Below are 72089 nucleotides of genomic sequence, written 5' to 3' on the forward strand. Positions count from 1 at the left end.
AGTTAATAAGTACCCATATGTTCAGCTTTGACATCATTCCCATTTTCTTCAAATGTACACATGATTTTGACATGCTTAGCATTTGCGACATTCCTCGTACTGACAAATTCAATTCACCAGATTACAAATTTTTTCGTACGTCTCGATTGGACGTCGACTTGTGGTACATCTTCTAGATTAAAATTTCCGTTTCGAAATCGATAAAATTGCTTTATACACGTACCAGCGGATGAAATACCTTCCCCATAAACGACACAAATGTTATTTGCTGCACTTGTTGCCGTATTCCCTTTTCGGTACTCATACAACACAAGAAGACTAAAACGGACATACATTTCACTCAGTATTTTACCAAGCATTCGATATACAATTCTTATAACTTTACGATCTGTGGCTTTCAAATGCCTTCTACAGATTAAACTGAAGCATAAAAGTTTAGTCACCCGAGTTCTTCTATCACTGTGCGTTTATAAAACGTAATGCAAGAAGTATGAACACAACACGGCATAAACTTATGAAACGAACTAATACTTGAATCAGTAATTTCGGCATTTGTTTACTAAGTTTCATACGAGAAAAAGTCTGGTTTAATAAAGTTATAATAGAATTCAAGTATATAAAGTATATAAAGTAATACTAGAATATATTTCTGGCATATAAAGTAATACTAGAATATATTTCTAGCATATAAAGTAATACTAGAATATATTCCTAGCATATAAAGTAATACTAGAATATATTTCTAGCATATAAAGTTATACTGGAATTCGTAATTAGATTTGGATTGCTCTATAACATGGCACGATATTCACCTTCTTGTTCTAAAACAAAAATATCGAAATTACTTTTAATCTCTAGGTAACAAGTAACGATTTTTCAAATTTAATCTGATAATTGTAAAAGAATTACAACAGATATTATTATAATCCCGGCTTGAGCTATGAAGGAATTTTTATACAATCTGTACATAAAATTTCAAGTCCAGTGGTCTTTATAAGACATCGCGGAAGTCGTTCTTTGAAACATTGTTTCGAAGAAAAATACGTTTATTATTATTTGCACACTGTCCAAAGTAATAGTTGTAAAATATTGCTGCTTGGATGCAACTAGAAATACCAGGATCATATAAGAATGCTTCCTTTTACTCTAAAAACTCTTCCCGAACAGATTGTTTGTTTTTATGATCACTTTTGGCTCTTTTTGCTGCGTCAGATGTCCGCTTCACGGATCGATTGATTCATTCGTGGTCTATATAGTATTACTTCCATATCCCTAATTCACTGGATTTATCGTTATTCGTATAGCTTTTAAAATTGAATTTGATCCATTAATAAGTAAACAGAATTGCCAGATATGCAGCAATTTCTATGCTTGATTTTCCAAAATAATGACTTTTACAAGTCAACGTCAAATCAAAGAATTTAAACTTTTATTATTATTTTGTGTGGTTTCTTTCAAATCTTTTTCGAAAAAGTTTTCTGACTTTCAATCGTCATAAATTGGTTCAATCGTCGATGAAATATTTTCGGTGACTGTTTATGTTTAAATAATATTCTACGATGTGATATTCTCAGCAACTGTCAGGTCCAGAAGAGCAAAACTGATATGGATTTGCATTTCGATAAATTTTTATGATAATACATTGTTCATATATCATTCATGTTTTGTACAGAGATTGGATTTCTTGCAATAGCCAAAGTCAAAAACATTTAATTCACAACACGACATCTACTACGTACTACTATATTTTAGCAGTTGTAGTTCGCAAACTTACTTTCATTCCGGGACAAAAACGCACAAAGGCACGTATAAAAATATAAGATACTATTAATATATATATATAACTACAATTATTACGAAACGATTAATCTGAAAAATGGCTGGAGCTAATTTTTAAAAGCAGTTAATTTTTATTTTCTATTTTTATTTGAAAAATTACTTCTTACTTTTACATAATGCTTAGTCATTTTTTACTCAGGATTGCATGACTTTACCGTGCGTCTAAATTAAAACCTCGAGACACAACACTCTTCTTTCATCCTATACTCCTGACTTTAGAACTATAGAATTTTGTTTCTGTCTGAAGAAAGACACATTCTGTGGCAGTTGTTAATAGCGAGTTGTAAGATTGTCTGTGATAGATGTTTACATATATGTAAGAAACGACAACGGTATCAAATGTTTGTAAAACATATTCAACAAATTCAGAAAAATTTTATATTTGTGTAATGCACAATGGAATATATATCATCCATTTATATTTTACAAATATATTTTCTTCACCTTCAATCACTACTGCAACTTTTTGAAATACGATTTTTATAAGAAAAATTTTCTTTGGAAAAATAGTTACCTGGCCAATAGTAATTTTTGTGAAAAAAAAAACAATATTTTGAGAGAAGTGAATTAGTTGAAAAAAATAGTTTTTAGAAACGTTATCATACAAATGTAAACACCCGATTTAAAACTTCTTTTCGAAATGTGCCCAAAGTTATTGTAGTATGGATCACTTCTGTGACACACTGGTTAAACTACTGTCAAACATATGTAAATTTGTTCATATTTCAAAGTTCGAAGTTCATTATAATACTTTACACACGTAGTCTAGACATACCTCTAAAAAAAGAAACAAACCGATTTTCTTTTTTCTAAAACAAACACACACATCCCCTTAGGGATCTTTCCCGTTTGCAACCAATCGCGGGAATCGATAGGTCGTTTACACTACATAAACATAAACAGTAGGAGTGAGGGGACGATTTCGCTACTGCGTCGACTAGTTGACGGTGATCGTATCGCCAAACAACCAAAAATCAAACGATCGAACTCGGTGACTTGAAAGTCTTCGGAAGTTAAATCTTAAATCGACATCGTCCTTCGATATTTAATTTTTAAAATAAATTCTTTTGCGTCGAAGTTCTTTCTTACATTTGGTCTACACGAAAGTTGCTCGTTATGTGAACACATGCATTCGTTTCAACGCATTAACGTTCATACATTTTCATGTATTACTTTGTGGTCGCTGGAGAGCTGGTCGCCGGCGATCGGTCGACAATACGTAACAGTTCTATCATGGACCATTCGACTGCATGCTATCCAGAACCAAACGTTTTATGAGTTTGCAACCTGCAAGATCAGTTATTGGAAAATATGGAATATCTACAAGTAACATCCGATGGAACGATCCTACATGTAAAGGTGCTCGTTAATTGAGGGCGGTCGGTTTGCTGAAACTTAGAAAATTCGTCGACCCATTAAATACAGCGAGCGTTTCCAAAATATATTCCAAATTGACAAACTTTTAATATTTCCTAATTCGCATATCTCATTATAGCGTATTTCATCTTTACGAGTCTATATAAAAATTGAAAAGTTAACTCGCGCTAACTCGTCAATAAGATAGTTGATCTTGCGATTTAAATGGACTCAAATTTGTGTAGATTTCGCGAGTACCAGGCTGTTAATACTTAAATTTGTTCGTGCAGTTATAACAACATTTTGAGTAGCTGATCTTTTATGTCTATTTTTTTTAATTATTAGCACGAAATTAGTTTAACATATGGCGGGAAGAAGCATAACCGTCTTTCATTATCCGTTCTTTCTTACAGTCCCGTAAGAACGTATTGGCGATATCTTCGAAACTTAACACCCATTGAAGCGGAGATCGTGATAATCTAAACATATACGGTCCTATCGAATACGCGTTGGCTAACAATAAGTTTCTTTCAGATAAATTTCTATCGTTGTCCAGAACAACGATATGAGTTTTTCTTTCCGATACGAGTCCTGAGTACGCAAAACGGTTTGAGGCGGTTTTCCTGTGATGTCACCTAAAAGGGCTAAAAATGAGTTTGGCAAGTGTTGCAAAATACTTGCACAAGTTACTACAGTTTGTTAAAACGTGGGTAGATAGGTACAAGGAAACGAAAAGCGTCGATGATTTTCCAAATCGTGATTTAAAAACGAATTACTGACACCAGAGAAGATAACGCGATACTCAGACTTTTTCCTAAAAATCAAACAATTTCGTTGCATCTCTTATGCAAATCCAACTGAAAATGTGTGGTCGTTAATAAAGCACAAACTTAGAATGAAACTTTTATTAAAATTCAGAATCCGTGCTACGGAGATGTCAAGCTATTATTGCTAATGGAGGAGATTTAACTCACTATTAAAGTAAGAGCGTATTAGTGCTTTATATGTACACTCGGGTTATATAAAGCTTCTTACGAAAAAAATCATATTTATATTAGTGAGAGATTGTACCTCGTGTTTTCCGTCCGAAGTAAGGGCGTAATTAATACTTTTAAATATGACACTGTAAGGTTAACAATCGATTACCCATCTATTATAAATTTGATTTTATCGTGTATGAGTGGTGTAATGATAGTGATCCGATGGCAAGAAGGGTAGAGCAACGAGAAGCTAGGTTATTACAGAGAAGCAGGGAGCGACCTTATATGTATGATAGGAAAAAAGGCCTGAGTGGCGTAACTTTAAACGAGGGGTAGAAGAACGGAGTGCAAGATGTTCATATGGAGGTAGTACGAGGGGCAGAGATGCAAGGGGAGACAAGCTGACCCGTACAAACCGATAATAGAAAGATATGGACGTCCGGGTAGGTAACAGCGTGTGCGGAAATGCCTTCTATAGTGTTTCCATTGGAGGGTAAACACGCAATTTCTATTAGTGTTTAATAAAAATTTATAAAAAGATGCTCGCTGTTAGATTTGAAACTACCGATAAGATGCTGGAGTTAATTGAACAAGGTAAAAAGAGTACATTTGAGCGGTATATTTGAGCGTAAATTAAATCTAGGTTAGGTCCAGGATCTATCCAGAGATAATGTGACGATGATTTTGTTTATTCTTCGGATGAAATGTACGTGTACCGATTTCAATTGGTCACCAGCTCCAGATTTCGCTCGAGGGGAAGAGTATTCTTTGGATTTGAGTTCCGTAATGTGCACACCAATCCTGAACTATTTGTCATCACAGACATTTGTCAACAGCCTTTAAAACCGAGCACGATAAATTATGATTCACGAGTCAGATCCGATTCGTCGTGTATTTTTATCCGACTCACGAGCTAAGAATGATTTTTAAGAGTCTGAAAATGCTGGTCGGTATCCATAAAGTCTGCAACTACACCGACCACCTGGTTCATATCGGGTGTCCGGCGGTAGATCTGCTGATCTGTTGATCTAAAATCTGCTGATTTTGTATATTAAAATCAGTCGAAAATTAGAAACGAGGCGTTATTAATTGCTAACGATATACTTCGGTTTAGGCGAAAGCCTTGGTACGACACAGCTTGTACAATCGGTGCCCGGGAAGCTGCAAGACAATAAATGCTAACGATATATGTAAAAGGTGTCAGAGGTGAGGCATACTATATTATTACCAGGGCAAGAACATCAACTATTTTACGGTAAAAGTAGTTACTGCTTTAGAAGTAGATACCTACATACATATTTATCTGAAAGTCTACGTAATAATTTACGACATCGTTCGACACTGATATAAAAAGTACCGATATTTGTATCTTGTAAATTTTTTGGGAAGAAATATAGTAGTACCGCCTGATGTCATAGAATATTACGTCGACTACGAGCCAACTGACATCCGCACGCCAGCAGTGGTATAAGGTCCTCACGTTTGACAGCTTTCGTGCGTATTTTCAGCAATCAATAACTCGAAGAGGAAGCTCGAACGCAATTTCATCATTCTTGATTTTTTCCTTATTTTGGTATATAGGATCATGCCTTAATATTTCGGTAATTTCTTGCCAAACACCCTTTATATGTATTTGCGCGACCAACAAAACATTGTTAAATTAGCACTGTGACAACGATGAGAGTTCCATCGAAAAAAAAAAAATAGATACTATATGTCGATATTCTCTTTCCGTCGCTTTCATTCACAGTAAAAATCTGACAATATTTGAATGCCACGTATCTCTTAATTGCATGTATCACTACCTACCTGTGTAAAAGGACATTTTCAAAGAGCAAATAAGTAAAATTACGTTACAGATCAGATTTATCTGATATGTATTTGCAAACCATTTCGATGATGGGAAACACAAACATTGAAATTCGATTAAACGTAACTTTGTCTCATCAGGAATAACACAATTCTTGTCACTATTCTTTTCTCAAAAATTATATTTCTATTAATTGCTAATATAAATTATATTATATTCCGTAAATGATTCATAAGAAAAGAAAACGGTATACGTTTTGTTTCTTGTTTATTGAAGTGCAATTAGACATCGAGTTCGTAAGAGGACACTTTAGTAAATGTCTCCTAACAATTGTTGGCTAAACGCCTGGTCCTTGAAAGCGACATTCGGTGACTTCTAAGAAAATACGAGACAATAGCCTCGATCCAGGTTTCACTTAAGACATTTTCCGGGCCTGAAAGTTAGAAACATTCTACCATATCCACTCGTTTCTACGATCTACAAAATCTAGATCAACAACAACACAGTTTCCTACCGTTCGGTTCTACCGATCACATTTACTGCTTACAACGTCTCCGTTTCAGGAAAGTAGATATCTCTGTAAGAATCAGTTCTCCGCCAAAACACAAACAAAAATTATTTCACAAATCATTGTACCGAAATCAGTAATTAATAACACAGAATCGAATAATTAATTAAACCGATAAGGGTGCGAAACTTTAGGATAATCGAACGCGTTCGATCCAGGAACACGTGGTATTGGCGTGTGGAATCTGGTTAGATCGGATGCAGTCACCGACGTGGAACACGTTGGACTGCATTGATTTTTTCAATACGCTCCACACGCATGATGTCGGGCCGCGTTACGGATGCTATCAATGAATGTGAATATTCCAGTTCGTTCTGACAGATGATGCAAAAGCAGAGAGCTTCGGCACGCACAATCGCGCAACATTTTAACGTCGGATTTGTGCAAATGGTATGCAAAACACGTGCTCCGACATATGTTGGCTGTGATAGAGGTACGTATTTTATTTCAAGAACACGACAGCCGATGATCTTTCGTGAATATCGTATTTTTCCCGTCACGCATCAACTTAATATTGTGCGTCTGATAGCATATTGATACACGCAAGTGCACCGTAGTAATATCCGCAAAAACTAATTCATTAACTTAATAAAAAAAAAAACAATCCACCGGATATGCTTGGATATAGGTAGAAGGTGTTGCGTAGAATTTAAAAGATACGTCTGTACTGTTCTCTTAATTAAAATTTTCCTGATGGGGAAATCAAAGTTAACAAAGATGAATTGGATGTACTTATTCAGTGATTATTTATTCAAAAAGATACGACCGAGCCACGAACCGAAAAGGACATGGAAATGAAAATGCGAGCGAGAAACTATGAAAAGCGATGGCAAGTGTCAGAGGAAAAGTAGGCAAGGTTTTCATGGAGATCGAGCGGCGCCTTCTAATTTATGGCCGTCGTAAACCGTCAACTGGTGTTTGGAATCCGTCGAATTTGAAGTGTCGCTGGTCACGCAATCGTCTTTTACGCTCGGAGAGAATACTTAAGTTCCAATAACTTCGCCTATTCGAATAAATATCCGAGATACAAGAATCGTGCATTTATTAATGGATGCGACGAAATAGGATATTTTTCGTTCCGGGAGAGCGTGAAAACGATGGAAACAGCTGTGATGTAATTAAAGCGTAGAAACGACGCACCCTTTGGGAGGTCATCGCGACTTTTCGCAAACTCAAATAAATTATCGTCGTGTCCGCATTACTCACAGGTATTTCGTACAGATTGCGTGTGGGCTTGGGTGAAAATGGTTCGGATATGAATCTTCGAAATGTACACCAATCCCAGCAGACGTTTACGAATGGCGAGGAACGTGTGTCGGTAGATTTAGCCGAGTTGACACGAGAGAGGTACTCGGAATTGTTATTCGTGCAAGTTAAGCAATATTCGCAGCTGAATCACTTCGACAGCATACGGTGTTTTTTCGAACTTATGTCACGAGGGTTAGACGCATATCGTAATATTCATTTACGATAGATGAGAAATACAAAACTGTTTAATCATTTTTCTGCGAAATGATTAAATTTCATCACCGATTCTTCGAGAACAGACGGTTCCAACTCGATGAGCACTCATTATTGTTTATTGCCACGGAAGTAATTTGTCGATCTTGGTTTCGGCGTTTCGCCGTGATCCACTCGTTCAACATTGTGTTTACTTGAACTGAGATGCATTTATCTACCAAGGGAGTTGTCTGTTACGATCTACTGGTTGGTGGTCGAGAGGATGACTCCTGTCTATGTAGTAACACAGTACATGCTAGAGTTGGGCTTGTCGTTTAGATGATGAGTTTTGGTGAACTTATCCAGCACTGTAACGTCTCGAGGGATGGCGAATATATAATTCAGAATCTTTATTGGAAATTAATGTACTGTCTCTTTTGCAAATTACTATAGTGTAGCCGAGTTGAGACTGAGTTACACATTATTATTGACTGATTAGAAAAAATAGAACTGGACTTGGTTGTATCGGATTATTGAAACTATAATGGAGTAATATAGGCTTGAAACACGATTATAAGAGACGATAATATGAAGGATGTTCGAACATTTGTATTATAGCTGTTTCAACTGCCAATGTTTTTGCATTTTTTATTAACAGTAGATCAATTGAGTATGCTTCTTCATTTGATTAAAACTTGAAGATTATAAGCAATGAATTTCAGGAATCAATTATTAAAGACAGTAACAAAATTTCGTTTCAATTTTTCACAGTTTGGTGGATTGTTTGGGTTACATTTCACTTCGTTGCTCTTTATTCCGGGTATATTAAAAAAATTATTGATAGATTTTGATGACTGTCGAGTATTAGAGTGACTCAAAAAGTGTACAAAAATTTTAGTCACTGTAGTATTTCAGCACTCCATCCATTTTAATTCGCTTTAGTAGAGTCCATTGAGTAGTTTTTATTTGTAAGAAATATCTTAAAAATTTGACAAGGAGGAAAAAATGTAGAAATATAAGACTGTATCGTAGGAACGGTACACGAATGATAAGCAATTGTGTTGTTTTATACAACACGATGTTACATCGCCTGCGGGATAATACTGGTAAACTAAATGTAATTACCTTTCTTATCGGTCTATTCATAGTTCTGTGTTTGGTATATGATCCTTTTCTGTTGTTTAGTTCGTGGACAAAATACCGAGAAATAGAAAAAAATTATTCCTTTATTCATGGGTTCCTAAAGACATTCTTTGTAATTTTGATATAATGAACTGCACCTATAGCGATATGCGGCCTTACGTACAGTGTCAAAAAGTTCGCCGTATCTACTCTAATCCTATACGGGCGGCCATTTCGTGTAAGAACAATGCTGTGCTCGACAAGGGAAAATGACTACAATGGTAATATATTATTGAAGTACATAGCGCGTGAAAATTGGAAATAAAAGGATTTCTCATGCAAGAACCGTTTATCTCTAATTCACTATACGTTACGTCGGCTGTCCGAGAAGTTTGATAACGTTATAACGTTATAACGAGGAGGGATTGTGTTATATCGATAAATTATACGTGTTATTGGATGAAGAAATAAAAATGAAAATATCAGATTAACATAGACAGCTGAAATTGCGCTTAATTAGGGTATTTCCAATATGCTATACATCATTAAAATTCAACGGCAATACAAAAATAAATGAAATAAGAATTGTTTTCAAAATGTAACAATAGTTTATCTTACTCCATATCATTATTTTATTCTAACAAGTGGTGCATAAAACATTCGTTGAGGTGTAATTATAGGAGATACAATTTTGTACGTAATCAATAGCGGATGGCTGCATATCGCACCGGATGCAACGGGTTCCCCGACTGTGCATTCTACGAATTGGTTAACCAGATTCAAATCCATAGGCGAACGTGACAAGATTGTCGACTGTCCTTGATTGTTTGCAAAGCGTCGTGCTAGAGTTTAGTACTTACGTGTTTGCATTCGAAGTTACCATTTAGAATTCACTCTGAGATTGTGTAAATTAAAATTAGCAACGCTAATGTAAGAAATACATTGCATGCTGTTTTACATTCATAAAATTATGAGTTATATTATATTCCTTGTGTTATTTCAAATATATAAAACATCTAACGTTTTATGGCTATAAAATAAGAAACAGATGCTACATGTTCTTCGAAAAATGTTTTATTGAAAAGCTGTAACGAAAGTATGATTCGCAAGGGAAATGTAGGTTGTACCATTTGCATTTCAGAATGACATATGACTACTGTCGATACGTGTCTAACGTCAAGTTAAATTGAGTTTATCATCAAAGAAATTTTAATACTATTTCCTTGAATCTTGGACAATATTTTGAAAACGTAAGTAACAATAAATAAACATCAGTTAATTTTTTTCTGTATTAACTTTGGTTTGAAATTGATCAATGTTGTTCATATTATTTAGTTACTCTTTAATGTGCTTGTACTGATGTGTAATGTGCTGATAAAAAGTTAAAGATACAGAATAAAGAGTTTTGCTATGCGTCTCTTTCATAATTTTTATTTTCTAAAGCAATGATTCTAAATGGCTTGAGAGTGAACCTTCTGGTACAGACACGCTCTTAATTTCATATCAACGCAGAATTTTGTGTCCATCGGAGAGTTGACTTTCAAAATGTCACCCTGAAGAATAAAACTTTTGACGGATACACCCATCCACGAAGTTGTATAAGTACTGCAGAGACCCAGCATTTTTAACTTCACGAGCAACTTAACACATTCAGTACTTTATTCGTACCTTCTAGCTGATATAAATGTAAAAGTGTAAGTTTTACGAGCAAAGCAGAAGTTGTACATCGGTTAAAAATGTAAGCAATGGTTTAAATATACTTTGAACTACTTGTAGTTACGAAAGTAATTGTTGTTAATGTAATTGATACAATTATGAAATATTATTGAAGAGATTAAGATAAAAATGAATATACATGTGAAGTCATTGAACCATAGAAAGATAGTAATAGTTTAACTGCACGAAATACAAAATTTTTATTTATGCACTTTGCATTTTTAATGTACAAAATTTGCAATTGCCATATACTGAGACTATTTGTAACCTTGTATGCCACGTAAAACTGTTTAACGGCATTAAATGACCTTGAACGATCTCGAAGGACTGAAGTGTTCTAGGTTAATAAAATCGTTTTGGAATATACGACACGCTCTCCTAAATAAATACATATAGTTCGATTAAAAAAAATCAAGGTTAGAGAGTGTTTGGGAAAAAATGGACGAGGAAAAGTTTAATGATATTCTATGACGAACATGACAAATTATATTTAAAATATTTGTTAAGAATTGCAGATCTTCAATTTTTCAAATGGAACATGGTCATTCAAGGTCATTCAAGGTCAGAAATGAAGGAGATGTTTTAAATATTTGAATCTGTTATTTATGGAAATAATTAATACTAAACATTATTTGATTTACGAAATATATGAGTCACTTTTTTATACGAAAAATATTCATAAAAGTTAATTATTATTGTTAATATGGTCCCAATAATAACAGGTATTATTTCGATTATTTTTTCTATTATTTCCATTTCCAAATATTTACTTTTTATAAGATTTGATATTACAAGTGTTAAAGTATGAAATTGCCTGTTTCTGACTTTGTTAATAAGTGTCAAGAATATGAAATCTGTATTTAGTTAGTAGTATAATAACTGTACCTCTACGGTGCATTGTATTACAATCGTTGTATACTCCACATAACTTTCGAAGAACAAACAATGCCAAAATTATACGATACTCCAGTACTCTAGAAGAATATACATCTATTTTCCTGCTCCAAAGAATAGGATTGTAATTCTTATATTTTATTGTTACAGGTAAAAATGTTGATCAGTATACATTTTATAAAACCAAAACGCTCTAAATATTTCACTTACGATTTACTATTTAAATTTGCTACAAAGCAATCAACGCAACTAAAAATCAATTCCTTTGAAATGGGTTCCGTTCATCAACGGAATTCAGATTCAAATAAACTGTTGCAAGATCGATAAATCCAGTTGATAAGCATTGAACGTCTTTTTCCCATACGAGCAGAGCAGGCATTGAAATGCGTATAGAGTACGCGAAATCATATGAAGTGTACAGGGTGTTACCGAACGAGTAATACCATTGGGTATGTGGTAATTCTGCGTGCGACATTAAGTCGAAAAAAAGGAATAACATTTTTTTGAAGCTTCGTTTACGAGAAAAGCAAGTTTGACAATTATAGCACAACCATTTTCATTTACACTTTCGTATTCGTTGTCCTCCGTAATATTTACTGTCCGTTTTCGGCCGTACGACTACTCTTATTGTCAATCCGTGTTTGCATCGAATCGTAACAGTGTCTCGCTACAACGATTGCAAATACGTTGACACAGTGAAAGGATTCGGTGCTAGTAACGGGAGTCCGATTGTAGCAGTTAAGTATTACTCGATAATAATAAAAAATGTATTATCTACAAATTTTCAAACTGGGCGGCTACGTAATACCTAATAATAATAAACGTATTATTTACACACTTTCAAATTTCCTTGTAGACGAAGCTTCAACCGGGAAAACTTATTCCTTCTTTTCGACTTATTTTCACACGTAGAATCACCACTTACCCGATGGCACCACTCGTCCGGTAACACCCTGTATAGAGTGAGTTACGAAAGTATGCAAACGCCTTCGAAGCAAATGTTCAATATTTAAACACACGAAATTGCATAACGGTGAAGTTTCCAGAGCTTCGGCTGTATTGTAAAAGATCCATTATTTTCTAATGTGGGCAGCACGATTCAGATCGTTGTTTTGTTGAAAATAAACAATTTCTGTTAAGTATGTCATTTTTTAAGCATACACATTTTACTCAAAATTTTATTGTATCCATCTAATGCAAAGATATCAAATTTAGTTTCATTGGGAAAAATAAAACGTTTATAAAACTCGTTATTTTGATTAACAATATATGATTTGGCAAATTCAATCGTTTACGCTAGTTCACTTTATTGGTGTATTATTTCTTTTCAAGAACTCGACCATGAAAATCATTTTCTTGGAAAATTTTCAGTCATAATTCAGGATAAACTTCTTTCCCGAAACTCCATATGACTATTCCAGCAAGTTACGTAGCCGAAATTTTTGGCTCCTATTTTGCTTCACAGATGACTGTATCCTGTTTTCTTTTCGTTGAGGTTTTCAGCTGGTCAGAATTGGCATCATTGTGAAGAAGTTATTCGAATCTTGATTTTTACAACGATGTAGATAAAGATTTACTTCTTCCTAACAATCATAAGATTTCTCTGTCACATTTACTTCTATTTCCTTTGGATACATTGCTGATAATAGATTTACTTCTCTCAATAAGAATTTCCATTGTCATATTTAGGTCTCTTTTATGTTAAAAAAAAATGTGGTTAATTAGGAGTTTATTTTAATATATGGAGTCTTTAACTGTTTTTATTTTCGTTCGGATGATTGGCTCGAGCTGAAGAAGTTCATAATTATGAACATCAAACAAAGTTTGTCTATGAGAAACATTTACTCTCTATATATACTTTTCTGGCTTTGGCTCTGTATTTTTTACTTTGAACGAAGTTGGCGAAAGTAGGATGTTTTTTATATTATACTTATTATATGCTTTATTTGCCCCTTTGCGAATTTCCTAGCATTGATTGTTCCATAATAGTACATATTCTTCCTACCATTCGCTTGATGTTAATGGATTTGATTATTTAGCTACATTTAACATTAAGTTAATAAAACCGTCAACCGTTGTTTATGGACTGTGAATTGATCGTATTGTTCGTATAATATCCGTAGCTTTTTTAATATGGCTGCAGAACCTTGTATTTCTTTTCTTAATGAAACGTGTTCTATAACGGTTATAATTAGTTTTCAATATGATATCTTACAAGGAACAAAAAATAAGGAACACTTTTTTCATCAGATGAAAAAATTGATGTTTTGGTACTTTTGTAATTCTGTGGAGTTTTTAACGACAGATAACATAGTATTTGTATCAAAAAATTATTTTTAAACCGTGTTGCGCGCGTTGGGTATTTATCCATTCTTTTTCTAAGTAATATATTTAAATCTCTTTTGTAAACAAACGTTGAAAAGCCGAGCAATGAGTGTTTTTTTGATTTTATTATTAATTTTGTTTACTTCTGTGTACACTGCATTCCATCAAGAATTTCCATTTTGAAAACTTTCCTGTATTTCCAATAGTTTTCAAAATAGCAGAAAAGGGATGGAAAGTTGGAAGGTAGTTTCATCTTTTAAATTTAAGTTTTCGCTACTAAAAGAGTACGTGACCCTTATTTTTGGCTACTCGAAAAATCTAAAAAGTTTTACCAAAATTAACATCGGATATATCGCGCATATTCCTTGTTAGTATAAAATTTGCGGATTACGCGTTTGCACATACTAATATCATGAAAGTGGAAATATACAGCGATGCTCGAGGTAATTTTAAATTTGAAGAATGACGAGAGCGCGATAGATATAGCAAAAATATTTAAATACCATTTAAGATCCATTTGTTGGAACTGTTTTTTTTTGGAAAAACGCATCGTGTATGTAGTATCGGAATTTTCTGTTCCAATTCGAGCCTGTTCAGAAAGCAAGCCTAGAACAAAGTGGCACGAGCGACCCCTGACGGCTGATAATGCGTGAGAACGAAAGGAAATACGTGTGATCCGGAGAAAATTAAGAGTGTTTGGAAAAGACGAGCAATTAAGATGGGTGAACGTGACCAGATGCACGGAGTGAGAAAGATTAAGATTATAATGAAAGGGAACGATTGCGTGTAAGAATATAGGGTGCGAAGAAGCGTGTTTGAGGGCAGTAGAGGAGTTGGAGTTGTAAAGACGCGTGCAAAGAAGACGGAGCAGTTGTAAAGAAGAAGCAGTAATTGTAAAAACGCGTGCAAAGACAGTAACGACGCGCATCGAAGGCACTGAAACGATCGATTTAGTTTCGTACGGAAATTCTTCGCCTATATAATTAATCTCCTAATAAATATGTCTATTTTTAATAGATGAAAAGAACCAATTTTAATACCACGTCCTATTGTAACGGAACTATCCCACATGTATTTATACTGTAATGCAATGATTATATTAAAGCTCGAGCCCCAAACCATAGTGCTTTCCTCTTTGCCCCAGACTCTTGAGCTTAAGCGATTGCCAATTAGTCTATGTTTCTGCATTGAAAGACAACATTCTGTTGGCAGTTTCCCATAACAGCAATAAGGATACATGGCTAGTAATTGTACGATTTCTTATTAAACATGTCCATAATTTTAGCGTTACTGAATTTGAAAATCTAAATTTAATGATTTCTACGTATGTTGTAAATGCAATTAAATGTATAGTCATGAAAAAAATAAAAGAAATTTTGAAATATGGAAAACGTTAAAGGTATTACATATACACTGGAAATGGCCAAAAATATAGCACAAAATGTGATTCAATCGTAATGCCTGTACAAAGGTTGTATGCGTGTACATATTACATGCGCGTAGTTTACGACCATAGAATAAATATTATTCTTTGGTACGTTACAAATGCACTTCACTATTACGGTTTTAAACATTTTGAAAAAAATAGAGTAGAAGTGTAATGATGTGAACGTAATGCATAAATTCGACCTTTCATACTGAAATGTCTATAGAAGTAATTTTAGTATGGATCAGATTTGACCTCGCTGTGTATGCGACTGTCGAGTAATTCGTAGTCCAAGGGCTACGAACCTTTGAAACATTCATGGCATTTGAATGGAACAGGGGTTGGGTGGTTTATAGTATCAAAAGAACACAACTTTAAGTAGTCATATATCACAAAATTTACCCCGTTTATTAACCAGGAAAATACGAGAAACATAAAATGTTGAGAATCTCCTTTTTTCAAGAAATTCTTCCATTTTTGTCACTAATATTTATGTTATTTTACTTGAAATACACGAATTATGTTGTGCACATAAAATTGGTATGTATAAAAGTTACACATAAAATGAAATTATTAACCATTCTCAGTTTTGTAAAATCTGTAAATAATCATCGTATGCGTCGTAATAACAATTTTAGAGATTAGTATATTATTTTTTACGGAAAAAACTAATTTAATTTATAATAATATTTACTGTACGAGTATATCTTTTGTATACAGATTAAATACTTTAATATTTCAAAATAATAAAAAATATATTTGATGTATTTTAAAACTTTCTGCGTCCCTAAAGAACTTTATCGCTACTCACAGTCCAAGACTTTGTCTTGAACGCTCGCCTTAAATTTAGCATTAATTAAAACATTAACATATTATTAGATACACTGGTAATTGTATACATTAAGTGTTCTGATTACGAAAACTACCTTTATCGATATAGCCATAATATTTTATCTGAATATTCCTCATACGTTTGAGTCCGGAAAGAAGAGGTTTTCTCTTAATATACATAGTAAATTAATATATTTATGCTCTTCAAATGTTTGACCATTTTATATTTACACCAGCACTTACCGTAATCGTTTCACTTTTGTCCTTATCGATCGATTATACGAAAATTCGTTTATCGGAAATGTTTTATCTCTCCTTTTTCCTACTGCTACTTTCGCTTTAAGTTAAAGTACTTCGATTATCTAGTACAAAGCTTGAACAAATGTATCGGTCGTTAAATTAAGTAGACATACTGATCAGCTGATTATATCGTCATCTTTTATCCTCTCTCTCGATTTCACTGATCGTGTGCAGAAAACCGTAGCCTACTGAGTCCTCTCATGGTGGTGTGACGGGTGCCCGTGGCAACAGGTTGCCTAGCAACAGTAAACCTCTTACATCCCTCGTTGGCCACGGCACAGTTGCTGATGCCACCGTTCCTGCGTTATCATTCTCTCTCTTCTTTCCTTTATATACTGCTCTCTCTCTCTCTCTCTCTCCCTCTCTCTCTCTCTCTCTCTCCCCCTCTCTCTCTCCCCCTCTCTCTCATTGTACCCTTAGAAGGACACGGCTCTTAACTAAAGACAGATGATTTAGGTTCATCCGATGTTTATGGTGGTTCAAGGAAAGCTTCTTTAAAAAAACGGCGTTCCTTTGCTACACCTTCGAATATCCGGACAGTTTAAGTCACGAAATACTTTTATCGATATTGCTCCACCGCGACGTGAAGGCATTACGAAGAGGTAGATAATAAAGGACAGTCTCCTTTTTCTTTCGCGATGTGCCTCTAGAGAGTTTTCTGGAAATCTCCGAGGCCTGATGGATGTTTCCAATCGTTCATCAGTATATCCATACGAAGATAAGAGTAAGATTTCGTTTTACCCTCTCCTTATAGAACTACTAGTACAACTCTATCGCGTACAGTAAAAAAACATATTTTTCAAAGTAAATTTTCGAGGAAATTTAAATCAAATATCGTCATTTTATATGCAGTTTAAAAGGTATTCGGTTGAAAATAAAGGAATCATTTATTTTACTTATTTTGTTCCCGATACTTGTGATTAATATGGATAAATATAAATAACCTGTAATCCATTTTAAAAGAAGGCAATACACATTTGTAATGATAAAATTTTCAATTATCTGAGCTCGAATGACTATATCTATATTTGAATTAAATTTTGTGTATGTGTGCACACACACACACATTGATTTTACAATAAATCGATAATTGAAGCGATCATACAATTTCAATAACTACTATTTCTTTTATAAGTTTTTAGGTCACTTATTAATGTATCAAACCTAGAGAAAGTAGGGGGAGGTTCATGTTGAGCCCACCGGTAGAAAATTCTAAATATGTCATTTTACCCGTGTAAGAAGTATCGAGTTGATATTTCAACCACGATTAATTTTATCGAGTTGAAAAATATACACCTATCGATTATACGCGTAAAAGCTTTAAAGCGGGTTTCTCGTGTAATAGCAGTGTAAACACATGACTTTTATATCATTTTTTTCTAAAAAATTATTAATATTGGCTTAGGCTTGTCACGGTGTAAAAGGATATTCATAAGATACAAAAAAAAATTTTGTTTAAGTTCCTTTTATTGTAGAAGTAACTTAAATGCAATTTTTGTAATTCTTTTAGATGATGTAACCATTGCTGACGTGCCGTGCAATATGTGTAAAAGTGATCAAAAATAAGAATCTAAAAAATGAAACACTTTCTTAAAGTTTACGCTGGGATTATACCTATTTAAAAAAAAAGTATGTAAAATAGGGCAAGTTGTGGGACCTTGAAGAACAAATGAACTTTTATCGACAAATAAATGGAGTTTATATTAATAAAACAGTATTATAAATATAAAGAAAAAACAGGTTTGAAGTATAATCCCTAGAGAAATATGTACTAAATTGAACGAGCTTTGTTCGAAATTGATTGGTCAATTAATTCTTAGGTTATCGTGTACGCCAACTTAAAAAACATTGTTTCAAGAAAAACGCGTCCAAAGGTATTAATGTTGTTTTAAGATACTTACAATTATTGTTAAGTGCTATGAGTAAATAAACGCGGTATGAAAGTTTAGTCTGCTATGCCTGGACCATGCAGTAAACCTTCCTCTTTCTCGAAATAGTCCTGCTGCTCTGTTGTTTCTCCTGTTCGTGCCGTACGAGCATCTTTCGTCCTGTCTAAACTATGCCGTTCTACTTTCTTCAGCCGTATCTCGTTGTAAATATAGGCAAATGTTTTGCAATTTTTCTCAATCACAACGTCTAACGTTTCCATTATTTTAAGAACTGCATAAAATCCTTCATTAAATGTTACAGCAGCCAAATGGGATGCAATTTCAACCGTTTTTGAATCACAGTGGAGATGTTTAGAAGTCAAACGCCAGATAGTTGTATTGAAGCTCTCGTTTAAATTTTATGTAAATCCACCTAAACACCTTCCTAGTAGATCATCCCTAGACAAATCCTTATAAATTGGCAAGAGATGATCTTAAACGTTTTGGAAAGGCATGTTGGTGCTCAAATTCATAAAGTTTTCCTGTCGCTTCTGTAAATCGCCATTTACACCAGCTTCTAGCTCCTGATGGACAATACTGGTGTTGTCGATTTTCATTAGTTGAACACACGTGATAGGAAGTAGCTAACACAGCTCTTTTCATCTCATTCACAGAATCCGGATGTTTTCTAATTGTAAGTCCGTAATACTTCGTCAATGTGTGGATCAGTGTATCTGTCAATTGATCGTGTCCTCCAAGTTTTTCCTTTTTTTTTAATATTTCTAAGTCGTGTACCTACCCCTTTTTGTAGATGAACCATATTTCGTAAACATCGCAGACATGTCTGGGACGTTGTATACCCACTTATCGTCGATCACTTGTTCTTTCAGACTCTCACGCATCTCACTAAATGGGCTATAACTTTGTTACTTTTTCGAATTCGCCTTAAAAATTTTAGAAATACGTTTAGAAATTGTTATACTTTTAATTTATGGAAATAAACAAAAATTGATTTTTTGGACCTGTTCCATGAGAATCCTCTCTTAACTGCTTATATCTAGATCACAATCTTTCAGATAGCGAAGCGACAAAGGACTTCTTGAAAATTTTTCACACAAATAATTTACATGTTTTTGCTCATTTTATTTTCTTGAAACAAACCCTAGATGATTAATATTAATAGTGTAGTGAAACAAAGAGAAGTAAGAATTACGTTTTTTATCAAATTTAAAAGTCTGTTTGAAATATTACTTTAAGTTCGGTATGAACTTGTGGAGTGACCTAATAATTTTTATCGGTTAGATGAAGTGGAATCATCCCCACCACTGTTTATATTTCTTCAGTGCGAGCGACCGACGACTTCTGCGACTGACAGTCCCAGACAAGAGCGATAAGGTATATACGTGAGCTTGAATTTTACCTATTAGTGATAATTAAAATTCGTATATTTGTTATTGCATCTTTGTGATAGTTAAGTTTATAAGCAAATTAATTTGTCAGAATTTCCCAATGAAAATAAGCCCAAATATGACTATCTTCGGATTATTTTAAATTATACGAAATTAAAAGTTTTTCAGAAATAATTAGAATAAAACAATTTTTTGTTTACTTTTAACACTTTGCGAAGTATGAATTTGATTTAATAGGTATTCTACCTATGGTGGAGGATGTTGGGGCAGTAATTCTAACTACATAAAAAAATATTAAAAATTTCTTAAAATTTAGTCATAGTTTCAAATAATTACGTATTACATGTATAATAAAATCCGCGTCACAGAATTAAATATTCCGTATGTTTTCATAATTTTAATGCAATTCATACATAAATATTCATGTATAAAATCTACAAATTCTACAATATTTTACTTTCAAACATCTGCGTAATTATACATTATACTTGACAAAGAAACCAACATAAAATTTCCTGATTCGGACTTCTTAACATATTAGTAATTCATGTTGCCCTTACTTTATTAAATCGATATAATATTCGGTATGTCTGATAATAATTGTCTAAAACTTTAAGCAGTGTTTTTATAAGCTAAAATAAGACAAAAATCAAGAGTGACAAAATTGCGTTTCAGGTTTTCAATTCGAGTTATTAATTACTGAAAATAATCATAAGAAACGTAAAAAATGAAGGATTCATACTATCGATGTATACTATATTTTCAATCAGAGGCCCCCCGCCTCTGTTATTGGACTAATTGACAATACGTGTCCCTAGTATAAACAGCTACTATATATTATTACAACTGTCCGCGTACGCTTCAAAAATTCACGTTCAAAATGTTCAAATATACACAATTTCCATATTGGTCTATAGTTTATATTGATAAATTTATAAAGACGCGAAACAATAAATTGCATAAAAGAAGTATAAAAGGTGAAAGTTTTTTAGCATATTGTTAAAACAAATTGATATTTTGCAAAACTGTTAGGAAGCACAAGTTCATTATTCAAAAGTACGCAATTTTTGTTTCAACAACTTTTTTCTAGGTCTCATCATTTTTGAGATATCAAGGAAAATGTGTTTTTCTCCCCCAACAGTGAGGGCTGATTTCACCCCGTAAATATGGATAATAACAGATAAAAACGATACGTGTCAAATTTTTTTCTAAAATCTATATTATATGTAAGTTTCAGTAAAATTGACGATTTACACTTAAGTGATGTCCCTTGTTAGAACTACTCACGTATCTTATAGTCGGTGTAATAATTTACGATATCGCGCGATAAAAGATGCTGCTTTTTAGCTATTTTATACAATTTTAGGAGGAACTATAGATTACTATCATTTCATAACAATGCGCGTGATATATCGCTCATAGGTTACATATTTTGAGTGTTTTAAGTCGTTTCCAGGCTTTGAACACTCTTGATAAAAAGTAAGCTCACATGTAGTTTCTGTAATCCAGTAAGGAATGATATTGATGTCATCTTTTTTTGCGCTCATCTATTACACTAAGTATAATTCGTCGCGTAGTTGTTTACTAATGGCAGCTACTCACGTCACAACGTTTGCTATAAAAGTTGCTGTTATTTATCTAGATGTTTTATAAAGTTTTGAAAAGTACTATTATAGTAAAAAGTATCGCGTGGTCTGAAATGATGTTTTTACGTCGCCTATGATACAAGTAGATCCTTCTAGATGATCCTTCAGATGTATATATATAATTCATATCTGAGATCTATGATCTTGACAGAAGCACAGATCTTACTGTTTAGAAATTGGACTTCGTAACGCACACAACTAAGCAAAACTTGCAGGGAGCGTCATCTCTTGGCCAGTAATCAATAAATATAAACAGTTGCGCCATTAGCGGTTGGGTCGCTACTAGGATTCATTAAACATTCGCGTAAAAATACGGTAAAATCGAGAAGCATTCCTCTTATATTGTGGTATCCCCTGGGACTATTCTTTTCAGTTCCATACTCCAAGTGCATGCATTCTTGATGAAATTTCAAACTCGTTTTTCTCGAAAAATAAAGCCTTGCCTGTGTTACCTAGGCACTGATACTGAATACCGTTATTTTACTTCTATTGACCCAAATACTTTTATTCACTCGATAATACATGATCCTTGTGAAAATTCTCTAATCGAGTACAATCTTAACTTTCGAGGTTTTATAAACGATTCTGTTCCGTTCGAGCGATGCGAATATGTCTAATGTTTTTGGAATTAATATCACCACGTAGCCGAATCAGTTAGATATGCAAGATCGTGATTCCTCTTGGAAACTTCGAAATGTAAATGAAAATTCTTACATGTATGTCTCCATAATGCGTACACGAGGTAAAATTTCAAAGCAATGGTGCACGTGTATTGGTGAGACGACCATTAATGCAATTTAAGGACTTTCATATGTCTCACTCTATTCAAATACGGCCTAGTTTAGTTTCATTTTTATCGGAAGAATCTTAACAAATGAATTGATAATACTCTCGTGATGATACACAATGAGAAATACAAAAGTTATTAATTTGCACAAGTGTTACATCGATACGTGTGCGGTATCGCTTTGAAACTTGGCAACTGAACACCAGTAATAAGTACTGCGCTCGCTGTTGCATTCACTCTTGATGCATTTCGTATACTCCCCTCATAGGAGGGTTTGCACATGGCTGAGTCTCAGCCCGAGATATGAAAGATCGATTCCAAGAACAAACTCGCTATCGTCCCATTTTAAAAAACTCGACATATGTGTTTCCCTAATATTATCCGGGTTTCAAACATAATAGCCTAGAGATTTGCTTTCCGAGATACCGATATTTTTCGTATTATAATAATTCGGTACAACACTGGGCATACATTGTCCTATATTTTTGTATTTTCACTATTACCAAGGAGTACTATCGAGATATAAATAAAAAATAATTTACATATGTGAAGCAGTATTAAAAGTGCAATGACCATATATTGTACCGTAATGATTATCAAATTATTTGTTATATATCAAATTAGTTTTATTTTACATATGTCGGGACGATATATTTTCGCGAAATAATTTTCAATAATTCTAGTTTCTGTAAATATTTATCAATTATTATTATCCTTAGACTAGTTTAAACTCGATTTCTTCCTTCTTATGTAAATGTACTATAAGTAATCAAACATAGATCGTATTCGTTTAAAGTATATTAGAAAAATATATAATTAGTTTGCCATCTAGTTCCTTATACCTTCCTATCCAGGACAGTAAGATTCACATAAAGGACTCGTTGAGAATGTTTTAGTCTGCGTGTCGGGCAAAGAACGATACTCAGCAATAAATCTTCTTGACAGTCGGAATCTTCGCGAAAAATATCGGGCGTTTTGCTACAAGAATCGTTTATCACTCGTTATACGCAGCGGAAATAAGGTAGCTAACGATAAATTAAGGGCAACGCGTGACTTTTTCGCGATTAAATATTATACTTATTCAAATTATCATATCTTTGTTAATGTTACGCCACAACCTGAATGGATTTGAAGTTATAACGTCCGAAGCAGTTGCATTTGGCGTTTACGTTGCGAGCGGTTACATAACGAAATTTTCAGGTTCAAGATTCTCTTATTGAAATTTATTTAGCGATTCTTTTAATTAGTGCATTTCGATGATTTTCTTGCATATTTAAATATGTATAATGTATTAAAATTGTATAAAAATAGAATTATTCGTGAAGAACTGTTCAAGGAGGTACATTATATGCTTGTTTAATTGTCTACAGTATGAAAAATATTCTGTAAAAATGTTACGAGAAAATTCGGTTAGCAATCGCAAATAAATTAAACCTGCATACTATCTGGTTACCTGGTTACCTATTTTAATGCATGCGTTGACATTTCGTCATTAATCTTGCTACTCTTTATGGTGAAATGTGCATATGATTGTCATAAAAGTATTGTAAGGAGAAAGAAAGATTAATTCAGGATTAAGGGGAATGTAGTATTACCAATAAGGAGAATATAGGCAGTGTCGAGTAATATTTCATTACTCATAAACATTACGAAGGCTGACTAGAATATCTGTCCCGATATAACTCCAAATTCCTTTCGTGAGTGATATTTCTTTCTCCCTAGAATATCAGTTTCGCTCGTCAAAGGAAATATTACAACACAAACTCGTTGTATCTCATAAACAAAGTTAAATAGGACATACGTTTATATTAATTTTGTTTATAATGATATAATATATAATGTAGAATGTACAATGTACAAAATATACTATTTTACGTAGTTATTATTTTTATAAAAATGCGTAACTAGTAATAAGAAATTATAAACAAGTGGCTTCTATATTTTATATCATTTACCTTAATATCTCAAATTATGACTTTTACTATTTAAACTTTCAAGCAATATGTACTTCTATCGCTTTATAATTTTGTCTATTATTATCAAACAGAATTTTACAAGCAGAAGAAGACTCGTCAAGACCCTACGTAACATCGTATAAATTCTAAGTCACTACCAAGGGAGCCGATTAAAGCCCAATACTCAAAGCGTGATTGCAATCCATCTATGCGGATTCAAATCGCTGCTTAGCCCTCTACGTACAGAGTAATTCGAAGCTAAGTACTCTGTGTAACCCGGTTCGCTGCTGCGGTAGCAATCTCCATAGCCGATCTTTTGCGTAGAGCACGAGAAGTAATATCCCGAATAACTGTGTCATATATTTCTACAAATACATTTTAGTATGGTTGCTACGATGACTCTCAGAACATACAGTCAGTCCCATATGTATACGTATATCGAATTTTCAAGTGCAGTATATTCAAATCATACGATATATTTGAAACTTTGCAACAGATATTTTATTACAAGCAGTTGTACGAACGAAGTTTATTTATATGCAATTTTAACAAAATTGATTAATTAGCAATAATATACACTGTGTTTACATTATGCGGTATAAAACAGAATTTACACAAAAATTCTCACTCTTGTATAATTTGTCAATGTTTTAATGGCATTTCTTTAATAACATTGTGGTTGTCCACCCGTATACGTTATTACATTATTATTTTATTTAAATAATTTTGCTTAATACTTAGTTCTTTATCGTTCTAAATTGGTGGCATTGGTTGCCATTTGTGCGCATACGCGGGCTTGTTACCTTGCACATGCCTATCTACTTGTTGCATAGGCATAGATTACATTAATTTTGATAAGTGTTAGTATAATGCGCAAAGTGGACATCGAAATCATACAATGTGTGTTCATAACAATGTACTCTTATTACAACATATAAAGTTAATTACATTGAAAAGATTATACGCACAGAGAAGAGAAAAAAATATTAAAGAACTTGAGAGTAGAAAAGAAGATTAAGTCGAGATCGTTATAGATGCTAATCTTATAAGTTTAAATATAATATTTATCTTTTATTATAAAGTTTATTTTATTACGGTCCATTAACACCAAGTCTTCTCTTAACAAAATAGTAAATAGAAATTTTGACGGTTCTGTCAATATATCCTTTTCTACTGCTGTCATATTTTCGATACGTCGCAATTCTTTAACGAAGATACACACATCTGTATACATATACTGAACGTGAACCGACAGAAAAGGGTTTCATATATGCTGACATGACATACTCGTTCATATCAATTTCATATGGTTCTCTGTTTCCAAACTTATTTCTACGAATAACGTATGAGATCGTTTTCTTGAATGGAATATCATTTATTAATAAACATTTAAAATTTTTTTGTAAGTAGTACATTGTCATGTACACATTCAACATAAGGGCAGACTAAATATTATAATTGCATATTTATATACAGCTTTACAACGTTTTACAATTTAACATTTATATAAAAAAAGAACACCAACGTGCAGTAAGATTATCCTTTGTAACAGAATAAAAAATGGAACAAAAACATAAGTAATACTGTCAGAACTATCATATAAACATCAATATATAATATATCATGATTATATGCATATTTCAAAACTAAATGGTTAAACCCAAATAGATATGCAAAATAAATTCTGTTTCAAAATAAATTATTGTTTTGATATAAAATACAGAATCAAAGAAAAAACACTTACTGCCTAAAATGTTCTTCAACCTTTTAAAAATCGTTAGACTCATACCGGTAAAAGAGTTACTTACAATCAGGTAAAGGAAATACTTAAAATAATAAATCCCAATACCCCACCAAAATCCCCACTTTGGTAATTATTATAAAGAAACATAATTACCTCTCACCAGGATTGAATGTAATTAAACGAGATACTTAGCGATAAAATGCAATTAAACATTTGTACAAAATTCATTGATAAATATCTACTTCATCTTCTTCAGTCAGTGTCAGATTAAGAAATATTACACGAAACACCATCAGTAATATAATATTGTATTACTTTTTTACACCCTTGAAAAAAAGTATGAGAAGTGATCCAGATCAAATTGGCTTGAATAAATTGTGGATGTCAAGTTCAAGGAACGTTACAAAGTTAGTGCAAGATCCTCTATAGTCTCCCGAGTATTTGCAGATTTACGTTATAAATGTCTTTCCTCGTTTTTGTCACAATCACGAAGATTAATATCTCCATTGGCGCTATTAATATTGATAAATCAAGAAGCGACTCGCGAAATGGCTTTAAGTCCATAATTTATCGAGTAATCTTTAACGAGCTCTGTTTCTCCGTCGTTCTTATACTATGCCAAGAATACAAATCTAAGGAGGAAGGAAGTCATTCGAACTTCGAGAGAGTTGTCTGAGTTTTAAACACTTACGAGAGAAAACAGAATAATCGGAAAAAGTCTCTTTTCTCGTAGAAATGTATGCTCAGTGTACAGTGTGAAGGATAAATTCTTCGTCTTAAATACAATAGAACCTCGATTATCAGAATATCGATCATCTGAATAATCGGTCAATGGAAATCAATTATAAGAACAATGTTGTCTAATAAGGATGAAAAATACACAAACTTTCCAATTAGATCGTACTTTTCCTTTCGTCCAATCAACATTTTTGTCACACACGATATCTTAAGATTTTTTAATTTGCTGAATTTATAAGTCCAATTCTGTTGGTAAAGTGTACTGTTTGTTTTATGACATTAATGGAATGAAAAGATGTTGTCTCACTCTTACAACGAAATTATGACTGAATTAGCAATTGAATATGGAATTTCTAACTATCGAATAGAATGTGCATCACAGTTGGACTGTAATTGATTCTTTTATTATTACTTTTGTAGTGAATTATTAGTGTAATCGTGACTTTTACTCAAGTAATCTTCACTGGAAATTACAATTGTAAACTTAATTATTAAGCAATAATTTTCTAAACATTCGATGAGAAATTACTTTATCTTCTACTGGAACTAGTAACGTAGTATAAACTTGTGCACTTTTGAAATAGTGTTTTAAATAACATTTTATTTTATTTCGAAGTTATTTCATTTTTGAAATATAAGGAGTTTTATTTCAAGCAATAGTTTTGAAAATATTAATAGTGCATTCGAAATAATGAAGTGTCAAAATAACAGACGTGTTTTAAAAATATAATATTATACACATTAGCATATTCTATGAATAGGAATAAGACAAAATTACAAAAATTATTAACTTCTTATTTACAAATGCGGATAAAAGTTTATAAGTAAACCTAATAAAGAATTAATTAGGTAATTATAAAAACGATAGATGGACTATTTGTCCAATTGCATTGTGGGTAATCTTCTTGACTATATTTTCTTAATGATGGTGAATATAAAGTGAGGGAGATACTTATTGCAATCCTACCTTGTTTATTAAATATGTACAGTGTGCAAAGTTCTGGCTCTACTTTAATGAAACGCAACTCCAGGTAAACAAATGAATTATTTTGTAGGGATGAAGTTTGTTTACTTTAAAAGGACGCTATTTAAGTAAAGTTAACACTTTGTACGTTTTACATATTTAATAAATAAGGAGGGACCTGAAGATGTATCTCTCTCTCCTTACCTCGATTATCATCAAGTGATTGCGGGTGAAAATACTGCTCGCATTGCCAAACGAAGATGGTTAAATAATCAATTTTGAACGTAATTGTTAGTCATTACAGCAACCAAAATATATTGATGTTCATATAACTCCTTCAAACGAATAAAATAATTATTAATTTTAGATTTTTTTTAGAATACTATACCTTTCTACTTATCCGCGGTTAGGAACTCCTCAGGCGAAAATAATAAAGTATAACATAAAGGTCATTCAATGAGATTTAGTGATAATAAATATACCGTCACTCGACGAGAGTCAGTGATAATAAAATTATTACTGCGCGAAGATATTCAATGTATCAACCATCGGTATTGATACTAATATCGAACAAGAATTGAGGAATATGCTGCAGTAATCCAATGTCGTATTTTATGTACTGTAATTGATGCTTCCTTGTACACAATATTCTCCATAAAAAAGTCCAACGTCGTTAGGTCTGATGAACGAGTTTGCCATAGTACTGGTGCACCACGTTCACTCCAGCGGTTTCCAAATCTGGTAGATATTTCATTTCTAACAGTTAGTGAAAAATGTGTTGGACATCCATTCTACCGGTACCACATTACTTTTCGTACATACAAAGCTACTTCTTCTTGTAAAGAGCACAATGTGTTTCGATCTAATATGGCGTGGATATCCTTCCTGTAATGTTTATCACTCATTATAATACTTATATTCGTATGTAAGGCAATTAAAAGCAAGTAAATATCACTGCGTTTTATAGCACGTATCAACAGCACTGTATTGCTATCAATGGTCGACATTTTCAAATAATATTTTTATCATTGTTTACCTTTGTTGACCTTTGTTGAATATTACACATTATTGCATTCACCTTATACAAGGTGTTAATTTTGATCTGGACACCTTATGTATCTGTTGATAAATGATCGAAGTCATTTAAAAGCAGTGTCTTGGATTCAGTATTTTCTAATTTTTCATGCTGCCAAAACAAGAATACGGTGTTTCATTTAAAAATCACAAAATGACCTTAAAATGACCTAGCAAAATTCAAAAGCGAATTCACCCTTTTGCGTTATTAGATTCTACCAGGAAGATGAAAGAAATTCATCAGGTTTTATTTTTCTCGTATCTTCTATTTCTTAATAATTGTTTCAAATCGCACGTATTTATAGACAGCTGTAAACTGGATACAATTTTTAAATGTTAGTGCTTGTGCAAGCAATAATCAGTTGATTTTCATGTATACTTTTTTAGTTCAATATCGTTCGAAGAGAAATTTTACATCTTTTTAATTCATTCACGTGTCTAATTCCAAGAGATGCGTGGCTTTCAGTTGTACGCAACAAATGATTAATTCTAGAGGTATTATACATTCCAGAACACAGTTGAGAATTCCATTTAGATATGAACGTGGCTTGGAGAAGTTGCATACTTGGTGGTTGACGGGCTAATTTCAATTTCGTTAGCGATATGTCTATGGATGCTTTATATAAATTATTTAATTTGAAGTTTATATGATATTTCAATTTTAACACAAACAGTAAAAATTCCCACATTAAATTGATATACTCATTAACCAAATAATTATTGACATTTCGTTCTTAAGAGATAGTTGAACAAAGATTTGATACGGTGCGTTCGAAGATTTGCAAATGTGCGTATTAGCAACGAAAATGTGCGTATTACCGATGGAGAAAAAATTTCAGATACGTACATATCTTTTTCGACGGTGAACATAATTCCTTATCAAGTAGCGCTTATGTATTGCATACTCATAAATATCAGATGTAACGGTGTTCAATTTATTGTTAGTAATAAGGTAATGAACAATTCATTAGAGAGTGACCTGAAAAGTAAATTATGTCCGAGTTTGATGTACCTATGTATATATTTCTCTTCTTTCTATTATGTGTTTCTAAGATGCGTGTGAATACATTACTGGATATGTATTAGGTCATCCCTTGAGAAATGTCGTTTTTTGACGGCGACTTTCGGTGAAAAAAATTAATACTTACATTTATTTTCGATCGTCGATATATTGACCATCAGTTTCGATTACCTTTTTCCATCTATCGGTCGACTTTCTTATTCCATTTTCGAAAAACTTCTGAGATTTTGAATCAAAATACTCGTTTAGTGCTGATTTTACATCCTCGCTATTGTTGAAATTTTGTCCACTTAAAAAATGTTGCATCGACCGGAATAGATGGTAATCGCTTGGGGCAAGATCCGGAGAGTATGATCGGTGTGGCAGAAGTTTCCAATTGAAATTTTTAATTTTTTCTACCGTTATCCTTGCTGTGTGTGGCCTAGCGTTATCGTGGTGGAATAGAACACCTTTGCGATTCACTAACGATGGTCGTTTTTCCATTAATGCTGCTCGAAGACGTTCAAGTTGTTGGCTGTAAATTTCAGCTGCTACGGTCTGATTTTGCTTTAAAAGCTCAAAATGAATAATTCTTCTAATGTCTTACCACACGTACGACAAAACTTTCCGGGGATGAAGCTCTGGTTTTGGGCACTGTAAAGATGATCGACCAGATGATAGCTATTGACGTTTTCGTTTGGGATTGTAGTATAAGACCGACTTTTCGTCACCAGTAATAATCTGATCGAGAAACGAACGATTATTTTGTCGATCTCGCAGGGAAGTAGAAATGTTCATGGGCTGGATACGGTTAGAAACCGTCAGTTCGTGCGGTAGCAATTTTCCCAGTTTCGATACTTTTCCCAATTGTATTAAATGTTTATGGACAGTACCGCTGCTACTGCCTAATCTCTCAGCAATTTCATCGATAGTTAATTGTGGTTCTAACTCGATCGAAGCTTTTAATGCCTCAGGATTGAACGCTGTTGGTCGACCGGATCTCGGTTCGTCGGAAAGCTCAAAACCACCTTTTCGAAATTTGGAAAACCATCTTTGACACATTTTCAAATTCAAAGCACGTGCACCGTACACTTCGCAAATGTTTTTACCCGTATCTGTAGTTGGACTACCTTTTTTGAATTCATATAGCGTACAATGCCGCAAATGAAGTTCGCACACGCTTATTTAAAAATTTTTTTTCAAGTGAAAAATGTCGATCAAACTGCATCCAACGCAACCGATAGACTGTCGAGAGAGCACTCTTTAAGCCACACAGAAAGAAGTTTCTATAAACACATCGCCGAGATGCGATTCAGGAGTTCTTTTAAAGTACGATAACAGACGACATTACTTATGGGATGACTTAACATACAAAGTGTTAGAAAACAGGTGTTCGTAACTTACAGGAATGATTTATTATGCATGCCAAAATGGGGCGGAAATCAAGAATCTCTTTATGTCCGAGATATTAGTTGCTGAAAATATGCGTAGAAGGTGTTAGAAGGGAAGGATTTGTACTTGTATGACATGCAAATCATCTAAGGCAGCGCTACCCAGTTTAGAGGCCCTTCGTGCGCCTACTTCCCCTTCCAATTGCCCATCCCCTCTCCCGAAACACACCTACTTTGTTAGAAAAACCCCGCAACGCTAAAAAGACACCGTTTTTGTCTAAGCAAACTCACAGACACTACGCATGACGTAGTTACGTATGCAATGTATAGTGTCGCGTTCAAGTGGAACTGGAAGACTTCATAGGTCTCAGGAAACCTCGTTTAAACTGTATCGATGTAGAAAAACCTACTTAACTTGTAGACGACGCTTACGATATCCAGCGATACTGTTCTGGTTCTTTAAAAAATAGTATAAAGTAGCATATGTAGTACCAGCTTTTATAGTCGTATTACGTGATGTCGTAAATTATTAAATTGCGTATGAGGTATGCATGTTCTTCCAGATAGTTATGGCTCTTGCCATAATACAGCTGACGTCTGTGCTCAGGCAGTAATATGAATTTCTCACGTTCAAAACATTTTGCGCGTAGCTTCATCAATTAATCAAATTTATCAAATAGCTCAGGCATAACGATTCAAACGCAATTTCGTTATTCGTGACGTTTGTCGTATTTTATTATTTAATATCACCTTTTACAGTTTCAGGCACATGTTCTCAAACACCACATATATTGACACTAATAAATAACTAAGAAAATATTGTAATTTGGAATGCAATTTGTTCTTGTTTGTTCTTGCATGTGTTTCCATTAGGGGTTGAAAACAGGGGTTTTGATTCTTGAAATAGTTATAAGAACCGAAAAAATGTTAAAACACTTTTGAATATATCGGTTTTATATTGGTTCTGTAACTGTTCTTTTTCGGTTCTATTTCGATTATGGTTCAGTTATGCGTTCTATATAATAGGTATACTGTAATAAAAATTAAGGCCATACTCGAGATAGAATAAAGAATCGCAATTTACACTGTTATTAGTGGCTCTTGTATGCGACATTTTTCCTACTCGTGGGAAAAACGCAACAAAAATTGAATATATTGTATAAAATGAACTGGTGCACTAATATTTATATTAATGTTAATAATAGTGCTTACATTAGTGTTAATAATACTCTAATAATAATTAAGAACTATATTGTTCGAAAATATTTCAAAACACGCGATGATTAGAGTAAATTACAGTGTTTAATGGAAAACTGCACTTCAAACAGCACTAAATCCATTTGTCTTGCTTGGTACATAAATTCTTCGAGAAATGTCGACAGAAGTTAGCAAATTTGATATAAATCGAAAAAGTTATCTAATACCAAAGTACAATTTCGGTAAAAATTGGCCCGAATAATGTACAAGGATTAAAAACAGAACATGAGATAATGTTTGGAGCGCTCTATATTTATAACGTAGAAAGAATACATACTATATCCCGAGTGATATCTTTTATCGCTTGTTTCTTGTCGAAAGCGAGAACGACGCGGAACGAGGGCGAACAAAGCGACTAGAAGCAAACAAGAAATGATACAAGACGCACGAAGCATTGATACTTCGTCTCGTTTCATTTTTTCGGTTCCTGATATTTTGTCCTTTGCCTGCGCGTACGGTACAAGATACGAGACGCTTATCCGAAGAAGGATCTGCACATTTTGATATCCTCTCGGGACTGCGCGCCACAGATCATTCGTGCGGACGAGTCGTATCAAACATCCTAAAAACGAAACTTTACAAAATATCGATACTACGTCTGTTTCATACTACACCTCGCTCGCTTTCAGTCCCTCTGACTCGTTTGCTTTTGTCGTCTCAGAGTGAGAATGAATTAAGAATAGTGGGGAAAGCGCCCAGTTCTCCGCTTCTAGACCAAACCCAGCTTTCAAATAAGAAATACTGTTGCAGTTTAGATGTATGATTGCTGCTAGCGGAGAAATGATCTCTTTCGAAGCGTACGTCGTGCACAACAACTATTGTGTCGTGGATTGCTCGATGCTAGTTGAGAAGGGACTGCTTTCTCACCGACGGTTACCATATGTCTGTAGTAGTACCGGCAGATTTTTTCAATTAGTAGTACGCGGGTGACTTATTTTTCTGGCTCTACATCGATGCAACAATTCGTCACGTCACCTTCTTCAATGAAACTATTTAACGGTACGGGTGCATCAATTATGTTGCGTATGAATCACGTTCTTCAATAAGGATCTGAATTTTCTCTTTATGAAGCAAGATTAAAAAATATTACGAATATGAAATTAAAAGTTATGGAACGACGAGTAAAATCTTACACAAGTGTTACGGATTCTATTTTCTTCTCGTTGTAGTTATTTATAATCATTGAAATCTAGTCGATGCTCTCAATCGATGTGTGGTGATATTATTGTTTCCTTCGCTGTGTGTACGAGATTAACATACCTATCTACCTGATATACAATAGTGCGAAGATAATTTTTAATCGTTTCTGGATCTCACAGATTTAGCTACTTGCAAACAATGCCATTGCCATTCGATAGTTTGCTTCAGAAAATGGCTGCTCGATCGGTTGCTTTGTTGATTTCGTTCATGCGTAACTTGTAGATAATATATCTAACAATTGTTCCGTTGTCTGCTACGTCTTCGAATTGTTATATCACTCGTTTTGATTGCTATTCTACACGAGTGTAAATAATCAAATCAGAAAATCAAATCTATTCACGCGTAATTTTCACAATTCAGTTCCGAAATGTTACTAGTACATCTCGTGCCTATTTGAAATAAACGTTAATTGCGCGTAATAAACAAGATAACTTTATTAGCGTAAATTTGAAGAGGGAGCGAAGATTGTTTAACGTTCTTTGGTATATGCAAAAAATAACGGTTAATCGCAAATCATCTGTAAAGGAATATCAAATGTCATTGAAAGCAGCAATAATTCTCGGTGCATATGTGATCTTCGAAGGAAACGAGGAACTCGGATAACAAGGGCCCCATTATTACGACAAATGATTGTTAAAGGGACGAAGGATTTTGGTACCTGTCCAAAACAGATACCTGACACAGTGGTGTACTAGTTAGCGCGATTCTCTGGCACATTTGTGCCACCCGAAATCTTCATTGACCGAGTCCCGTTTCAAATTTTTCGGGAAACCGATTATAATGTAAAGTTCCAAGACGTTTTGAGAAAATTCTCTTACGTATTTTTATAATGGAACAAACGAATTGGAAAGTTTCGTTTGGAACAGATTCAGATATTGTTCTTCTTCGTTTTCGTTTAAATTTACTTTTATTGTAAGTGTACTATAAGTAAATCTCGTCGCTAATGACCAACCACTCGACGCAATGTAGAACCGAACCATATAAAACGAGCTTCTTACGTTTATTTAAAAAAAACGACAAATTACAGCATACCGGCATTGATTATTAATGTCGTCGTGGCTATTCAATCTAATGTCACATTATTGGTTCTTAGAAGCTCCGCAATTACCGGGAAAACAGTTATTTAATTATACATTACACAATGTGGTACGAAATAGGATCAAATTCAATCTTTGACAAATACTCCGGAATATATGAACTAAAATCCTAAAGAAATTTGCAAGGTAACAACAATGCGGTCCAAAGTGGATACATCGATCATCTCTTCACACGATGCACAATATGTATTGTGAACGTAGGAAAAGTAAAATAACAAATAATTCTAGCAGAGTATTGCAAGGCATAAGAAATTTCCAATAAAGTAAGAGGTGCTACTTATAATAAATTTCAACTAGTATCAATTTCTATGGAGATTTCTATAATTTATGAAGGATTGCAGTTCAACAAATAAATAGAAACGATAGTATTTTGTAACGATATTAAAAATACTTTTACGACGATTTTCTCGAATGAGTTATTTATCTATGCATTGTCATTTCAGTAGTATTTACAAAGTGTTTATTTTAAAAGTGTTACTTATGCGAAACATTCGGTAATTTTTGTTTATTATTAGCACTCGTTGCCAGTATAATTTGTGGCACAGTCGTCGGAATTTGAATTAATTTAATATTTGGCTAATGCGAAAAATGAAATTTTTATAAATTCCCACTGTTGTCAATTTTCATTCACTAGCAAACACAGACAATGTTGCTCTTCGTTATAAAAGGATCGTTCGAAGAGTGTACTAAAAGTGAGAGCGTGAGATCATTGACACACTACAGTCAGACTGAAATCAAGTGGTCGCTTAACACTAGAACTATCGACGGATTTCGTAATATTAAGGTATATCTTATATATATATCTAAACGAGAATCAATCGATGGGGAAAAAGAAGAATTTATAAAATTGATTACATGCGTAAAATAGAAAAATCGTAACGTCTTCAGAAAACGTACTGTGAAATTTAAAGTAAATTTTATTATGAAAGCAGTTGTAACCAGTTATTTCGACTGGTTGGTAAATCTAGTGTTAAGACTATTCTAATGCTTCCCCTACCATACCGTTTAACTGATACGCTTCTCTGTTTGGCTTCTTTGGGTGAACCCGTAGGTATGAGCTCTCTGTTTCTTAAACGCGCAGAAATCAGCATAGCATACGAGGATCACGTGTGACCACGTGATTTACAGTCAAGGAAGTTGTCTTAAAAAACCGTTTGAATTTTGCTCTGACGATAGTTTCTTCCAGTTATAAAACACTTCGAGAATTACATAATATCACCATTTGGATATTCAGATATTCATCACTATTCGTTCCAGTAAAGTTAATTCTTTCTTCACTCTCTTAAGTGATATCCAGTAACGGAATCAAGCGAATGGTAAATAGTATCGAAACATGGCCCACTGAAACGTTATACTTTAAAACTACAATTCTAAACGAATCTATTTAGATACAATCAAACGAAGTGCATCCGATTTTAATTGAACCACAGTTTGTATTAAATACGCGTGTAGTTGAAGTTGTATGTATGCAAGTTCAAACTTAAATTATGTATTATACAATTATATAGAGTCGCTAAGATTTTGTGTATAAAATATTTCTTTATCTATTGATGTGCTAAGAAAACATTTCGTATGAAATACATAACATCTTGCCTTTTTATAGATATCGATCGAAAAGACGAATTCGATGACTAATAATAAGGCGATCTTGAATTGACCTTAAAAATATGCTATGTCATTTAAGAAACTTACCGTCACTTTGATATCTCTGAAAAAATAAGTTACAAAAAATTAAAAAGTATTCGTTCAACGAATCCCGTCGATTACAATGTATTTCGTGTGAAATATTTCTTAATAAAACCAACGAATGAGATATTCCTGATAACAGTTCTCATTGACTCATTGTGTACAATGTTCAAGTGCGAAGGTGAGTAAATTGCTCGGCTGTCAAAGACGTGTAGTATAAAAGTTATTGTTCGAAATTGAATGTGTGTTGAGTCTCGTTTCTAAATTATTTCTGAAGCCTTCGTCTCCTTGACAGGTCGTATTGTACTCCTCAAGAAGCTACAGTTGGTTAGCGATTGAATGATACTCGTTTCCGAGCACAGGGATTAGATACTATGATTGGTTGGTTAAGTATTGAACAAACTTCTTAGTAGAACGCAGAAGTGGAAGACGCTGCGATAACGCATAAAAAAGACTCGAGTTCTTTCATAAATGCAAATTGGATACGCGATACCCTATTATGCAGAGTTGGGTAAATCGTTAGTATTGCTGGGATATTGAATTACAATGGTTCTTAAGATGTAATTTAGTGGAACGGGACTTTCAATTAAATGTTTTTTCGTGGATGTTATCGGAGATAGGTAATCATTTCGCTACGCTGGAAAGGATAATTAGTAGCAGAGCTATGCAAAATGTGGATTATAGTCGAGTGGTGTGCAGAGATGTACGCGACAAGCAGTGTCTAATGGGATAATGCCCTGTTTCTGCAGATGAGTTCGCAGTTCGCAGAACCCCAAGCCTATTACATGCAACTTTATCAGAAGGGGATTGAAAACAATGTTGTATAATCTACTACCGTCTCTCGTTCGTCCTCGACGGAACATATAGTATATGCATATAATACTGTAATATGTGTGATTCTCGATCACCTTTTACGTATGCATTGATTCGTATGTAAATTAATCATTTATCGTACACTTAAGGAATGTTCGATGCGAAACGCGTGATCAATATCGATATCGTTACGTCTTCCAACTATAGTTGGACAAATTATTTTCTATATTGAAATCTGAGACTTCATTATCGAAATATAAGCTTTCGTATTTTTTATTCCTGTGAACGCCATAGACACATGTTTTTCGTAGGTGAGCACACGTAAATACCTATGCGCGCACCCTATAATTAGTCAAATACCATATAAGTAGCCTCTACTGGTAGTTTCAACAATGCATCAAACTTTAATTGCTTGCACTCTAGTAACGAAGCTTCAGATTGTAAAGTAAAGTACGATACTTCAGGGTTCATACTTGAATGTAAAAGTACCTATGTAGTTGCCATCCTAGTACAAAATTTGCTGCAATCTAACAACTTTTATAGCTCTTACGACCAATTGTGTTGTTTACGTCAAATTGAGACAAAACATTCGTTACTGAATTTTGATTAATTAAAGTTTCAGATTTAAAGCGACAGGTACACGTAATACATTCGCATCGACTCGCGATCGAATCAAAATTAACTCATAACGCGCGTTAATCGCTATTCGGTTATAATCCTCGCTGAAACCCAGCAGTATGTTGTATGGTATGCAGAATTGAAATCCAGTATCGCCGCGTTTGTCATGTAATTCGAACCAGAGTTCGACAATGCTTTGTTCTTGCCCGTTAACGAGAAATAGATAAATTTTCAGAGTCATTGTTTCAGAATTTCGACTATGTCAATGTCAACTTCGTTCAATTCGTATTGAATTTCATCAAGCATGACGGTGACACGATTATTTCGAGAATTATAGTTTTGATCTCTTTAATAAGCTCCTACTTTCGTTAAAGTAAGGAATCCGGTATAAATCTTGTTTTATCGGTATCTTTATCTCGTCGTTGTTCTCGAACATGGTATTCGCATACGGATTGTATAATTATAAATATACTTAAATATAAGTTCGTTATATTTCATTATTAAAAAAATTCAAAATGAAAGTAAGGGAATTATTGCAGTTGGAATCGGATGAGGAATATTACGATAGTAAATAGTGTAGTGGGAATCGACTAAGTAGTCCTATAATATAACGTTTGTGTAAGTTCGTTCATCAGCAGTGTTCAAGATGTTAAACGTTTTTCTTATTCGTTACTACCTTTTCTTAATCGTTACTACTGCTTAATGTGATTACTAACGATTAATATGAATTGCTGTAGAAAATGAATGTTTAATAAAATGGGATTCTTCTCTTTACTGTATACAATGAGAGTGCAGTGAGTAACAGTAATTTATCAACATTCGAACGATTAAGATATTTTGTCTTTTCTGCTCAGCATTTATTAAAATGTGTTGTTTTCTTCGGTAGTTTCTGCTCAGCATACTCGCGAATATGTACTGGCGAAAATGTACAATAAAAAATATAGGTAGTCTCGTGCCACCTACTTTAGCTTCGTCGTTAAAAATATTCAAAATGAAAGCAAGGGAATTATTGCAGTTGGAATCGGATGAGGAATATTACGATAGTAAATAGTGTAGTGGGAATCGACTAAGTAATCCTATATCTCGCCGAAAGAGTACTCTGCTTTATCTTACGACATTTGAACTTTGATCGAAAAACTACTTTGGTTTCTTGCAGAAAATTTACGGAGTTCCAAATACAACAAAAATAATTCTTTGTCCGATTTTATAGAAGAAGTGTCTTATCTTGTCGTAAGTACGTCATTTTACCAAAAGATTGTTTCATCTCTTTTGTTTAAAAGAAAAAATGCTTCGGTTCTTATCTAAAGATCTATCTTATCGACGGAATACTACTTACCGACGGACGAAATTCTCTCTCTCCTTAAAACGATCATCCAGCACTGTTATATCTATATTGCAACAATTAAATGGAAAGTATAAATTTGTTTGAAAGAAATGCTTGAAGATAAATAGAAATGTATTGAACTTGATCTTACAAAGATGTCTGTATCTGCAATACGAAAGCATGATAATTTGAAATCAAAATTTGTAAAGAGACTAATTGAGCAAATCTAAAATAGGTGTAAATGATGTTTCTCAAATTGAAATATTTAAAAGTATTTTTTCCAAACAAGTATTTTTTGTATCGTTCCAACCTCTATCTAGTTTCTCTTTAGGATAAACATAATTTTCGAGGATTTCGAATCTTTGCCAATTCGAGGACATATACATTACTTTCGGAAAATGAAATAAAACAGAACATCGATGTTTTCAAGGTTCTAGAATTGAATACCCTCTTAAGCACACAGTTACGTGTGATGTTAGAAAAAGTTCCACTTAATCTCCGCATGTATTTTGTAGCTTCAATTTCCGAACGTAAACTCATTGAATGTTAAATAAACTTCTGATGTCATCTAAAATGCATTGTATACGAAATTCCATTAACAACATTAAAATTCTTTGCCAGAGAATTAAACGAGCTTTCCAGCAAATCCCAGTAACATCTGTATCTTCTAGAAGGATAAGAAGATTAAAAAAAGGACTTCTACATGCTTGCATTTAAATGCAACGTGGTCATATTAATTGCCTCTCGTGAAAGTAAACAGATGTAGGTTGCTATAACAGAAAAGTTAAACCGGGGAACAGAGGCAAACAGAGAATGTTAGTGTGTCGCACGTAGGAAAAATACCACGAGTATTCTATTAATACAAGTTCGTATCGTAACAACACTCTTTTCGCGAGTAGTTCACTTTTGGTATTTCAAAAAAATCCATGTATCATAAGCTATACAGACAAAAATAACTTCGATCAAAATCTGGCTGGTTAGAATGTTCGGTTGTGCGTGTAGAGGATACGAAGGACAGCAATATCTCTTCTATCGGAGAAGTGTGAATGTTCCAGCGAATAGTGCGGTAAACGCCAAAAAAGAGCTAGGACTCGTCACCCCGGAAACCAGCAACGAGCGTCTTACTATATGCATCAAAGGCTTGCGGCCTCCAGTATACTTTACCCAGAGTGTTGTGCAGTCAATGGTACACCAGTTAAGAGATTCACAGCAGACCACGTTGAATCCCCAAAGCACGTTGGTTTGCCAGAAATAGGATGTGTTTTAGCACAGTGTATAATATCTTACAATTAGTAGATTTAGAGGATTCATTTATAATAGATTCATTTGAAATTTACTTTTACATTGAAGAATATTTGTATTTATTGCACGGATAAAAATAATTTGACATTGATATATGCAAAATTTAAAATATGTTTGTAGATCCTGAGGGTATGTAATACTCATTAAATTGAGTAAAGAATGTCAAAATTAGAAGCAATTTTCAGTTTTGGTAACGTCGGCGACTTATTTGATGCTTCGACAGTTAGAATAATATTATAATATTATAATATTATAATCAAATAAATATTCGAGTAACACTTATTTTACTGATAGCAAAATTTCTGTACATATACATACACGTACATATGCATAATTATTCAACAATCTTTTGACCATATTAATTTATGATCCTTTTCAGATTTATAAATATACAAGTCTATGATACAAAATTTTTAATTACAGTAAGAATTTAGACCATAATTCACACGAAAGAAAGGAAGGGGATATTAAGTGAATATAGTAATTTAAGCATTACTAACAAGCAATGAAAGGAAATGAAAAGAAAACTGACACAGTTGAGACTACGAAATAAATAAACGAAGTTCATTTTAAGTAGTAAGACATTTCGGTTTTATGGCTCAAAGTTTTTTTTCCGATGAGACACCTTTCCTTGTATTACTTAATTACTTAATCAATTTGAATGAAACGGAAGATAATTTGCTTCGACTTATAAAATCGCGTGTTTGTCTTCGATGATAATTTCGACCCGCAACAGAGGCTTCAAATTTAATTCCAAGACTCTTGATTGCCGTTCGCACAGTATTCGCCTCGTTTCATTAAAGCTCCGTAACTAGTTAGCTCATCTTCTTGGTATTTCTCAACGTCTTCCTTCCTCAGTAGAAAAGCACGATTCCCTTGTTTCACATTGTATGACCTGAAGGTTAGGAGGATCTAATGAGCAAACCGATCTGCTGGCAAAAGAAAAGGCACCTCGTATATATGGTGTTGCCAAAATGTGATGATAACTTTCAATACTATCGTATTGTTAAATAACAAAAAGCACTACCGATGCTAATAAGGAATATAAACGTTGCGGTAGTTATACGTTATAGATTAGAGAATTTCAAAATATATTCTTTCAAAGTACAAAAAGATATTTGTGAATTATTTACGTGAACAAAAATACAATTGTGATCAATTATATTACAGGAGACTTTAAATTATTTCTGAGTTTCCAATATTTAATTATTTTGATATTATAATGCATACCGTTATTATTTTATTTGTTAACAAAAGCACAAACCAAATATTTAGCACATATTTATTATATATAGTGTTCATTTTGAATATATGTAAATTATTTATTTTAAACAACTAATTAAGGATAATATATTTTCAAATTTTCAATAGGGTGGTACAATTAACAAAGTGATTGTAATTTATCAAGATTTCATATTATACTATTATTATTTTCTTTTACGTAGTTTCGAGGAAAATGTTTCGGTAGTCGGATATCGGCACTTTCTGTTACTAATGAGCCCGTTCAAGTGAATATACAGGGTGAAGCAATAAGTACCAGTATTTTTAATATCTTTGAAAGTATGAAGGAAAAAAAAACTCCGAATAAATAATTGCACATCACGAAATGGGTTATCATATTGTGAGAACGAGTTTTTTATAAGTAAAGTCTCTTATGAGATACGTAGACTGTTTTAAAAATAATGAGACTATACTTACACAAGTTTTTTCGTGTTACACTTTGAAGAATCAAAATGATCACTTTCAAAGTATTTCCCCTGGGAAAGCAATGCTTGATTTATTAATTTTAATTAGATTTAGTATTCCAAAAAATGTTTTCTTTAACAATATCGAGAAGCGATGTCGGTTGGTTCAATCGGTTTTGAGATATGGTGCACGACAGTTTTAAATACATAGAACTAAGAAAAATGAATTGAAGATTTTGTATTGACTTTCTAATAAATAACTCCCATTTAGAACTTGGCCATTCCAAAACCATACAATACGTCCTTTGCTTTCTAGAAAATGTTTTCTTGCACTATCTGCTGTTGTATCCTGGCGATTATACAATAGTTTGTTCTGTCACCTAGAAGATACGTTTCTTTGTAATTCATGAACATCAGTGGTCATTTTTAAAGTAACGGTGCACGTGTCTAATATCTTCTTTATCGGCACTAAATTCCTAAATACGATTATTTTGTAAATGTTAAATTTAGTATCAAACGAATCTCTAAGATAATTCTGATTCAATCTTCACATATAAATTACAACAATCAAAATATAAGTGCTACTGTTTAAAAAAATATTCGAATATTCGAAATATGTGAAACATACAATTCACTGCTGCTAAATGAATGGCAGTTTGAATATTTCTTGAACCATAATACACGTCTTTCGTAGTAAGCATGTTTAAGACGTATTGAGTCTTTCATTGCTATTTTACATGTGTTATTCCAGACATCTCTCGAATAAATCATTCACTGACACATCTTCATATATATACGACAGATTACCCTTACACCTTATCCTTAGGAGGGATACGTGAGAGAACTAACTAAAACTTCATTCACTCAGTGAACGACGCCACTTACACTAGCTATCATTTCTAATAACACAATAGTCGTACTGTAGAATTCCATGAGTGAAGCAACTGAGATATACTTTTAAAAGGATTGTTCAGATTCATATTCTTAAACTTCCTATTTTATTTGTTTTACTTCTTTTATTTCTTTTTAGGTTATTTGTACCATTGAAAACAAGTATGCTAGATCACGTGGCAAAAAGGTTAAGAAAAGCTGTTGTAGAACAATGATTGTCTAATTTTTGGAAGGTAGCACCCTAATACGGGAAAGAATCTCTGTACTGGAGATTTATATATAAAATATTTGTTTGTTTTAATTAATTAAAAATTAGGTTGCTCTTATTGGTTGAATTTTTCACTAATGGCGCATATACTGTTATTTTGAATATTGCAACATAGAAATAACTGCTGAAGATGTAACTGAATATTCATAATTAAATTTCTCAGTGATATAACACGGTGATATTATCACAAGATTAAAAGATGTCATGGATCACTATCAGTTAGAATTTTATTTTACCCTCTGCACTGAAACTCGTCTCTGAAGGGTTTAAAATAATACAAACAATAAACACCAATAATAACTATATTAATAGAAAGAGATGTTTAAGTTATCCACATTTTTCTACATGAAAAAATGTTTTTATACCCCCCTTGAATTGTAAAGCACTCCTTTCCTTTCTAGATATCGGGTCCTCCATTGTGGAAAACACTGTTCTCAAATTGAGAAAACCTCTTAAATGAAATATTATATTTTCCTGGTTTCCAATGGTCACTTTTTATGAGAGACTAAATTTCCAATTTGTCCTAAAATTTGTGTGAAATGTTCGTAGCGAATACTGACAATATTAGTAACATTTTCCAAGATACAAAATCGATTATAGTTGAATTTCATTGATCCTCTCTGTAAATGAGAATAATATCGAATTTCTCTGCAAAAGAATATATCCTAGGCGATGGATTGAATCATCGATGCTAATCATCACAATATCTGTCACAGATGCTAGTAAACTGATTGTGAATTTGCAGTTAGAATATCGTGGTATTCTAGCTCATAATGTATTTGAAAAATTTGATTTCAGTAAGTAAAACATAGTATCACGTTTTCAAAAGAAATGTTACACGGTATCTACAATAGAGATTATCCAATTTGCTATTATCGGCTTTGTCATTGAGTTTATTAATTTTAACGATACGTGAACAATTTAAACTATGATTATTACAAAAATTTGTATAATAACGTTGAACGACACTTACGAATCATTTCGGTCAATTTCAAAAACTTCTATCAACTTTGATAGCTAAAAATATATATTATCTTTCTAGAAAAATTTTTTTTCCCTTTCATCGTTATGTTGGAAAGTTTGACCTTAATTAGGTCCTGAACAATTTTTTTCATACATTTATAAGCAACAAAGATATATAAATGTTTCCATTTATATGGTCTAGTCTGTATGTTTATGCACTTGACAATCTTGCCTTGAACAATATAATTGTACCATCAATTATAGTACACTGTGTGCATACCAAAATCACACATGTGACTTTGTATACGATGAGAAAAAAGAAAGAAAAATTCATTGTGCGTTAATTTATAAAAATTTTTAGCAACAGGCGCAAGTTCTCGTTACCACCGAATCGATAAATAAAATAATAAGAATAATTTATTAAAATGCTCAATGTTAAGACATTTCAAAGGATGAGTTTATTTATGAACATCTGAAACGCGCAATTTTTGAAGAATATCTCTTGTGAATATTCATACACCTGTCGACTTATTATGCGAGGGATTAAGGCCCTAAAGGTTGCACCATTGTCGCAAAGTTTACTCATTACGGCCGACCACGTGCACTTCTAGCGATTTACTACCTTGTCCTCGGTAATGATTGACGTATCATAAACCCATAATCAGACTCTTGCAATCAGTGGTACCACCAAATGTGCAAACTTCCGAACTCAATTTTCCAACACACTTCGTAACGTAATCTTACATTCCACGTTTGACAAGGTGAACGAACGTTACAATTTGATAAAATTGACCCCTGATAGATGTCTTGAATACTGATTTAGATATATGATAATAGTTTACATTATATACTTACATTTACCGAATACGAGTTTATTTAAAAAATATAGAACGTTGAATTTTTTAATTTTTGTCTATTTAAGCGAAAACGGTCGGCACAAACGACACCTCTATTCTTTGTTTTCATCGAAAACGATTAGCCTTATAGAATGAATTTTATTTTAAATTAACAAGTCGTTTTTATAAAGTAAAAATTGTAAACGAATTTTTATAATGAAAATTTTCGGTGTGTACTCTTAATTTAAAAAATCCGGAAAAACGTATTTTGCTATAAAATAATATTATTTTTCGATTAATTCACGTAAGATAGATTTTGCACTGCTGAAAAATAATGATTTAGTATGATTCTCGCTGCATATAATATTATTTATTCACGCGCATATGCATTTGAATTGGGACTTTTTTGAAGGTTTTCTATGACTTTTTTCTAGTAAGAGTAATTTAAATTGACCGTAACGTTAAAATATTATATTAACCGTTACGTTAAACTGCGATGTAGTTACAAACCAAGTTTATTTCTAAATGATCACAAAAATAAATGCATTTTTCTTATGTTCAAAAATTTTGTTCGAATAGTAACACAATCAAATTCAAACTTTCCGTTCCTTTTTTGCGGATTGTAGTTTCATATTTGCTTTCCCGCTGTATCGGTTTCTTCTTAAAGTATTATAAAAAACTGTTTTATTATCTTTCAACTATATACGATAATCCCTCGTCCCTGTAATCCTCCTTCGCTTGGTTTATTAAAAAGGAGTTTCACTTGACCTTATTTATGTGAAGCTTGCCAGAAACTTTTGACCAATTTTGCTGGTAAATGAATCTGTTCCGCTGCAAATTACATTTACTACTATATTAATGTTAGATTACTTTATAAAGACAGAATCTATATGTATACTATATATAATAACTTATATAGAACTTAAGAAGTAATCTTTTTGTACATAGTGTCATGTAACAAAAAAGTATAAATTCTACAGATTATTAATAAAAGCGAAGTATAAATTTCAATCTTTCTTCGATCATGAAACATGATTTATTACGAAATGTAGTGGTATGTTTTAATTAATTTTTAATATTGTAAATATTTATTCTGTATTTTATTAAGATCAATGGAAAGTGGCTGTATTATAAAGTATGATTTTAATATTAAAAATTTTACTTACGTACCATATTTAATCCTGAAAAACAATTTTCTTTGCTAAAGTTTCATATTAAAGTTTGCTTCGAAATTATTATATACTATATTTTCCTTACTCTCAAGATTTATATAAGTATATTATGTAAATGAACATTTTTATCCTTATATAAATACCGGAGTGCTTTATTCGATGTCAATCAAATTGATACAGTCGACTTAATGACATTAATTTGGGGGTACACTGAAGTCGAAAATAAATCATTTTTAATTTTCTACGCAAATTTTTATGAAACGAAGCATTGAACAAATTAAAATCGTTGATAATAATAATAGTAACAGAAGTAAAAGTTGTGCAAAACGTAGAGAAGTTTATACAACAATGTTCTAAAATTTTCTTTATAAGGGTTCTTTTTACAAACTGTGCACCTATATATGGGTGTATATACGCATAAGTTGTATATGGTTTGATTATAAAACTATATTGAGTAATTCCTGTAGCATCAAGAGGAATATCTGCTTTAAGGCAATCTTTTCGCCAAGTTCGTTCTCTAATACGATAGTCTGTCTAAAAACAGCTTTCAGTTGAAATTCTTGCTGTTGGCGCAAAAATTTATGTGCTTTAAATTCAACGATCAAGACCACTTTAAAGGTGCACGTATCTAATATCTTCTTTAATTAAAATGGAAGGAAAATATCGGTACTGATTTCTTAAGTACGAATTTGTTTACAAATATTTAATTTAATATCAGAAAAATATAATCATGGCTTTAATTTAATTCTAGTCGAATCTTAAGGTATAAATTACCACATTCAATATATAGGTGTTGTTGTTCATAAAAAGACTAGAGATATGTGAAATTTACAATTTCGTTTCCCCTTTTTCATAGAAGAATGCTGTTAAAGAAACAAGTACGTATATTAAAGGTGAATTGTAAGAAAAATACTGCATGCTTTTGCATCGATATCATCGCTTTCCGTTTTACCTTTTATATATTGGAAGATTACCTTAGTTGAATAAGAATCACAAAAATGTGGACAAAAGATTACGATAACGAAATTTCGTGAAATTACATTAAACTTCCATTGAATGCGCATTTAATAACTGAATCCTCTTTTGTGGTTGTAATATTGAAAAATACAATTCTTTCAATCCACAGTCGAGTGGTTTACTTTTTTTTTATGAATCACTTGCGCGTAATTGAGAATTCATTTTTAATCGATGTCTTCAGGTAGCAAATTTACGAACGGAAACGATACGTATCATTCGATAAAACGTTCGCTCTGTGTTGTTATACTGTTCATGGAGTGTGTTAATTTACGAAGTTCGTTTCGGGGTAGATGGTTCCGATACGTTTGAAAGCTATAAATTAGTTTGTTTTCTTTCCCTGTAGTTCATTTTACGTTCGACTTGATAAATTACTTCGTTTCGTTTTAAATTGCATCCGCAGTTATCCTTCAAATTTCTTCGTGGAAAATTTTTTCGCAATTTCCCCGTCTGCGACTGCACTTTTCAAGTTATTCAGTAAACTTATTTCCTGCGAGAACTCTTGAATAATAATTAAGTCGGAGTACTCCAATTTCGTTTGAAACACGTGTCACGCACGGTTGCCAAGGAGCTTCAAAAACATTTCTTGGATCAGGGAGTTCTATAACGGAAATTCTCCGTTTCTTGAACCAGATACGATTAAAAGAATCTACCGTTGAAATATCCTATGTGTCTCCTCATGAAAGTTTCATCGGAGCATTTAACTCGTTGTCCAAGAGTATCGAACTTTTCCCCTGTTCAGAAAAATTCTCAGTCCATGCTCTCTCGGGGTATCGAAACTTCCGGCCAGGAAGGAATTCTACGTTTAGCTTTGCCAGAAACATTTTCGTTTTGTAAATTGTGCTTTCAATTCTAGTACAATGGATCTTCTTCGTAGGGCAGTCCTCTTCTTTGTGCACCTGTTGTAGCATTTGGGTGCAATAATTAACTTCTATATGTTTAAATGATAAAGTTGCAGTCCATGTCGCCTTATGAAATTTAATAAACAATTAATGTACAAGTTAACGCCCGGATCGTACAAACTGTATTATTATATGCATATGTATACGAAAGTATTCATTACAGATTTAATTATAAGCTGCTTACTGCACCGACATAATATTGGATCATTTTACGTCGAATTGATCACTTCGTGCACTTTATATGAAGAGTTTTGATAAAATTCAAATAAAAGCTACGATAAAGTCTACTCGAATTTACGGAAAGCTTAAATCAGTAATTTTCTTGTTCCGAATTTGTTTAAAAACATGATTCTCGACATCGAAGTTCGCGAATTTTGTCTCACTTTTTTAAAAAAGCGGACTCTGTATATTCGTCTTCCTTCCGTTTTTATCGAGAATGACCGACATTTGAGAATAAATTTTTCTTCGAGTCAAACGCTTATGCGATATGAAAATTATTTTTCAAATTTTTCATGTAAGGTGCATTTTTCAAAATCGTGGAAATATATGACAGAGCTTTTTGAAACTTTCTCTGCAAGTCAGTGCAACACGGACATTTCAAAATTGACATTAAAATTTTGGTATAACGAGCTGTGGTGTGGTTCGTTTCATGTAACCGACCCACGTGTTCCACTGCTACGGTCAGCTGACCACATCGCTCGTACATTATATTATTTAAATGAAGTCTATGAACGAATTTAGGAAAACCCTGTACGGCAGTGAAACAATAACCAGTCGTCAATGAACGAACCTTTAAAATGTTCTTTCATATGGAGTACAATAGACCTAAAATGTCTTTTATATTTTACCTATACATTTTCTGCTCAGGTAATAAAGACTTTATGTAGAACATATACAATTATATTTTATACAAGGATTTGTAGCGGAACCATTCGTACTTGCCGTTAAAGGACCTGCCAATTGATTCCTCTCCTGCAAGTGTTCGATCTGCGAGCGACTTTTATATAGAGTGTTGTAGAACAAATGATAGAACAGGGCAGGAAGTGATTCTATGTATAAATTTAATTTAAAATGTGGAAGGCAATACACTTTGGTTAACATGTCTGTCCATTAATTACTATTTTTACATATTTTAGTTTTTGTATAGAAGTGGTGCGGTATTATTTGTTTTCACTGGTTTTAATTAGTTAGAAGATAGTAGGATCGAGAAAAAGAGGATGACTCCGTACCGTTAACCAAACCGTGCTCAATCGTATACGTATCCCACGAATTTTCAAAATTCATTCTCTCGAAAATAAAATGTCGCACAAACAAATTTTATTCTACATTTTCAGTTAATTTTCATAATTAGAATTTCTCACCGATTGGTTGCATCGTCCGTCATATCATGTGGTACAATGAACAAAAGTTCGTACAAACGTGTACTCTACTTGACCTTGTTCCTGAGTTGTAACCATTTTTGTAGTTTACTAATGCGCAGCTGCTTACCTTTGTAAAAAGTGTTCGGAATGGTCACTTCTGGTCTGAATTCAAGTCTGTAGTTGGCGTATCGTAGAATTTCTTAATGTTTAAAATATGAGAAGTGTTGCATTGGCAGACTTGTTATATACATTATCGAAGTATTATATTTCAACTCTGGCAATCAGCATTGACTAAACAATATTTTAAGTGGTTTCAAAAATGAATATCCAGTGAATTTATTTCTGGCTCTATATCTATTCATTTGCTAGGAAACCGTTTGTTCAAAATTCGTCTATACAATCACGCTAAACTTTGTACGATGTGTAACATCAAATGGGACTTTTCTCGACAATTTCTGAAATTGATTACTCAAGGTATTAACACAAGATTATCTTGATAACCTCATTAAGAAAATTAATTCTGCAATATTATTTTTGTATTGTTGCTGGTGCTTAGATTAATAAATAGCACATGGATATTTTTCGGCTTAATGATGAGTTAATTATTTTACGTAACCAGTTCAGTTTGTCGTTATGAATTATTAGAATACGAAAATGTATTTAACTTAGAAGCAGGGTCAGACTTAGTACACGTGTTTAGATAAACCTTTTTCAATTTTTTAATTCTTTGCCCAGGGACGAAGTACGTTTTATATGTTGTGAAACACTCTGTGAACTTTCCTCGCTCGACTAAGTTAGAGATTGTTAGGTAGTCGTAACAATGAGACCACTAACAAGTCCAAGACAAAATGTGCTACTACTCTTTCTTTTTCCTTTCCACATCTTTCTTTTACCTTCTCCGTACCATCCATCTAAAATTTATCAGAACACATGAATTTTGTATAAACATTCCTATGCAAAAAGCGTATATACAGCAATATGTATATCCTTTATGATTCCAGGAGAGTACGATACAAAGTAAGTACACAGACATTTCCACTTTTTACATAAAACTTTAATACGTTTACAGGGCATCCCACTACAATGTACTTGAAGAACATTTTTAATCGATTTTTGTTATGGATATTATGGCGTTCCTGCCTGGGATGATATTGCCACAAGGATTTATTAACTTTCAAACATACCTAATTTCCCTTAATTCTTTAAATTTCATTTCAGGATTCTTTGATGGAATTTAGAGTGAAATATTTGATGGTTACTCCTATATCTTGCCGAAACCAAATTCAACTGCATCCCCGGGATAAAGTGCATTCTTTGTGTATAGATGAACGTCTATTGCAAGATATTTATGACCGGACACATTTCACACAATAAATTACATTTTACCGTTTTGCAAGTGCCATTTCCTGCTGTATAGGCATCAATTAGGCCACAAGATAGAGATAAGAATGGCTGGAAAAAGTAGAGCTTCCTTGCTAAAGATAAATACCTGCTTCGTCACTTCTAAGAATAGCAAATCAATGCGTCTAGTCAATCGTCAACCTTTGTCTTTCGCTGTCTTGTTTAGTTGACCCATTCCTGATTATCGGCTTATTACGAAGAGTTTTTTCCACCTTTCTCTAAGTGTGTCTTTCTTCGAACAAAATAATTCAATTCCAAAGAAGTACAATTGAAAATGCATTTAATTCGATAGAGTGATCTACTTCATAAGATAATACTTTAAACTCCCATAAATTTGTCATCCTCTGGAAGTACTGTACAAAAATGAAAAAATACGTAAACAGAAATAAAGCGTAATTTAATAGATCATATTTCCAACGATTATCACGATATTTTGCATACAAAAATTGTACTGGAATTAAAAAAAGTACAGTTTGTTATTAAGTAAAAATTCATAACAATTGCATCTGCTTATAATCCTTTTAATTACACGTTGAAAAGGGTATTTTATTCTATCTTGATCATGAAGAGGTCAAACATTTGCTGATCCTATCATATCAATGTCCTAACAAGGAAAGAGGCCAAACATTTGCTGATTCTATCATATCTTGGATGCAATGCATTTTACTGCAGTGACGATGTCAGGAGAAAAGACTTCACCTCTATTAAAAGTCCAATTAAGAATGTACATTCACAAACGGTTGATTTTAAATAATTCAAGAGACTTCTTAAAGAATAAAGGTCATCAGTAACAGTAACTGTTAACTAAAAATTAAAATTAGTAAATTTATTAAATTTTATTTTGGCGTATGATTGTGTCTTACTAAGAAGCAGTGGTGAAAAAAAATTTGTTTGTTCATGTGGTGCTCATAAAAATATGCAATTAATATTTGTAAAATTACAAAAATTAATTCTTTTATCTTCTTATTTTCCACGTATGAATTTCGTGTCGAATGAATCTTGCTACTTGAATAACTGCAAACATTATCTAGGTCTTTTTTCTCGAAGGAAATTGCAAGGTATATTTGAAAAGCATTCAATCGTATCTATCTCGTGTTGTCAGTGGGCAAATACTGATAGATCTGATTAGGAAACTGTGGAGTACTCAAGAAGAGAATTTCTTGTTGAATTGGATCGAATATTGAAACCGCATTGCCATGATTTCATTAAAAAAAATTAAAACAGTTCTTTCGAATATGTAAAAGAAAGTTTAGAGCCTGATGAATTTATCGGTGTCGAAAATTGTTCACAATATTTTTTATTTGTTATTTAAAAAGAAACTTGAAGCTATAATGAACAGGCTTTAATTCAGATATTTGTTGTTTATCAGTGAACCGATACTTCTGTTAAACGTGAAAATACTGTCGTTAGTTTAGATTGCAATGAATATGCTAGTAATGTTCAGTTTTTGAAATATAGATAGGACACTGACATTAAGAAAATTAAGAGTTTCTTTAATCAACTTTAACACCTTCCGTACATTTTTAAGTATTATTGAGTCTTTTGATAACGCGAACTGAAGATCTGTAGCTTAACATTTTTTTCGCGAAGTGACGAATCCTTTGATAAAATCGGTTATGTATACTGATATAGAGGTAGAGATTACTTTCTTAATTACTTTTTTTAAAAACGAGATTATAAAAAGTACGTTTTGCAAAGGGCTGCCATTAATTTTCGTTTGAGTCCTTGTAGCAATTGCATACTCTGTTTGAGAATAGCAGATGTAACCGTTCGGCCCCTTGTATCGCTTGACCGAGGCGGTGCACTGCGACGCAGCATCAATTACAATTAATTTTTATATGGTTAATTTTAAAGTGCTATCATTTTACAAAGTTGGACACTGCAATGAAGAAAGAGTACTATATTCTCAATTCCATCAGATTTTTAAATTTTCTTCTTTTACTAAAAAATGCTTGAACTGTATAACCGCTTGGCGCCTAGTATATAGGGTAATTTACCTAAAGTAGAACAACTTTCTGAATTTTGAAGATACGAAAACATATCAACAAAATACATTTCGTATATTTGACGGACAAATAACATTAGAAGGAGAATGTCCTTCATTTTTCTGCATATAAAAGATAAAATTGGTATTTATGAAAAAATTCAATATACATGGCTCTACGTACAGCTCAAGATACCTTTACATATATACATCCATTTTAAACAAATTTTAATACAGCAAAGAATGCAAAGAAGTTAATAGATTAAATAATCTGAGAAAATGATCGGTAAATATGAGTTACCTTGGATGCGTTCTTATTGCAGGAAAATGTTATCGATATAATTGATATGTCTGTTCTTTCTCAATGCTAGCTTCTTTCCGATACTACAGTTTCTATATCCGTTTTCCTCTCAAGCGATGCATTATGCCAGAGGTATTCTTATTTCCGTCATGTCTAAAATTCTTTGTGGAAATATTTCGAAAATATCATCAGTAATAGTGTAATAAAAGAAATGTATAAAATGAACGTCTTCTATCACTGTTTTATTAAGTTGATATTATATTCATCACTTTTTGAATGATATTATTTACAAAGAATATTTTCCTACATTGTGATATAACATATAATATAAATCAATACAACGAAGAAAACAGTTGGTGCTTTGCTTATACAAACGCATTAAAGAAAACGAATTACACAAGATACGTATAGTGTCGGTGAAATTCGAAATTATGGATACTTCGTTTGACACTGTAATATGGCCTACGATCTTACCAGTATACTATCTCTAGCACTAATTAATGCGTTACAATTAAATTGAAATGAATAGAACGTGATGAATAAGAGAAAGGAAATTGAACAATTATGCTTATTTATTGAAGATTAATCATAAACAGATGCGAGTAATTGTGCTCGAGAAACTTGCAGTTTATGGTCTAATGTTCCAAAAATTTAGTAATGTACTAAACAGAAGTTTGAACACTAATTTTAAAATATTTACTTCTTCTAAATTGTTAGTTGGATGCATATTAAGTTGCGCAACAAAAATTATTCATAGAAATTGAAATACAATAATTAAATAAGAGATCTTATTTATACAAAGGTTAACTACGAAGGGTAGGGAATGCTTTTATAGACACTCTGTATTTTAAAGAATTTTTAAGAAACGACGAGTAGTGCATATCATTCAAAAGTATAAAAAGTGCCATTGAAACTTAGAACAACCTACGTTAACGTGGTTTCGTTTGGATCTCAATTTTATAGTCGACTCGTTTACAAGATTTGTCTGACAAAGCCCACCTTATAGCGATCACAAAAGATTGATGATTTGTCGTACAATGGAAGGTACAAGAAGTTGCAGTGTTAGTTGTATCGACTTGTACATCCTTCTTTTAATACACGTGACGCCCCATCGAACTATTAATCTTATTAAAAAGCAGTGCAATTAGTCGGAACTATTACAACAGTGCCTCATATAATATTCGAAAATTGGGATTGCCATTTATCAGTATACCAAGCACAAGTAGAGGACTTTTTCTCGTTCTAACTATTGATTTCACAGAAATTATGAACTTTTGTTTATTGATTTATTATAATTTTGTTGTAACTACTTTTATTTATACTTGGCTTCCATGCTTTATGTGTTCATAGACCTAATCCATCGGATCATGATGGGAAACTTATTTGCAAGATTTCTACCGAAAACATTTTTCCACGTAATATTTTTTTCTTTGTCTTATTTTTCTTTGATTACAAATGAAAATTTGTTACTTTATTGTAATTTACTCGCCTCTTAATTTCCTATTACCTTTAAGTATGTATAATAATATTTTATGCTTCTAAAATATGAATGATTTTGATAAATTTTGTATAATATTAATACGTCTGATCGGAAGCTTGTGGCCAAAAGTTGTAGCTGACATAGCTATTTGAACAATAATTATAAATTGTTTAGTATTATACAATAATAAAACAAGTTATGCGATGCGGATGTGTTGAATAATAATATGGTGTTGCCATACGACAGTCTATGCCTATGGCTTCTAGACAGCCTTCTTAAGAGCTATTGTTACAAATACAGTCATATTAATTGTAAAATATGATGTAATTTATATATTCAACACAGTATAATTTTATGAGAGCTAATGTCAATTTAATATGTCCAATAATATCGTTGTTGGATTAAATATATCATATGAGAGACGAATCTAAATATTTCTCAATGAAGAAATAGAAACTTATTTTTATTAATAATTTTCTTTAATTAATAATGTTTTTAAGGATAATATACTATGTACCGCGTATTTAATTTTTTCATATGCATCTTACGTCGTTTTTCTCGAAGTTTATTATGTAAGAAGAAGAGTATACAATTATATTTGATAAACTTACGATGAACTTGAATAATTTATAAAACACGATTTCTAAAAAATGTATTATAATCAGCTTGCGAGTTCCCCTAACTAAATTGTTTAAATTAAACTTTAATTAAATCGTACCGATAATAATCAAGGTAAACAACTTATAGTGGACTTTATATATATTTATCTAGAATCATACTTATTTTCTTATCTGCAAATTTCTTGAAAATCCCCTCAAGATGATTCCAATATATAATAAAATAACTCCTGTAAAAGATTAATTCCATAGGATAATAGAAAAGCGTGTCGGCAGATCTTGAAGCTTAACATATATCTGAAACAGTAGGTTGCACGATAAGCTTTGTCGTTCGATAAGGAATGGAGCTTTTAGGTTCGTCGTTTTATTTTTCTAAAAATGGTACTACCGTTTGATGAATATGTGTGAAGTTTCATGTAGATCCGTCGACTCATTCGTATATTTACAGTTGTTCAAAGTTGAAGTTCAAACGATAAAACTTATCGAACAACCTAGTACTTGTACTATACATAATCGCGAGTTTATCGCTACTACAAATGGTGTATAAATTTTATTCACCTATCTAGCATAAATTTGTTGTTGTTGTATCTATTTTTTATAAACGATCTTTCAATATCCTATTGGATGAAGGCCGAATTCGATTTCAATGGCTATTACTGCGTTTTATCGGAAACTATGAGACCACGTTAACAGGTATGTCGTAAAAAAATCGTAATCTAAATTAAATCTACCGAAAAAGATAGCCTACAGCGACTGTTTCAATAGGAGATGAGAGAAACAATAAAATAGCCGGTTAGATGAACAATTTTGGTATAGGTTTGGTGAAGCAGCGATCCCGTGCACATTTAGTTTTCCATATAAAACATGAAGAGCCGTGAGTCACGTTTCCCCATTATCCAATCGTGCTAAAAATTCACAGAAATTATTTTTTAATAAATTACAACCATTCTGAGGAATAACACGAAATAAATTCACAACAAAATTTCGTCCATTTATAGTATCGAAATAAAATAAATACAAAAAGAAATTTAGTACACACCAATAAAATTCTTATGCAATTCATATTTTACAAAATTGGTATTACAATAGTTTCAACTTTATAGAATATGAATACCAAAAGACGAGATTTTAGAAATTAACGTTTACTTTCCTGAATATTTAATTTTATTTTATGTATTTTAATTGTTACATCAAATTTGGAACTTTAATAATTTGCAAATCAGTTATGCGAAGCTTATATTATTTTATTAGCAACAGAAAGTATGGAAAAAGATACGGAAATACCGTACTATGGTAATGAAATTCGTAATCCTTACAATACTAATTCCTTAATTCACAACATGTTATTGTTATTATAGATGTTATCGTTATTATTATTGTTATTGTTGTTATACTTTCGAAAGTACACATTCCCTGTCAGGTGTTGGCTCAGGTGAAAGTTGACTTTCCCGAAAGTTTGCTCCATTCAGTGTTTCAGGCCCTCGATTAGCTGGGCTGTCCATCGGTTCGCTGTTCATCGTTATTATTATTGTTATTGTTATACTTTCGAAAGTACACATTCCCTGTCAGGTGTTGACTCAGATGAAAGTTGACTTTCCCGCAAATTTTCTCCATCCAGAGTTTCAGGCCCTCGATCAACTGAGCTATACATCGTTATAATTATTGTTATCGTTGTTATACTTTCGAAAGTACACATTCCCTGTCAGGTGTTGACTCAGATGAAAGTTGACTTTCCCGCAAATTTTCTCCATCCAGAGTTTCAGGCCCTCGATCAACTGAGCTATACATCGTTATAATTATTGTTATCGTTGTTATACTTTCGAAAGTACACATTCCCTGTCAGGTGTTGACTCAGATGAAAGTTGACTTTCCCGCAAATTTTCTCCATCCAGAGTTTCAGGCCCTCGATCAACTGAGCTATACATCGTTATAATTATTGTTATCGTTGTTATACTTTCAAAAGTACACATTCCCTGTCAGGTGTTGGCTCAGGTGAAAGTTGACTTTCCCGCAAGTTTGCTCCATCCAGAGTTTCAGGTCCTCGATCAGCTGAGCTATACATCGTTATAATTATTGTTATCGTTGTTATACTTTCGAAAGTACACATTCCCTGTCAGGTGTTGGCTCAGGTGAAAGTTGACTTTCCCGCAAGTTTGCTCCATCCAGAGTTTGGATGGAGCCCTCGATCAGCTGGGCTGTTCATCGGCCCAGTGTGCTGCTACTCCAGCGCTGTCGCTACTCTACGTGGCTGCGCGCGCGTTCATTATTATTCCCTATAGCTACTGTGTCACGTAATAATTAAGGATTTGATACAAAAAATGTTGATCTCCAACGGGAGAAGAACTCTTTATTATTTTCTTTTCTATTACACTTTGTGGCGATGGTGGCATCTGCTTTGCTCGTCTCCGGGCTACGCTCGAAGACGATCTTGCACTCTGACGTGCGAGAAGGTCGACGAGGATCACCCCGGCCACCACCAACGCCGCCGGCTCCGAGACTGTGCAATAACAACTCGCCCCTCTCGGTGCCCCCGCTGCTAGACGAAGTTCATGCGCATCCTCTAGTTTTTGATGTCCGTGACGTTGGCCTGGATCTTTCCTTCATAGAAGAGGAGGCCCCTAATGTTAACCATGAGCCTGTCCTTCGCCGCCGACACTGCGACTGCCTTATCAACGCTTTTTGAATATACACACAAAAGGTAATGAAGTGTCTTCTCCAAACCCGATAGTTCAAAAGAACAATCCAACAGGGACACTATATTAGAAACCTCTTACGCAAACGCTATTAAACGTGAATACACTTTAACTAGAAACCGAGCCATAATACTGCAAGCTGTAGATTATATCAGAGACTATGCAGTTGTAACCCTACCAAAAACTGATAACATTCCTTTTCGCATACGTTCCCATGACAACTCATGAGACTCTTTCCGTTCCCATAATGACGCACTCCTTACATAACGCAAGACACTCAAAACAAGAACAGACATAGAAACCCGACACATAGGAGACAGTTCAGTCTTGACCCGTGATTAGATCCGCACGAATTTATGACCGACGGTACCGCAATTAAAGTGTAATAGAAAAGAAAATAATAAAGAGTTCTTCTCCCGTTGGAGATCAACATTTTTTGTATCAAATCCTTAATTATTACGTGACACAGTAGCTATAGGGAATAGGCTCTAAATCTATTAAATGTATCTCAAGAATTTCAAATATAAGGATATGTATGTATTTAGACACGGAAAGAAACTATCGGCAATCTAGTAATGAAATTCAAATCAGTAACCATCAAGAACGTAAACATCGAAATTCATCTTATAATCTCACCGACACAACGTATCATTCTATCGAATGTAGCACCATTCGTTACAAACGCAACAATCGAAGATATATTTAAAGCCAATAACGTTGAAACATTGTCTAAAATAACGTATCTAAAAACAGACATATTGAATCCTGAATTTACACGTGTTAAGCTTCAGACGTCAAATATACGTCGACTCGATCTCGAGAAGATACTAATTGTAAGCTGATTCCTAATTATCTTCGTCGATGCTCTTCGTAGAATTTTTATATTCACTGTCGAACAAATTTATTTTATATGCAACAGGAAGGCCACATCGCTCTTCAATGTCCCACTAACGATAATTCAAACACAGGAATAAACCTCTTCTAAAATAATATAACTCCTACTCCAACTCCAGCCTCTTTATTTTCGATAGAAGAAACCAAGAAAACAGAAACAAACGAAGACAACAGAACCCAAACTGGAACCAAAAGATACATCTCTACATCTTATCGGACGAACTCCCTTGTAGTTAGTAAAGCTGTCTGACTTGATACTTAACCCTAAAAAAAGCTAGCGATCGATAATGTTATAACTAACAGAAAACAAAGTTGTATTAAATCACGTGTGCCTTCTCCAACAGAAATAAAAGACACGCTTGAACCTATCAAAGAAGTTATCGAAAACCCGAAATATCTACGCATTTAATTTCAACCAACTAAAAAGCTTTTTAAAAAACTCTTTCGGATCACCTAATCTATTAGAAATATCGAGAACATACACAGACGACCCAATAGTTTTTATAAACATGCTCAAGAGCATTCACCTCCTAATGAAAGAACGCAATATCAAAAATCAAATCTATAAACTATACAGAAAAATAACTTAAAACCACATTGACATCTTTAGCAATCTCATTAGCAACATTGGCGTCTCCCAAAATGATATCGATGAAGTCCGTTCAAATCCATAAGTACCTCCATTGACAAATTCACCAATATCTTCGACATTTAATATGAAATGTGGAATTCAATATTATTCAATAAAATTAATGGAATATTAATGGGCAGATACTATGCTTAGTACGAGTAATTATATATTATTTCAAAAGAACATGATCCGGCTACACTCTGCCTACAGAAGACTTACTTTCAAAAATATTACCAACCTTATTTAAGAGGATACATCAATGTTGATTGAAAAAATGAGAAGTGATTATTTCATACAAAATTAAGAAATGATTTCTTAGAAGATACTTTTTGCACTGCGTTTGTTTCGAAAATAATCTTAGCTCAGCTTAAATTATCTAAGAAGATGGTAAACAGTTTGTTCAGTATGTTTTTGTTAATACGCATTGTCTAATAGAACTGATAGAGTTCTTATTTCGAGTGATGCTATTGTGCCGGGATTCAATTACCTAAAGAACCTAGCTCAAACTCTAGCCTGGAACGTGCGATTGAATTTCTACGATTGAAATCGCTGCCGAAGGAACCCGTGAAGCATTAACTCGGAGCGCCAGTTCGAGTCTTGGACTCGAGTTGCTGCCTAAGGAGCTAGCAAAGCTCTCGAGGCATTGCGCGTTGGTTTGAATCTGCTGGTTTCAGGCACCACTACCTCTAGTTTGGTCACACGGTAAATTGTGCTTTTACGTATCTACATTTCCAACCATACATTCACAATATCATATTTTACGCATACATTGGGTTGCTTCACAATACATAGGTAGATTAGTGAATTGTGTTACGTAAATATAAATAAAATACGTACTCATCTGTCCGATATAGAATTCTGAGCATTGACGAAGGCAGCGATGTATATATAAACCATAATTCGATGTTGGCGCCTAGTCGATAACAAGGTTCAGCTTTGTGAAATTCCCAGTGCATCATTTATACCCTCGGAAGGAAACACAACATCTTATTCAATCCCTGCATACCTTAGCCCTCAAATACAAATCACGTTTATGAACGTATTTGCAACAGCGACTCACAATAACCGACCAATCATCGTGCGAACTCTGTGAGAAACTTGAATCCGCCAATAAACATTCGAATCTTGTTTCAATCGATCTTTCGTTAATCGAAAAATACGAACTTTAATCAGTACAGCAACTCAAACCGTAACCAACTATTCGATTTTTACTGTCCCCGCATTTAAAACGAAGAGATCTCGATCGAAGACTCACATTCATTCGCAACCCGTAGTTCCTATTCAATGTGACTTTTCTGTATTAATTACTGGATTATCATCGCACGGGTACCAATAAAGATAGCACTATTTGCGCGTAATTGGTACTATTGGGCGTACCCAAACGATACGCCTCCAACGATAAATTAATGGCGTTGGAGAGGTTTTGAAGCAATAAATTGTGAACGAAGGCGGACTAAACAGGATTAAAATATAACTTTAACTGTATTTTGCATATTGTGCAAGATCTTGTTATGATTGCGATGGTATCAACTTATCTCAGAATCTTTTGTGCGATCTCTTGTGCGATCGTGCTGTTACAAAATTGTGCAAGGCTCTAATCTCGCTCGAACGAATACGCCGTGACAAAGACTCGTCCAGGATGGATTCACGATTTGGTATTTGTAAATTTTGCTATCGTTGGTACCTCGACTTTGTCCTGTCCGTCCCTGAAAGCTTTACCTTTGTCACCAAGGAAAGGGCAAGTGAAGTCGATAACCTGGGAAAACTCGACGCGGTGATTCATAAGTTAAACCACGGTCTCGATTGCAACGTCTGGATATTATCGCACCTAAATGCGTGCCGGTAAACTATTTACAAGGTGTCGCAATTTGACACCCACTTAGTCGTTCCCCAAGACCTGCTTGCACATTACATCGAGGACGGATAGTTTCCAAACGAAGATAGCATATTCGTAAAGAATACCACAGATACGTTATATCTGATGGCAATACAGCGTCGTTAATCAAACGGACGCTGAAAATATTGAATGAAAAATTTTTCACTAAAGATATACATGTATGTATATTTATATATTTATATACAATGTGTCAACGAAAATGTGGAATCTGTTTCTCATACATTAAAATCTCATTTACCATTGTGCAATCTAAGACTTTATTACCGGAATATATGCATATATTTATTCAGCTGTGCACACCGACAGCAGATACCGCAATGTACCTATGTGTTATATTATAACCAGTAAAATGAAGTATATTTTAAAGAATTTTTTTCTGAAATATAAAATTAACATTGTTTTAAAATTATCCAACTATATTCTGGCTTACAAGTAATGCTAGCCCTGGAATGGACAAGAGAACGCTATTATACAATAATGGTTAAAATTTCAACTGGAGAAGGAATATTTTTACTCTTTTTACCGGTCATTGTATTCGATTTATGAGAAAATATTATTTTAGATTTTAAATGTGTCCATACATACTACTTCTATACCTCTTACATCAATGCAGCTTAGTAATTGTAACTTCTTGCAGTTAATTAATTATCATCCTCATTTAATTACGTTTTAATTGTAAACTAATTTGAATAATACTGTATTGATTAAGATTATACGAACTGCTGAAACCTACCTACATTTATTAATTAGTGCTATCGTGTTTATGGGTCATTGTTTTTGTTAGATCACTTCTTCTCCAGTGGCTGCTGTTAAAGTGATCTTGGTTGTATCGGAATCCCTGATCATGATAAGATACCGATAAGCTCTGTTGGTGTTCTTGTAGTCGTTGAAACTTAGAAGGATTGCGGCCTATCTCATCTCTATCGTACTTCATTATTTTCTCCGCCGATCTTCGACGCTTCACTAACTTGGAATTAGTGATAGCACTTTAACTGCGGGCATTCCAATATGAGGAAATGAGAATTTCGACTTATCTTCCAACATGCATTCGCTCACTATGACGTTTCACGTATTCTCAACGTGTGATAAGTCAGTCGGGAAAGTATATCTCATACGTTAAATATTAAATTCATAACAATTGTTGTTTCGTTCTCTCCTCCTATCACTTGGATCTCTGGAGGAGAGATCCTTTTGAATGATTTATCCCCGTACGAGCCCCCAAATAACTATTGCTCTGATGTGGTATATTAAAGTATATTTAATAATATTATATATTACAATGATGATAGTGTTAGATGTAGTGTCAGTGGTTAGTTTCGCTGGATACGTCTTTTAGTTGTCTCGTCTTATCGTCTTTTTAGTCATACCGTCCGCGACACACTCTTCGGACATACTCCCGTCGTCATACTTTGTCATACTATATCATACTCTGTTCCTACGTTCTTCTCGCGCTCTATATAGTCATTCCCATTCATTCTCTTTCATTCCAATCCTCAGTCTCTCTCACTTCAGACATTCGGCCACGCTCGGCCATCCCAATCACCCGTCTTTTCTAAACACTCTTCACTTTCTCCGAACCACATGTATTTCCTTTCATCCCCATGCATTCTCACGCTCGGTCGTCGCACAAGACCCCCTGTAAAGGATACTCGTGCCTTCCAGGAAAACTAGCGGGCCGATCGGCGCTAAATGTTTACTTCAACTCGAGTCCAACCGCGCACGTTATCTTGTTTAGGCCTACGCTCGAAGCAGGCCTAAGCGGACGCCGAAAATCCGATACTACACAATTACATCACTTTTGTATTACAATGATTTTGAAATTATAGAAAATAAATAAAGTATTGACGAACTGTTATGATTTCAATACAAATATTGCATGTACGTATTTTATATACGAATAACTTAATAATCAATCAGAACATTTTTCTACGTATGCTATGCGCAAGAATAATGAAGTATATTAACTAAAATCTATTTTTGAAAAAATGAATATGTAAATCTTTTGTACAAAAAATAAAAGAACGTAAATTTAATATAAAATCGGGCAGACATGGTTATGTATGATTCATAGTGTTGACACGATTTCGTGGATTGTAGCTATTAAATACATAAAAGGGAAATAAATGATTAAATTATAAGAGTTGCACTATTACTGGAATTTCAAGTATAAAGGAAATATCGAAAATTATTGAGATGTCAAAGTTTTGAAGAAAAATTTCACTTTTCACCCAGAGATGTGAGCTATTTGTTTTCAATACAAAATATAGTCGTTGAAACCAAATGTACAAGACTCCAGTACTAAAGGAATATTTGCTGAATGTACATGCCAAATTTTAAATGAATCGGAATACTAGTTCTTGAAATTTTGGCAACACGGTAAAGAAATAGGTTTTCAACTGGCAGTGGTCGCGCCTTGGCGAAGCTTCGTTTGTTACGATATTGCCTCTGGGTAAAGTTAACTACATTTTCTGAAATTTGTACGTTTCTCCGTCTTTCTACTACACTCGAAAATATAGTTTCGTTTAAGGAAGTAACAATAGTAACAATTCGATGTCGAGATCGTTTTTAAACTACGTCGCCCTTAATTTTTACTACGAACCACTTTCGCAAACTGTTTATCTTTGTTGCTGTACAATATATTTACGAACTATTCCAAAAGCATATTTTAAAAATTACCCACTTTACGAAAATATGAAAGTAGTCGATCCTTTTTAGATGCAAACCAAAATTTTTCCTTAAGTACATACACAATTTAAATGAAGTTGTGATTGTTAAGCATATATTAACGTTATGAATTATTATGTACTGTTGATAAATAAACATAGTCACTTTTTCTAAAGAATAACTCTCATATTGATAAACACTATATGTAAATTGTATCTGTGATGGGAATATTTGGAAGTTCCCATGGGAAAATTTAATGTGTAGGAGTGTAAACGACTACCCTGTTGTAATTATATGTGCACATTGTGAAATATACATTAGTTTACTGACTGTACCAAAATTACGGAAGTTACTTATAAGTTGTTGAATATTACAGGTGGCAAATTAACTGGTCTGATATTTAAGCGAATATTCAATAAATGTACATTATCAGAATTCCTAATTTCTAGAATTTATTATTCTATTAAATGCTAAATTTGACTCCCGAATAAGATCAAACAATTTGTAACATGATATTTTTATCGTATGCTTACTTTTCATTATTTATTGTAGGTAAAACAGATACTTTTTGTTTGATAAATCAAATTGTAGAAACGTCTTAATACAACATTACCAATAATTAGTAAGAGAAACAAAACAATATAATTTCATTTGAGCCATTCTTTTTAAAGTGATATGAGTCTAAATTTAATTCAATTATGTGACTATTTTTGTAAGCATTATCTAAATAAAATAATATGCCTGCTGGTTTCAAATACTCTCACGTCACTTTTACAATAGACGTATTTGTCTTAATTATAAATTGTTTGAAAATAAGTAATTTAGTCGCAGTAAATAACTGAAACTAAGTTCAATTAATGTTCATTTTAAATTGTATATATGTACATCACTTTCAACAATCGAAGTCACATGATAAAGAATATGTGAGCGCGAACCTCTTGTTTTCGTCCATAAGTTAAAAATAATAGGTTGCTCGTTCGATAAAAAATGGAGCTATTAGGTTCGACGTTTTATTTTTCTAAAGTGAAGATGTGTGAAGTTTCATGCAGATCTGTCGACTCGTTCGTATATTTACAGTTGCTCAAAGTTGAAGTGTCATAGTATTTTTTTACAATGGAAAAAATGACAAAATTTATTGAACAACATAGTATGCAATTTCGTAATGTCTTGCGAGTTCAGTCTTCCAAGCTCATGAATGACAAATCGAGAATAGAAGTGACAGGCCATGATGAAATAAGACAAAATAAGAGATAGATACGGAAATAAGGAAGCAAGTGTACTCTATCTAAAACTTTTGAAAGTTGAAATATCATATATGTAGCTAGTTTAAAACTGGGCTTTCCACAAATTCACGAGCATGAATCTTTTCATACATATAGTTACTGTAAATAGAAACCTTCAGTGGATAATATTAATAATTTCATTAATATCTTATTGAGAAGAGTATAGTAGTTTATACGAGAAGAAGTGTGTCTTACATTAATATTTCCACACGATTACGTTCCAAGCTACTGGTTATTTAGTCTAATGTCTCAAATGAAATTTACTTTAATTTGAGAGGGATGTTCTGCGATGTGCACTAATTTTCTGTACTATTTTCTTTCCTTTTTCTTCATGTTGTAGTACATGCTCAATTTTGTGTCGGTAAAACCAGTAATTTTATATTTTCATTTAAATATAAACAAATACTTCATATTATTTTAATTTTCTTTCGTTAATTCTCTGTTCAACTGTACTAATAAATATGTACTGTGTTCTCACTCTCAAAAATGCAAGATTTAATTCATGTTCTCGCCGATTTTCACTGCCAACATGAATATGCTCAATTTTGTATCTGTATACCGTATTTTAAGTTTTATTATACGTAATATGCTTATTAACATGATTTTTTTAGTTTCTTATTACGAATAGACACAATTTGGAACGTAAAAGGATACATACTTTTCAATCTATTTTTAGTCATTTTACTTCACTATGAAAGAGTCAAATAGGCAATTTGAACAATATTGGCGAGTGTTGATTACTTTTATTGTTGAATTTGTTTTATAAGATATAGAATCTGCTAAATGCTGATTTGTAGGATAATTCATGTGAAGCAGTTAATCGATTTTGTAAGAGGAAGTGAGAGACGGATGGAAGATCCGATAACTTTGTCTAAGTATCCAAACTTAGGTCCTTAAATCAGAATATTAAATGTTTGATATCAATGCACGTCACCTTATTATTAAAAGTCACCCAATATAGGATCACATCTAACAAGGTATTGTGGTTTAAAAGGATTCAAGTTATTGCAATAAATGAATATGAATTTGAAATGTTCAGAAATCTGAATTTTCTGCACAAAATATAGTTTATACACGATAGTATTTACATAGATATACATTTTTTACCATTATGATAGTTTACAATTTTTACTATCGTGAATAAACGACATTTTGTAGAAAAGTTTACATTTCTAAAAATTTCAAAAATTCATATTTATTTATTTCAATTCTATAATTCTATAGATGTATCTATTTGTATCTATTTGTATCTATAATTGTATCTATCTATATATATATATATCTATACTTGTATCTATCTATATTTGTATCTATACTTCTACCTATCTATATATGTATTATATCTATACTTGTACCTATCTATATATATATATATATTTATACTTGTATCTATTTATATTTGTATCTATACTTGTACCTATCTACATATGTATCTATACTTGTATCTGTCTATATTTGTATCTATTTTAAAACAATGTGACCTTGTGGAACGTTGTTTGTTGAATAATTTTCAATAACTATATTCATTCGACATCTCTGGCGGAGAATTGTTCTCTATCCTCGCGCGTGGATAAAATCTGATACGTACCATGGTTCATAGTTTCCTTGTTGCCGGGATTGCTAGACTTCTCTTGTTCCGTAGTTGCGATTGTTGGAAGTATCCACTCGGGAAACTGATGCGATTAAGTTAAATTATTTTAATATTTCGAATATCATACAATGGAAGCGTTGTCATCGTGTTATTGTTTAGAAGCTAATAAAGGTTAAAGAATTCGCCGGTGGATAATAGAGATAACACTGAAAGTTCGTGCACTTTCCATCTACGTTGAGATAGCGTGCAGTTCTTTAAATGTTATTTTTACTTCACCTATGATAAGTACATGAAACTTATGTAGTCGAGCGAGATACAAAAATAATTTGTCTAGTTCCGTATGCAAAGCTACATATTCTCGTAAAATACAATATGGATTGGAAAATTTGTGCGGAGGTAAAACTATTACATATTCGATTAGACGCCGTCAAGTCTGCAATCCACTACAATGAAATCTAATAAAAGTTTGATAATATAGGTACCAACATGTGTCATAGAAAAAACCTTCTTCCAACCAAGTCCCGATGATTTATCAACGAATGCTTGAACAACTTAAAATGCACTACAGTGACTTATGTCCTTATGCATATTTTTTAGGTGTATATGTAATTAGATATTAAATAAAGTTTTTCTTTCTTCAATTTTCCTTTGTATAAAGGTATAGATACGAAACTATTTAACTTCTATTAACTAATTGCAACTACGATTGTATCTCAAATTTATTCCAAAGAGAAAGAAAGATCAGTTCAGGAAGGAATTGAAAATCATATTAAGTCAGACATTTTAGTTAGCCTTTGTAAAACCTGTGTTTAAGAGAAAACTATGGAATTGATAATTAACGAAGACCCAGAATCGCGCGAAGAAAACAGCTAACCACGGATAAACTGCTATCTCTCCTCGCGTGAAGAGCTCGAAGAAACCCGGTGAAGTCGAAGTTTCGCTGCGATCTTCGTTAGATCCCTTTCGATACTCCCTTGATTCCTTTGGGGGAAACCTCAGTGAAGCGCGAATACCGCGACAAAGACTGACCCGTAAAACAAAGGATGGAATAAAGATCGAAGAAAATCTTGCACGATGACATTCACTTACTAGTTCTTAACGCACTCTACCGATCACGGATCAATCCCTTCCCGAACCACGCTGAGACTCGAGGGAAGAAAATGGCGCGCGATATAATTTATTGTAAGAATTGTATGCACGTATAATATACATAGAACAAGAGAGGTGCTACAGCGCTCAATCAAACACAAATACAATCTTTTAAAATGTGTCAGTTGACATCAAGCTGATGCAATTCACCGCAGCCAGTATAATTCTAAACAGCCTGCAAATAATCGAATCGGCATTTTTTATATTCACTTTTTAATCCAGGAGTAGTCTTTCTTTCTCTCTATAATACAATCGTATTCATACAATTCGACTTAAGCAAACAGCTTTAGAACTAATTAACCGTGTAAGTCGAGAAATCACTGCAGTTTTAATTTATTTTCCCTTAGTCTGATTCGAACTTGAATTATTTTACAGTTTGAGTAACAGATATATTTCATGTACAATGCTAGAATAAATTTAAAATTGTTCGTCAGATGAAGTCATTCTCCTGTTCAGTGTCGTACAAGCAATCGTATTTTAACAATACATGAAAGAAGTTGCATCATTCTTGAATACATTTATTGGTACAAGTTCCTTTAAAGCCTGAGAAAATTATTGTAGGAATGAAACATGAGTGTGCGTGTGCGTGTGTATGCGAAAGGAAAGGAAAAAGGAATTAAAAGTTTCGTTATCAAAAATAACAAATTTTAGCCCATAAATAAAATGTTATTAATTGATATATTTAAGTATTTAATATTGTGTTCATCATGGCCCGTATGGAATATTAAGTTTTCAATTTTTGCACACTCCAGAACAAAGGTTGCTCATCACTGCTTTAGAGAGTAGTTAAAGCTTTATATTACTGCATAATTATAGGAGATAATAGACCTTAAAAGGTTACTATTTCATAAAGAGAAATTGAGATGAAGAATGGAATGATTCTATAGTCAGTCATATACTGCTGGCAGGTAGAAGTTAATCCCAGTTTGAAAAATTTGTAAGTAAAATGGTGAAGAAAGAATAAGCAACGATAGCTTGCTGCGTAATTGATATACGAGGTACGCGCCAAAAGTTTTCGTCCTGAATAAAATAGTCAACTGTGGAAAAGATCAAAGTGATATTTTTATTATTGTCTTAGGAATAATAAGTTATGCAGACTGTACATATGCATAGTTAAAGCTTTGTATGCCTAATACAGACGTAGCGATGCAATTTATTGTAACAAGAGATGAAACAGTGAAGCCATAATATAATCGTCCGTCATTGAAGAAAAACTAAATCGACTACCTCGGAAAAAAGATTGCGTTCACAGTTTCTTGGAATTATGAACGATTTCATTGAACTCCAAAGAAAAGAACTCGTTTCACTGTTGCAAATGCACAATATTATGTCAGATTACTATACACACTGTGATGAAACAATCGTAAGAAAAGACGCGAAGAAAAGTTGCTGTTATGGACAGTGATTTTAAACAATTTAATCACCCTCCGTAAAGTCCTGACATGGCTCTCTGCAACTATTATTTGCAGATAACATTTTCTGAACGGTGACAATCTGAAAGCAACTGCAATCAACCACTTTGACGACAAATCCCATATGATTATTTCTACAAAAGAATACAAATTTTAATTAAGCGCTGTAAAATGTGTGTTGAGATTAAAGGGAAAGTATATTGAAAAATAAAAATCTTCGTTTGTTTACTTTTATGCTTAGGCTAAGAATGTCTGGTGCATAACATAGTCATTTACGCTTAATCAGACACATTTTGGAATAACATTTCGAATTCTGCTAAAGTATATGGATATATTGCCTTCTTCGGCAATACTTAAACCGTATTTCAAAGGATTTTTCATTGCGTTGAAAATTATTAATTTTACAGAATATATAAACATGAAGTGTTAACCGATTAATTTTTATACGTCCAATTTTGAAGTGTCGCCATTTTTTTAAATTTGTTTCTGAAGTGGACAAATAGAACTGTATTATAATTTTCCTTAAATGTTTTAATGCATCTCTGCTATTAAAAAATTGCACTAGATTAAAACAATTTGAAAAAAGTGGTTAAAGAAAATATTTCTTGAATTGAAATAATTATTATTTGATACTGTCATGTCTTCATTGTCAGTACCCAGTTTATCCTCAACGATTGCTAGTTCGGCAGGTATCATATATTGAAATAATTTCGCACTAGTTAATTTAACAACAGTTAGCACTATTATTCAAACAGCTGTGATTCCGCGTAGAATGGTACTATGTACGTAGACTTGACTACGCATAAAATTTTAAGAATTGTACTTTTATTGTTAAATTAGATTACGTTCCCGTAAATATAATTTAGATTAATCAGAAAATACATATTTGTAAGTACTGAAGAATATTTCATTTTCTGTTAACATAAGCTGCATACCGTATTAAAAAATGACGTGAAAGCTTTATCAAGTATTGTAACTGCGATTCAAGAAATGTAATTCTTACCGCAAAAGTTTTTCAATAAATCTTCAAACGAGTTGAAAATAAATTCACGAGAGAGATTTGTTTAAGGATATACAGGGTTCCCTATTAAAGTTGATACAATGAGATATCTCATATACAAATATTTAATAAAAAAAAATGTGGAACAGTCTTTAAAGCTAAGTCAATATACACCTGTATTGTTTTATTTCGGAATGTTATCTTCCGCAAAAATATGCATAAGTTTTATTTAAAATTTACCATTTTTTGATAAAACCTCTACTTTTTAAGACATTTAGAAAAACGTTTATAAAATGGTTATCCGTCAGACTTCAAAGAGTTTTCATATTTCTCTCCATTTAATGTTCATATTTTACATTTATTTTGATTAGCTGAAACCTATTCACTGGTACGTAAACCCAGGTGTCGATTGTTTGTATCTGATCAAAGAGCTATAGATCAATATGGAGCAGTCTAGGAGATATTGCGTTGCTAGTCACGTTTATGCACTTATTATTTTATTGTGAGTGTGAAATACTTCGCAGTTTTAAAAAAAACTTGAAATAATTTTCATTTATGGTAAGTCGAGACAAAATTATAAACAGGCGGTTAATTTTGCTTCACAATTTTATTTTGAAGTTCATTTTTTAAATAATGAAGTTACCAAGAATTGAGTATTCATTCATTTTCTTGCAGTTCTAAAATAACTGGAACGAACGTGCTACAAATCTTAAAGCGTCATAAGTTCCAACGGTACAAAATGTCCTTAGAGCAAGAACTTCACGAAAATGATTTTCAAAGTCAAGTGATATTTTACGAGTGGGCTCGAGACCAAGTACAAATTAATGAGAATCGTCTTCTCCAATTCCCTGATCGACGAAGTCACCTTCAATCCTGATCCAACATCACCAGATTATTTCCTGCAGAGTTACCTTAAAAAAACGATTTGTCATTTTCATCGGTCCAGAAAATATGAAAGAGTAAATCACAACTGCCTATTGAAGTATCAGAAGAGAAACTTTATTTTCTGTGCCTCAATCATTTTGTAGACGTTTCTCCAAATATCCTAAAAAATAGAGGGTTTTCAAAAAAATGTTTCGGAAAAATGTAACGCATGTTTTTGCGCGGAATAGGTATAAATTCCGGTAAAAAAAAAAATAGGTTTGTGACCAAAAAAAGAAAAAACAAGTTGACCTCGAAATGACACGCGCATTTATTAAAAAACTGATGATGCCATTTGAATCTCTTCTCACGATCATGAAAGACACGTTCCACCTATTTTTTTCTCTTTTAATTAGTTCCCTACGAAACATTTCGTTTTGTTAACGTAAACGAGACATTCTGTAGAATCATGTAATCACCAATTCTGTGCTCCGAAGAGGGTTAAGAAAAAGGATGAATAAAATTGTCGAAACATACCATAGGTAACTCCAACTGGTCCGAATAACGTGTAATTTTCACGCAACGGAATTATGAAATACAGACGAGTAAGTGAAAAAGAGTGAGCCGTACACCGTTGAATGGCCAGTTAATCACCTTAG

The 72089-nt window shown here is 33.1% G+C and overlaps 1 protein-coding gene across 1 annotated transcript; it reads right to left on the reverse strand.

Moving 5' to 3' along the window:
• Positions 1–28829: 28829 nt before the first annotated feature.
• LOC143151615 (histone-lysine N-methyltransferase SETMAR-like) lies at positions 28830–31487 on the reverse strand. The gene is made up of 4 exons (XM_076320983.1): positions 31475–31487; positions 30651–30922; positions 29985–30359; positions 28830–28904 (listed from the first exon to the last, which is right to left on the reverse strand). Exons 1-4 carry the CDS (start codon positions 31485–31487, stop codon positions 28830–28832), a joined length of 735 nt encoding a protein of 244 aa, XP_076177098.1.
• Positions 31488–72089: the final 40602 nt, after the last annotated feature.

The sequence above is a fragment of the Ptiloglossa arizonensis genome, chromosome 1, assembly GCF_051014685.1.
Source record: "Ptiloglossa arizonensis isolate GNS036 chromosome 1, iyPtiAriz1_principal, whole genome shotgun sequence".
NCBI classification, from domain to species: domain Eukaryota; kingdom Metazoa; phylum Arthropoda; class Insecta; order Hymenoptera; family Colletidae; genus Ptiloglossa; species Ptiloglossa arizonensis.

Coding starts and splice junctions, on each gene's coding strand:
- LOC143151615 (XM_076320983.1), bottom strand. Junction 30,360..30,650: donor ATTTAATACAATTGGGAAAA/GTATCGAAACTG, acceptor GAGCTTTTAAAG/CAAAATCAGACCGTAGCAGC. Junction 28,905..29,984: donor CGACCGATAGATGGAAAAAG/GTAATCGAAACT, acceptor TTGTTTTGGCAG/CATGAAAAATTAGAAAATAC.